At 35.0% G+C, this 54,066-nt stretch overlaps 3 protein-coding genes across 3 annotated transcripts; 2 read left to right on the forward strand and 1 right to left on the reverse strand.

Moving 5' to 3' along the window:
• The first annotated feature begins 10,118 nt into the window (after positions 1-10,118).
• LOC117316660 (serine incorporator 3-like) lies at positions 10,119-36,530 on the forward strand. Its single transcript, XM_033871362.1, is given in 15 exon segments — positions 10,119-10,265; positions 13,219-13,383; positions 13,544-13,749; positions 16,305-16,384; positions 17,260-17,397; positions 18,088-18,164; positions 20,224-20,280; positions 20,282-20,318; positions 22,395-22,481; positions 22,705-22,858; positions 24,170-24,243; positions 25,294-25,308; positions 27,569-27,580; positions 32,027-32,177; positions 33,285-36,530. Coding segments are annotated over 15 exon segments (1,413 nt in total). The 5' UTR covers positions 10,119-10,244; the 3' UTR covers positions 33,424-36,530.
• A 3,593-nt stretch (positions 36,531-40,123) lies between these two features.
• LOC117316661 lies at positions 40,124-44,118 on the reverse strand. The gene is made up of 2 exons (XM_033871363.1): positions 43,863-44,118; positions 40,124-43,160 (listed from the first exon to the last, which is right to left on the reverse strand). The coding sequence occupies exons 1-2, from the start codon at positions 43,923-43,925 to the stop codon at positions 40,341-40,343; spliced, it is 2,883 nt and encodes a 960-aa protein (XP_033727254.1). The 5' UTR covers positions 43,926-44,118; the 3' UTR covers positions 40,124-40,340.
• Positions 44,119-44,159: 41 nt separating this feature from the next.
• On the forward strand, positions 44,160-50,342 carry LOC117316662. Its single transcript, XM_033871364.1, has 5 exons — positions 44,160-44,520; positions 45,011-46,219; positions 46,740-46,942; positions 47,605-47,827; positions 48,301-50,342. Exons 1-5 carry the CDS (start codon positions 44,316-44,318, stop codon positions 48,420-48,422), a joined length of 1,962 nt encoding a protein of 653 aa, XP_033727255.1. The 5' UTR covers positions 44,160-44,315; the 3' UTR covers positions 48,423-50,342.
• The last annotated feature ends 3,724 nt before the right edge of the window (positions 50,343-54,066 follow it).

Here is a 54,066-nt window from a genome sequence, read left to right on the forward strand (position 1 = left end):
ATACATATTATATTATTAGTGCTACCTCGTCATAACTAACCAAATGAGAACAGTCCTTGGGTACACGGCCCTATATGGTAAGAGAATAGTAGAACTTTACATCCTTGAGTACCTCCTTCAATACGAAGCTCACAACATATCAATGTATACCCTCGTACTTTCATCACTTATCATCACTTATACCATATTACTATCGTTCCAAACACCATCAACAACCTGATTTAATTTTGTAACATTCATTACATTACTTCCTCCTAAAATCCATTTGACAGTCCGGAAAAACGCATACATACATGTATACATGTAATTACTGTATGTGTCCCGTAATGTAGTGAGAATAAGCATCTATATTTCAATTAGATTGATTTGGAAGTCACTTCAATTTTACAATCTTTTCATCAACGTTCATTCTTGATATCTCACTTGACAGAGAAATCGATTCCCAAAACAGTAAACGTATCCCTTATTTTTCAACATAATCCCCTTCAATATCTATACACTTTTGCCAGAGGTGTTTAAGGGCCTCAATGCCACTTTTATAGAATTCCTTTTCTTGGCTGTTCAGAAAGTCATCCACTGCATGTTAGGTCTGATGGAGCGAGATCAGGTGAATAAGGCGGATGATCAATCAATTTAAAGCCACAATCGTGAATGGACCACGGCAATGGCAGACTCTTTCATCCTAACCCAAATCCTAACCTATCTTGTGCATTTTGCAATAACAGCTTGTCTTGTTTACTATAGAGTACTACCTCGTCGATATACACTAACTGAATGAGACCAGTCCTTTGGTACACGGCACTATATAGTCAGAGAATAAAAGGACTGAAAAAGAACACCCTCTTCAATAGGGGGCTCACAACTTATCAATCAGCCCTCGTAAAACTTGTGTGAAACAAACCTGATCGTATTTCGTTAAGCATAATACTGATAGAAAACAAACCCGCATATTTCTTGTGGGAAGAAAAACTGATGTAATACACATGAAAGCAAACTGCATGTGTCCGTCTATTGGTATCTTGTTTTTTTCTTTTTTCAAAGTCCTTCATTTTCACTTGTTGAAACGTATGGATATATTACTACACTTTTTTCGACATTTCCAGATTTGACCTAGATTTTTTATAAGGTGACGCCGATGAATAAGAAGACGCTTACTCTTCAAAACACCTGGTCTTCTCTCATACGTTTTAGGAGTCTCCATACAAATCAGTAATTGTGTTAATATTTTACCCGAATTTAATCGATTTGGGGTTTGGTTATAGTGTCGGTATTCTTTGTTGTTTTAATAACAGATAAACTGTATACACTATAGTTGGTAATAGATTCGGAGGATTTCATTTCATTATATTACTGGTTATTAGATATAACTCGAAAATGAACACCCAGCAATATTTAAATAAACAAACACGTTTGTGGATGTTTTTACTACAAAAGTATTCACAATGCTTGATTGCGCGAAATTAAATACCCGCCAACTAGGTCACACTGTGTGAACCGAAATTATTTATAATTAGCCCGTTAGATTCGACTGCTGTTAGTATTGGTCATTGTCGATCGGATAAACCCCAACACCTTAAAATAATGGACAATATATGGTCTTCTGAATCAGTCTTAACCACAGCGTAACCACAAAAGGAAAATTCATCTTTAAACCTACAGATTTCAACTTCCTACAAGTAGTTTTTTCCAAGTAGTTTTTTCCAAGTATTTTTTTGTCGCAGTCGTTTCGATATTCTAGGGTATTTTCCAAATATCACGATTTCGTGGCAAATCTTGCATCACAGAATTTTCAGATATGCAAACTGAAGAAGGCTATATGGTAAGTTTTATGGTCAATTTAATGATATCTTTTTTTCGTAAATGATATGTATATATAGTCAGAAGTTTTAGAGGCGCAATGACATGACTGGAAGTTTTGTTGTCATTATAAACGTGACATTTCCTGCATTAGACCTACATGGCAGAAGGCACTTAATTACTAACCCTTCAGGAATTTTCACTGGGCTTCATATAAATTTACGTATACATTTTGTTTGAATATTTAGCCTACCCAATGCCAAACATTATATTTCACTTGCAAAATTTGAATTTGCATATACATGTCCCCATTGTACCATGTTACCAATGATAGAATAAACCCTAAATAAACCCTATACTTCCAGTACCCTTGTAAAGGCTAGACGTTTAAGTAGGAGACATGTCCGGTCATCAATCATCGCCCAACTGGTCACTGCACTGTAAGTAAGCTGTTATATTTTACACAGATGTTTCCAGTAGCTACATATGTATGATTGACGGTTTAGCGTGAAGTCTGACATCGCTATTATGAGTTTATCAGCGATACCGATGACAGAATCTGTCCATGACCTCGCGGCTGTATGACGCGTCATCATGGCCGACGGCAATCGCGCGTGAACTCGTATATGGTACAGTGCGTCGAGGTCAAGGACATGTATATTCATCTACGGCGCAGAAAAATATGTAATACTTGTAGTTAATGCGTTAGGTAGACGAAGAAACCACTATCTTAAACAGATATATTTTTTTAAATTTTATAAAACGTAGACTACTTCCTTCAGATAATAAGTTAAAACAAAAGAATATGTTCCTAGTTTCTTTTATTAAGGGACATCTAAATAGTAAATCTAGTGACATCGATGGTATCTTACAAGCCTGTCAATCCCTATTATGGTGAAAGGTGGGGTCAATATTTGGCCCCCACTTCATTTTTTTTCACATATTGTAGAACCAGGAAAATGAACCAAAATCACATAAATTATTAGTCATTATTACTTCTGATAGTCGTAGTGGACCTCCTTGCATAACACCATGTTGAGTGGCGGAGGTGTACCCTAACAAAATGATTGATAATTTTCACAGGCTTATGTAAGAGGTTACAGTATATACATGTAAATTTACTGTTATTTTGTCATACAGACATACATGAAGTAAGTGTAGGGATACATTTAATTATAATAACATGCAAAATATTCACAAAATTTAGAATGTATACAATTATGTCAACTTAAATTAGTATAGATGTAATCACAGTCTATATTTTATACTTCTTTAAAATCTTTCTATATATACAATTGTATATACGTTCTACACAATTGATTTGGGGAAATTTCAAAAATGGTTAATTACTTTTTAGCATGCTAAACATGTCCAATGCACATTTCCCCCTGCTTAAAGTTTCAAAGTGTAGGACTAATGACATCACCTTTGCGCACACTTTAAGACATTCAAATGTCCTACAAGTATGATATAGCAGGATTTTTATTGATTTAAATGCTTCCCTTTTTTTTACCATATCTGTGTAATATTATTCATAACCTCCATTTGCATTTCAAGGTCATAACAAAATTAGTGTTTATACGTATATCAAGTCAAATCCGGTCAAACAGATGATTCTATCACGTGCTATAGACACTTGTGAGCACAAAGCACAACAGCACGGCTGGCTATTTTTCAGGACTAATCATTTGTGTGGTTTATACTTATTCCCTACTACATATTACCACAAAGTAACTATACATAAGAAACTGTTAGCATGTACTGCAGATTATTGGTGATTTTAAGAAACTACAAACATTTTGGCATACTTTCAGTATTATGTGACTTGTTTTGTGGAAAGCAGATATTGATTCGTTTTTAAAATTCAACATCATTCTCCCATAAAGATGACCATAACGTCAGCATACAATTTCGCTCAATTTTTCGTTAATTGATCATAAAAAATAAGATTAAAGATAAGATTAAATTATGCCAACAATTTCATCTGTGCAACCTAGGTCTGTGTGCTATACCAGTGCATCTTGCAGGACGATGTCATAATGTAATACGCTCACTAACAAATATATTTAACAGAAATGATAACAGTATTCAACTGATCTCCTAAGCTTAGTTAACATATAATAACAATATTCAACTGACCTCCTAAGCTTAGTTTAACATGTCATAACAGTATTCAACTGACCTCCTAAGCTTAGTTTAACATATAATAACAATATTCAACTGACCTTCTAAGCTTAGTTTAACATATAATAACAGTATTCAACTGATCTCCTAAGCTTAGTTTAAGATATAATAACAGTATTCAACTGACCTTCTTAGCTTAGTTTAACATATAATAACAGTATTCAACTGACCTCCTAAGCTTAGTCTAACATGTAATAACAGTATTCAACTGACCTTCTTAGCTTAGTTTAACATATAATAACAGTATTCAACTGACCTTCTTAGCTTAGTTTAACATATAATAACAGTATTCAACTGACCTTCTTAGCTTAGTCTAACATGTAATAACAGTATTCAACTGATCTCCTAAGCTTAGTTTAACATATAATAACATTATTCAACTGACTTTCTTAGCTTAGTTTAACATATAATAACAGTATTCAACTGACCTCCTAAGCTTAGTTTAACATATAATAACAGTATTCAACTGACCTCCTAAGCTTAGTTTAACATGTAATAACAGTATTCAACTGACCTTCTTAGCTTACTTTATTATGTCATTACTGTATTAAATTGTCCTCCCTAGTTTAGTTTAATTTACATATGTTTACTACATATACAATAGCATATTAAACTAACATCCCTAGTTTACTTCCCTGTTGAACTGTCGCTAATAGTTCAGTACTTGACAGTGTTTAAGGTGTAGTCGACAAAACAATACTCCTAACTGGGCACCTCGTAATGTTGTTATAATTATTGTCTTTCACTTTCCGATGTATGTTAGCATGGGGTAAATAGTTATGTAAGTATAATGTTGATTTACTTTGAAAGTGCAAATGAAATTGTTCCATCACCCATTTTTTTTATATAACTTTATTTTTTACCTCACAGATTTTGTCCATTTTGCAAAAGCCGCTTGCCTTGTTTAATTTAGAGTGCTACCTCGTCGATATTTAAGCTAACCAATTGAGACCAGTCTTTGTGTACACGGCCCTACATAGTCAGAGAATAGTAGAACTTTACATCATTGAGTACCTCCTTCAATACGACGCTCACAACATATCAATGTATATCCTCGTACTTTCATCACTTATCATCACTTATACCATATTACTATCGTTCCAAACACCATCAACAACATGACTTAATTTTGTAACATTCAATGCATCACTTCCTCCTAAAATCCATTTGACAGTCCGGAAAAACGCATACATGCATAAATAATTGCTGATCTACCTAATCTACCTGATCTTCTGTCTGTATAAGCTATGAGCTTCTAGGCCACCTTTATTCTTCTATACATACTAGAAGATGTTGCGGGTTGCGCATGTATATCCACAATATTCCTAGTTCATTTGGGTTACTCTGTTAAAATACTTCCATGGTTAAAAACACAACGTTGACGTCGGTATATATATACATTGTTCTAACTCGCGAACACTTCCACTCTATATCTGCAATCCATGAAAACTTGCAATGTTGATTCGTACTCTCAGTTGTAAAAATCGGGGTTGAATTTGAATTCAAGTCTTTCCCAAAATGTATTCAACCTGGATTTAAAAGTGTTTATGGTTGGTGCTTCGACTATCTCATTTGGTAGGCTATTCCAGTCCCTAACCACTCTTAATCCAAATGAGTGTCTCCTACAACCCAGCCTTGAGTGTTGTTGTCGTATTTTGAACTTATTCCCTTGTTTTGTTATTGTCAATAACTTCAAACATTCCTTTTACTGATTTATCAATTTCGTTGAGGATTCTATACACTTGGATGACATCATATCGCATTCTTCTGTACTGTAAAGATGGTATTCCAAGTTATATATTAATCTTTCCGGAAACGATAAGTCCTTAATTGATAAATCAAGTTTGGTGGCCCTTCTCTGTACGTTTTCAATAGCCATAGCATCTTTTTCATACAGATGTTCCAGACAGTCACTGCATACTCCAAATGTGGTCGAATAAGGGCTTTGTACAAAGTAATAAACATACATTATATGTAGATTTGTCCATATGTATGAAGGATCTTTTTAATAGACCTAATAGCCTGTTCGCTTTTTTCACATTGGCTGCTACATGGCTGCTTAACTATTAGTCGCAGTCAAATATGACACCAAGGTCTTTTTCATCATCACCCCGAGGAAGGTCTTCACCGTACATTGTATATTTATGTCTACTGTTGTTACGTCCAAAGTAAAGGGATTCACATTTACCGGAATTGAATTTCAGCTGCCATTTTTGGACCACTCTTCCAGGTTATTAAGGTCATCTTGTAATTTCCTGTTGTCAGAGTTGTTGTTGCTTTCTCCATATATTTTGGTGTCGTCTGCAAATAGTTTTGTGGTGGAAGTTATTGTTTCTGGTAGGTCGTTGATGTAAATTAAAAAGAGCACCAGGCCCAATACACTCCCTTGGGGGACCCCACTAGTGACACTTGACCAATCCGAAGTTTTTCCATTGACCATAACTCGTTGTTGCCTGTAGATCAGAAAGGATGCTATCCATTTCGATACTTTATTTTTAAGTCCGATCGTTTGGATTTTTTTATAGTCTTTGATAGGGGACTGTGTCGAAAGCTTTTTGAAAGTCCATGTAAATAATGTCCATCATGTTGCCGTTATCTATTTTTTGTGATATCATACAGGACCTCCACTATTGTCGTTCTACCCTTTCGGAATCCATATCGGCTATCGTTTAATAGCTTATTTTGCTCCAGGTAGTCCATGATGCTGTCCCTATAGGATTGATTCCATGACCTTACATATAATGCTCGTCAAGCTGACCGGCCTATAATTTAAAGGGTCTTTCTTACTGCCTTTTTTGAAAATTGGGGTAATATTTGCCTCTTTCCAGTTGGATGGAAGTTTTTCTTCTTCCAAAGATTTATTGAAAATTTTACTTAGATGTTTACTTATAATATCTCTTGTTTCATGCATTTTTTTTTTTTTTTTTTATACTGTTAGTTTTGAAAATTTGGCTTGTACTATTTTTGCAGTGATCTCCACCTGTCCCATTTCCGTATTTTGAGGGTTGGTCGTCGTCGTTGGAAAATTTTTGGTATCTTCATTTGTGAAGATCTTACAAAAGCATTTGTTTAGGACTTTTGTTTTGTCATCAGACACTATTGTTCCGTCTTCTGTCTCAGTTAGTGTGATACCTGTTTTTGTTTTGGTTTTGATGTACTTTCAAAAGCTCTTTGGATCCGTTTTGAATTCCATCGCAAGTTTTTTCTCATAATCTTTTACAGTCTGTCTTTGCACACTTGTCGCTTGGTTTCTGGCTCTTTTATAACTCGATAGATGTGTCTGGTTAACTATTGCCTCTGTATTTGTACCATTCTTTTCTCTTGTTCTTTAGTGCCTTGGTTGTAGCTTCGTCCATCCATGGTTTCCTTGGCCTCATAGGACTACCTTTGTTTACCGGTACATATTTATCCATACACTTCACAATTTGTCAACAAAGTAGGCCCATGATTCCTCTAGGCCCATCTCATTCATCTCTTCCCAATTTTATCCGTCTAGCTCTTGACACATTCTTTCGTAGTTGCCTCTGTAGAAACAATATCTCTTTTGTGACGGTGTGTTTGAATCAGGCTCTTCTACATTGATTATTAAGTTGAATTTTAGAATGACATGGTCACTTTTTCCTAATGGGGCCCCTACTGTCACGTCTTCCACCATTCCTTCCTCATTAGTGAATACCAAGTATAAAATTAATGGTGTGTTGCCATGTCTAAATCTTGTGCATTCGTACATGTGCTGATGGAGGTAAAGATCTTGGATACATTCTAAAACTCTTGGGTTGTAGGTTCATTATTTCCTGTTGTAGTTTCTAGTTCCCAATTAATGTCTTTGTAGTGGAAGTCGCCCAATGTCAGTAAATGCGATGTTCTATTGTTTGCTTCTCTTAGTACTGTTTGTATACTTTCTGAGTTATTTCTAGAGCTCGATGGGCTACTATATACTCATCCTATCAATAGCTTCTCTGCTCCTTCTAATTTAACAATACACCATACCATCTCCTTGAAGTTCATCTCCATCAAATCATCTTCAGTTTCTCCTTTAGTTCACTTTTGATGTATATTATAACTCCACGGCCCTCTGTAAGACTGTTGACAAACATGTCATAGCCTTTTAAGCTAAATTCGTTGCTATCTGTGAGGGCTATAATGGCAGGGTTCTCCATACTGATATTTAATTCCAACTCGTGTCGCTTGTTCAGAAGACTATCAACATTGCTGTAAAAGACTCTAAATTCTGAATAATCTGTTGTACTATTTTGTACAATGGTGTGCTGATTAAAACGGGTTATAGTGAGGAAGCATTTCCTGATCTTGACTGTGTTTTCATTTTGTCCATTCCCCCTGATGATTGTGTCGCTTGCTATATTTCTTACTACCTATCCATACAACCTGCGTTTTACTGGTATTGACATTCAGTCCAGATATCCTGGAAAAAACTATATGAAGTTCATTAACGGGTTTTAATGCCTATTTGTAAACTTAGGATTAAAGAGTCTATCAATAGCACATACAAAAAAAAAATATATATCGTATTTGCTTCTTATGTAGGCAATTTTGAAACCCCGCCTTTATCCATTAGTGTTTTATATTTCGCAAGTTCTCTAGGTACTGTTTAAGAAAGGTATTCATAAAAGGCATCATTTAGCATTAGGTCAACTCGAGAAATTTACGAAAATGACCTCCTTCAATGTCACCGAATTCCTGAAAATAACATGAGCATCATCTGTTACCGTCTAGGAATGCGCTTAATAATTACTTTTAGAAACTTAGAATTATCTTTAAGTGTTGTGGTATCGGGTCCAAAAAGTATCTGAGATGACCATGTCTGATAAAGAATATAGATTTAATCAGAAAATTTAATGTGAAATATATGCTATAGGTTTGAAGAAATACCTTATACATGCCATAATATGGCAAACCTTTTTAACATTTAATCCCATTTCCATTTCCTCTTAAGGTAAAATATGCTTCAGATTTATTTCACTTTAGTGAAATACTTTCTATCTTAAGGTTAAAAGACTTTTTTTGCATTATGTTTTATTAAACAATGAAATAAAGCATAATGCAAATGCTGCTGTTGAGTAGATAGGACATCCACTCTCATGAATCAAATATGGACTAGTCCATCTATTGACCAAGCATTGGGTGTTTAATTTCTGGCCAATTCGAGACCTTTTCTCTATTCCATTTGTTGTTAGTAAAATCAATATTATTTCCCATTCACTTATGTTTACTTTCCATTATGTTTTATTTCCATTATGATAAGGGATAAGAACGTGTCATAATTAAAGTTAACTCACACTGTTTCTTAGTAATATAATGGAAATAAAACATAAGTGAAATAAATCATAATGGAAATAGAAAATAATGGAAATAAAACATAATTGGGAAATATTAAACATAAGGGAAATAAATCATAATGGATATTAAAATCTGTTTCACTTACTTTCATGATGACAAAAAGAGTATCTTCAAGTACGTTATGGTTGTGGATATATATACATGTATGTTATATGATATAGCATGTATAGTTTATGATACCAGTATATAGGCCTAACAGATAGCTATCTCATAAACTTTAAATAATATTATTGTAAAGAAATTAAATACCTTCTGTATGAACTCATAAATTCTCGTCTAAAATATATCTTGTATAATTTTGTTACGGTGACAACTATTACTTGGCTTGTCAATGCCAATGTTAAAAATTTACTGAAATAAAAAGTAAAGGACCTTCATAAAATATTGAAATACATGTATTACAATACTTACGTTCAATCCCTCCGGTAATTTCTATGTAAGCAGGATCTTTAAGTTATGAAACTAACGTTAACAGTTACACATATGTTAGGTATAACTCACCTTGTAAATATACAGTTATAAGCACTTGTACGTCTCTCCTCATACTATTTTTTTTATGTGACACGGTGCTGTTTAAATGTACAGTAGTCTAATCAATCTGTGATTAATTATGGTATAAATATCAAGATTTAATTTTACAATCAATTTTCTATTGTTCATTTTTTTTCAAATGTTTTTACCTTAGTAAAAATTCTTCGCGCTATTTCGTACACCGAACAAAGGACTGTGCGTTAATAGAATCCGGTTTGTTCCTTTTCCGGTAACGGTTTAAGCGCTAGTCTGCTCATGCGCCATTTGCAAAACATAAACAAACAGGAGATTTGATGACTAAACGTCACAGGTTTTAAACTGAAATATTTACTTTGAAACTTTGATAAATCGTAACATCTTTCTGGTACTGAAACATGGGCTGTATTGTAGGCTCGGTGAGTATGGAAACATAGTTCTTCCGATTAAGTTGACGGCTTCAATTTGCGTCGTAATGATTGTCACGAGATCTGTAACCGTAAATAATGTTACATACTACATAGGCCTATAATACACTTATACTTTACTTCCTAGTTTCCTATATAGGCAAATGATGGCTAAAGACATAATTCAAATAATTTGATATGAGGGAAATGAACGATTATATTAATACGAAGATTAAACAAAGTAAAGTTACATCAATAATGTTGTTTACAATATACAGGTTATAATAATTAGGGCTGCATATATGTACAGTACACAATATAGTACTGTCTGTATAAATCTATAAATAAAACAATAGACTTATACTGTATTATGAAGAGCATATTTCTGTTCATGGTTACTTGTCTGTCAATGTGGAAGACAAAGGCTTTAGATAAATAAGTGACCTCAGAAATAGGTTGTGTGCAAATTGTTTAGCACCTAATGCTATTTATATATAATTATAATATATATAAGATGTTAAGAAGGAGTACAGTAGTCAACAAAGAGATATTTTTCAGCCTGGTAAAAACTTTGACATGGCAATAACGACGGCTTGTGCAATCATGGTTTTCCTGAACAACACTATAATCTTCTCGGGTTAATTCCACTAGTGGAATTTTTTAGCCCACAGTTTTTAGTGGGCTATTCAAATCGCCCTGCGTCCGTGGTCCGTCTGTCCCTCTGTAAACAATTCTTGTTATCGCTATTTCTAAGAAAGAACTGAAGGGATCTTTCCCAATTTTTATGTAGATTTCCCTTGGTCCGTATAGTTTATCCTGCAACTGCCACCGCATTGTCGGAATACACCCACTGTAGATATTTTTGCTTTATACGGCAGTGACGGAAAACAGCTGTATTTTGGAATCTTAGCACATGCCTCAGTTCGACTGACCTACTTCAAAGTGAAACTATGTTTAAAAGGCGAACATATTTCTGTCATTTTTGACACCGTTTCACTTCAAAATGATTATGTTTGATGATTATTTTTATGACTGTTGCAGGATAAATAGAATACATGGTCAGTGTATTAAAATATAAGCTGTATTTTTGGCTCGGGACAGAAAATCAAAAGTGACTCGCCAAGGCTCGCCACTTTCGTCTTTCTTTACCCTCGCCAAAATACAGCTTATATTTTAAGACACTGACCATGTATTCTCTCTATATATGCATATTACATTTTGGGACCGATCAGAAAACAACATGGCAGACAGGCAGCCATCTTGGATTTTGACAATTGAAGTTTGTTATCGCTATTTTACAGAAGGTACTGATCATGAAGGGATCATTCTCAAATTTCATATGTAGGTTCCCCTTGAAAATTGGTCATGTTGCATTTTGGGACCAATCAGAAAACAACATGGCCGACAGACAGCCATTATCGATAAATCTAAAATTTCATATATAAGTTCCCCTTGTTTGAAAGTACTGGAGGGATATTTCTCAATTTACACAGATTACCGGTAGTAAGAGGAAGGGAAAAATAGAGAGAAGATCAATCTGACATGGAACCTATAAAGATCATTTAATATAGTGGGCACCAATTTCCTCTCGGATCTCTATTTGGGGGGTTCAGAAATCCAAGATGGCTGCCATCACTGTACTTGCTACTGAGTATATGTATACTACAATATAGTAAAAGTGTCTTTAAAGTCAGATAGCCATTAAGGCCCATGGGCCTCTTATTTCTGAACCAAAGACTATGTAGAAATCTCCAACCTAAGGGGTGAAATACTTTAGGTTACAAGTCTAACTCACGATCAATAATACTGGGAATGTTGCTCTGTCACATCCTCAATGTACTATTCAGAGGATGATTATTTCTCTCCCATTCTTAATGGTTTTTTTTATTTCTGTATCGTCCAGCTGATGAAACAATGATCAACAGGTACTTTATTATGACAACATGAAGAAATCATCCCATGAATTTTTTTGATTATCCAATGCAAGATATGTTACACATATAACGTAATGTGTAATTGATAGCTTAAGGATCTATACTGAGGGTTGAGATCCCTTTCAAGTCCTGTGTCCGTCCAAAGGGGTGAATTTTTATCTTTTTTTTCTCCTCTTACCCTGTTTGTTCTCCTATATACTTTATTTATAAATCTGAACATATGAGTGCATCAATACAACTGCAACACAGTGTTGACTTGTGGTGATTGAATTGTCAGGGTGACATTGTACATGTAGATGTGACGTCATCACATGGTTGCCAGCATCTGTCTTCGTATCTTTCATACCCTTGGTGTTGACGGAGAAGTCTTGTACTGGGAAAACAGCTAGCTAGGAGACAAATTTTATGATGGGAGAGGCTAAATATCAACAGTTATTGTCAATGGTTTTACATGTTGGGATTTTGACATTTATTGACAGGCTTATAATAATTGGTGGTTAAATCATTGATCATAATAGAAAATTAAATGATTGTAAATAACTCTAGCGACATTATTGATCTTAATAATCGAAAAGTGAAATTTCATCCTGTATTATGGATTCATTCTTAGACATTAGGTTTCTGCATTACTCATTACGCAATGGGGTCCCTTAGAAGCTTTAGTAGCAGCCTAAAATAGCTTTCAATGCAAGCATCTTGCTGAAGAAGTTATCTGATTGTTCTGATTAATAAATTACAAAATTACAAAAATCTTATGTCAGCTGTACAAGTCTGATTGCAATTAAAATTTTGTTGGGTATGGAAATGTGAAAAAATAAATAATGATAAATAAATGTAGAAATTTTTTTAAGTGTTAATCGTGTTGGTTTGAAGTTGGAATTAGCTAGATCATAAAACATGTTCTACTTGGGATTGATAATATACATGTGCAATTGCCTTGACAATACAGGTACATGTCTTAAAAGCATATTTACTCACCTTTATCATCTGTCCATTGAACTGATTAATAAATTGTGTGATTTTCCATTTAGCTTGCCTGCTGCTGTGGGAGTGCTGCCTGTAGCCTTTGCTGTGCGGCCTGTCCATCATGCAAGAACTCAACCGCGACTCGAATTGGTTATTCAATAGTTCTGATCTTTGGAACCATTGTAGCCTCTATTTTCCTGGCTCCAGGCCTCCGAGGGGCACTGGATAAGGTAAGAAGCATCCTGTGCAAGACTCATTGAGTGTGTCAACGTCTCTTGAATTTGATTGGTCTAATTTATGTACATTTTTTACCAGATATTGACACTAAGTTTGTCTGAAGATGATAAATAATTTAATGAAATTTTGCTTTGATTTAATTTTCCATTATAGATTCCGGGGCTGTGTAAAGACTACTTCACTTTTGACATATTTACGGAGGATCATGCCCAGGACAAGAAGGCGATGTGTGATGACATGGTTGGATATCTGTCTGTGTACAGAATCTGCTTTGCTATGGCGGCGTTCTTCTTTCTCTTCGCCATTATCATGATCAATGTCAAATCCTCCAAGGATCCTAGATCTGGTATCCAGAACGGGTTAGTCACTAATCTTTTCCTATCCAGGGTTTGATTTGGGTAATGATTAGGGTGACGGTCCCTCTGTATTGTATGAATAGAGTTCCTGAAAATAACAGGGTCCTTTCCAATTTCAGTGCTTCAAAAGGTTATAGTAACCATTTAAACCCAAATTGTGGTATCATTAGCTCGTCTCTTCGAAGAAGAGTGAGAGCTTATGTCGTCACTCCGGCGTCGGGCGTCGGCATCAGCGTTGGTTTTTCAAATGTTAAATTTATGGTGCAAGTGTTGAAAGGCATAGTAAATTATGGTAATATGGTCCCTGTGGGGGTTAAACTATCCCCTGCCGGAATTAAACTAAAAGATTTTTTGGAAAAAAAAAAACAATTTTTTGAAAATTTTTGGACTTAAAATGCTTCTGCGTTAAGTTTTTGGTGCAAGTGTTGAAAGGAATTAATACATCACTTTATAATTGTACTAGGGTGCTGATAATTGGCAATAGAGTCCCTCTGGGGTTAAACTATCCCCTGCCAGAGTAAAACCGACAGATTTTTTTTGGAAAAAACCAGAATTTTCAAATTTTTGGACATAGAATATTTCTGCGTTAAGTTTTTGGTGCAAGTGTTGAAAGGTAATTTATAATTGTACTAGGGTGCTGATATTTCGCAATAGAGTCCCTCTGGGGTAAAACTATCCCTTCCTGGAGTAAAACTGAAAGATTTTTTTGGGGAAAAAACACATTTTTAAAATTTTTGTGCAAATGTTGAAAGCTATTAACATGTCACTTTATGATGTACTAGGGTGCTGATATTTGGTAAAAGAGTCCCTATGGAATTACACTATCCCTTCTTGGGGTGAAACTGAAAATAAAACAATGTGAAAATGCTCACTATAGACAATTTATACTGGTCCACATTTTTAAAGGGAGACAACTCTCATTAGGATAATATTTTGTCAAAAATTGAAGAAATATGTCCAAAAGCAATTACATTTGTATTTAATATATACATTTAACAACAGCATAGCTTGTCTCCCGAAAGTTTGTCAATAAATAATTTATATATATATAAAATGGTATGGTTTTGAAAATTGCATGAATTCACAAAACATAATCTGATCTGAAAACAATATAAATATTATTCATGCAATTTGCGAAACCATTCCAAATAATATATTTTAATTATTTATTGACAAACATTTGCGAGACGAGCTATGCTGTTCTCCAACAGCTCTTGTTTTTAGTACCTGTTAAAGGGGAAAATTAATATAGCTATCAACATACATGTAGTTATATGTATACCTGACTAATTTAAAAGTGAGGTTCAACTAGAAAACTTTTAATACCAAAGTCTCTCATAAAATGAGCATATTTACAGGAATTGTAAATTGCGAATCTACCGTATTTTAACGCAAATAAGCCCCCACCCCTAGAGGAAAAAGAAAGACCAAAAAGTGGGGAGGGGGCTTATTTGCGGGCAACCCCCCCCCCCCCCCCCCCCCCCCCCCTAAAAAATGTTTGTTGTGATGTCTGCCATTTTGGATAGCAATGGCTGTAATAAACAGCGATCATGACACTGAAATTCGTTCATTTTTGTTGTGTTGCAAACAAATAACAATACAAAAAGAAAATCCAATTTTTGATTTATTAACCATGATAACCAACATATTGCATTATGATTTGGAAAAGAATGAATACACATTTAATTATAAATGTTCCGACACATGTACTACTAAAAAGTTCATATGCTTTACCACAACACTTGTAACACTCACTTTACTGTCCATGGCCGTAATAAATACAGCTGGCTGCACTGACTTCAACACACATTTGGCAATGTCCAGTATTATCCAATTTAATCCATAATCCCAGTTGAAAACCAGTTAACTGAGTCACGTTAAGATACTCAGTTGATAACATGAATTGTCAGTATTGTTTTCACTTTCTCTGTTGTAGGTTTACAGTCAAGTTTGTGCACTTGACATCAAAGGCAGTATACAAAGCCATTTACAAGCATTTATTCAACCTTGATCAATTTGCTACGAAACCCAAACCACGTCACCTCAGCTTAATTGGCTTTGAATTAATTGTTTTTTTTAGCCCGGTATTGTCACCCTTGCAGTCAGTGAAGTGTCATAATTCCGTTACGGTCTGTGAGCAGGTCATAAACTGACCAATGCCCCACATAAATGCCTTTCACCAGACAGCAAGCGTTGCATGTCAAAGGGTTAGCTATATGAAACTAACCAGTGTGTTGATTTTACTGACCAGAATTTACGAAGTTGAAAGGTAAACACAAAGACAAACAACTCAACAGTAACATCACTCGACAAAAACTTGGGGGGGGGGGGGGGGGGGGCTTAATTGCGAACATCCTCCCTGTTCCTAGATTTTTTAACCAAAGTGGTTGGGGGGGTTTTGCGGGAGGGGGCTTATTTGTGGTAAAATACGGTAGGTATGCACACATTTTGTAGTCAAATGTTCCGGATTCCTGAAACTCTACCAAATGACTTTTAAAACCTGAGGTTTCTGATGATATGTACATATTATGTAGTTGCATGTTCTCATCTGTTTCCAGATTCTGGGCCATAAAGATACTGGTTCTTGTTGGTATTTGTGTTGGAGCATTTTACATCCCCAGAGGAGAGTTTGGACAAGGTAATTAGGGCCAAATTGAGAAAAAAAATATACCAATGTTTGAAAAGCTTAGATGAATTAGTGCTTTGGAAATAAGAGGTCGCAGTCGGCAAAATGATATCCGATAAAAAAAAAAGAGCCGACCAGCGGCCTCTTATGTTATAGGATTAAGATGGTACATGTTGGCATGTTATTTATATATATGTAGACTCTATGTATCTCATGATTTCCTGATTGTTTTATGAGAAATAGGCTGTATTACAATTTTTTTTTATTGAATATACTATTATAATCTTGAGGCACAAAAGAGTACGGTTTTATGAATACAGACCCAGAGCACCATTTCTTTAATGAATCCAAACTGTATTACTCTAATGATAATAGTGGTGACTCAAAATTTGAGTGAATCTCACAGGAAAAGGATGAGTCTGGGACTCAAATCTGAGTCATAAAGATCACTGAATTCCTTACTCAGTTTAAAATGCAACTATGTTTGATACTACTGTCTATATATCTTATGTTTGAAACTCATGATCACCTTTATTATCTGTGACACTGACAAATGTTTAAGTTTAATCACAGAAGATGATTCAGGGCTTTTGGTGGCCGATATATAAGAGGCCCTATTTCCAATTGAAATTATTTTAGCTAATTCAAATTCCAAATTTTGTATTATACTCTGGAAACTTTCATTCCAAATTCCTTCATTCTCTTCTCAAAACTCTGCAAAAAGCCCCCATCCAAAACCACAGGGGCTTGACATGTATAATAAGTGATCAAGGAGTCAGACCCCGCAGGTTAATTTTCATTCTTGGTCATAAAAACATATGTCATGCCCTTTTGTCCTAAATCTGTGAAGAAATCCCTGTAACCATGAATTGTTGTCTACTTTTCAGTGTGGATGGTCATTGGTATGATTGGAGCCTTCCTCTTTATACTCATACAACTTATCCTCATCATTGATTTTGGACATGGCTGGGCTGAGAGCTGGGTGGAAAAATATGAGGAAACTGAATCCAAATGCTATTACTTTGGTAAGTTAAGAGGAAAAAAAAAATTTTCATGCTGTTTTAGATTTTAGAAAAGAGTACTGGTTACTTTTTCATTGGCAATGTGAGAAAATGTTTGGACATATTGGATCCATAATATTTCCTTGCAAAATCATTTTTCTTGATAATTTACATAAATATATCTGTTATCGGTAATGAACAAAATGTACGAAAGTTTCATTTATCTTGAATATAGATAGTCCTGTACATGGGAAATGTGATTTTGTATGTTGTAAATTGGTAAGTAATTAATTATCGATATGATAATAATTAGCTTGCGGAAAACAATCTGCAATATCCTATATATGTATTATGATTATGAGAGTAAAAACAAAAACAATGTAACTTTAAGGTATTTTATATATTATTAATTGAACTAAAGAGTCTTTTTTCCTGAAAACTTGATGTATATTTTTCACATAAATATGGTATATCTTGTATATGACCTTAATTGTACTGATTTTACCGATAGCCATTGTGACTAACATATTTGGGAATGTACATGTATAATGTATTACTATTTTAATATTTTTTCTAATTATTTGATTTTTATGTTATAAGACAGATTAAAATTACTAAATTATTTTACCTTTGTATTGTCTATGGGAAGAGAAAAAATAATAGTACTAGACTAAGTGTTTCCATTTTCCAGGCATGTTGTTCTTTTTTTTTCAGGACTGCTGTTTTTTACTGTCATATTCTACATTTTGGCCATCGTCGCCATCGTACTTTTCTACGTGTATTACGCCAAGGTATGTGATATCTAAAAAATACATTGTATTTAACAATTAAACGCTTGTTAGATTGTGTTCTTTTTATCTGTTATTGTTATTGCATTTAAATGGGCAATAAAACAATCTAACAAGCATTCAATTGTTATATTTGCATTAGTTTTAACCTCTGTCTTTCTTTTACAAATTTCTCATGGCAATGATCAACATAGCACTAAAATTATGTCGTAACCCAATTGTTCATAAACAGAATCCTCTCTGTATTTGATTTATCTGTTTGGCATTGCGAAGCATTTCCATGTCATTGATCAAAATGGCGTAACAGTCATGTGATGTGACCTAAACTACATCTATGTGCTCATGGTGATGGGAGACTGCATGCAATGCAAAATCAGTGTTCCAGCTAGGTCGGGTTAACAGGGTGCAGCGCCCTGCCTTAATCTGTAAATTAAAAATGCGCCCTGCCCTATTTCCACGCGCCCCGTAATATGCCTTGACGATTTTTCATCGTCTTTCATCCCCGTAACTTCAGCTTCAGTTTCAATGTATGCAACATGTAATATGCCCTAAAAATCTGAAACCGCGTACAAAAGTGCCCTTTTTTGGGTCAGTGACCTGCCCTTTTGAAATCCTAGCTGGAACACTGAAAATTTAATTATTGATACTTGCCTAGTAAACTGAATATGAGCAGGTCTTAAAGACTGGTGGCAAACTGTTTGCTTTTATATTAATTAAGTCTCAAATAGTATTTGTGACCTTAGCAGAGGCAGTGATTTAAATTTAAATCCCTGCCTCCGCTAGGGATCAAACCTGGGACCTCTGGCTTACTAGTCTTACGCTCAACCAATCGAGCTAAAGAGATCTTTCTAGCGGAGCGGTATATCAATATTGCGGCTAGTATTTACCAGGTTACATATTCAATAGAGGTTTCCATGGATTTGTAATGGCTTATAAGTTTACACTACGTCTACTTTGCACTTCATGAAGCAATTCAATCTGACACTGGGCCTTTTCTTCTTTGTTTATCATTCTTTGCTACAAATACTTCTGGTTGTTGTAAACTGTCTGATGGTTCTAGGATGAGTATATATATTTCACTGTATACACATCTGAGCAGAAAATGTTCCAGTTTTCATTCTTTTTATTTCTATGGGCCAAAGACTAATAATCAAACATTTAATGGAGTGGGGAATAATTTGATAGCTTATGACTGGTTTATGTTCATGTATTCAAGTAAATACATAAATGTACATGTAATTAATCATCTGCTGGTGACAAAGTTTGGGAGAGATATAATTATAACTGTCCGTTTGTATGTGTGTTGCGAGTTCGAAACCTACGTGGGGCAGTTGTCAGGTACTGACCGTAGGCCGGTGGTTTTTCTCCGGGTACTCCGGCTTTCCTCCACCTCCAAAACCTGGCACGTCCTTAAATGACCCTGGCTGTTAATAGGACGTTAAACAAAAACAAACCAAAAAGTATGTGTGTACATACGTTTGAAGGATCAGCTTTCGTCGGCACTCCTGTGACTTGATTTCTAAATGGATTTTAATCAAACTTTCAAACTTTGGAATAGTCAGGTGTGAGAATACCTCAAATGACTTGGTGTTTCAGGGTGCCAAGGTCAAGGACAAGATAGTTGTTACTATTTATAGAAAAAAATGTTGTCATCCCTCAACCAACTTCATTTTTGAATAGATTTTTTATCAAGCTACATTGTCTGGGTCATGTCTATAATCTATGAGAATACCTGAAAGGTGTTGTCCTCAGGACATACTGCAGGATATCATAGTGCGTGTACTTGGCATGCTAGGAGATTTGTATTCCATGGGATGCCTTTTCATACTTATCAATACATGATTCAATAGTATCAAATAGAAAGAACAGAACTACTCCAATTGCTCAAAACACAGTGATATCAGAATTTGTCTATCAGTGATGACATAAATATTTTGTCAGATTTATAATTTCGGAATATTCACTGGACAAGAAGGTTAAAGTGTAAATGAATTCAGTGAGTATTGTCAGAGAATTTGACACATTCAGTGGTATCCATTAAATTGATTAATATGATTTACAGGGTGACTGCAGCCTCCACAAGTTCTTCGTCAGCTTTAATCTGATTCTGTGTCTGGCAGGTATCTGTACTAGCCATCTTACCCATGGTCCAGGAATGTAAGTACATGTACAGCACTTAAATAAATATTGTGTGAACGTAGCCGCTGGAGTATCGAGGATGATTCCCGGGGTACAGAGAGTGAAAGTGAAAGTTTTTTTGTTTTTTTTTTTTGATTGAGAAATTTTTAATGGAAAATTTGATTTGTAGGTTTGGAACTTGTAAGAATTCTGCTTTTAAAGTCTGCATAAATTAATAATAATGAAAAGCGAGGTACAGAGATTGAAAGTGAATGTAGCCATTGGAGTATTGAGGATAATCTCTGGATACAAAGAGGGAAAGTAAATTATAGCCCCTGGAGTGTCGAGGATGAGGTGCGGAGAGTGAAAGTGAACATAGCCCTGTAGCATTGGGGATGATCCAAAGGGGTGCAGAGAGTGGAAATAAAATTATAGCCCCTAGAGTATTGAGGATGATTACTGGGGTACAGAGAATGAAGGTGAACTTAACCCCTGGAGTATCAGGGATGATTACTGTGATACAGAGAAGGAAGGTGAACTTAACCCCTGGAGTATCAGGGATGATTACTGTGATACAGAGAACAAAGGTGAACTTAACCCCTGGAGTATCAGGGATGATTACTGTGATACAGAGAACAAAGGTGAACTTAACCCCTGGAGTATCGGGGATGATTACTGTGATACAGAGAGGGAAGGTGAACTTAACCCCTGGAGTATCCGGGATGTTTACTGGGGTACAGGGAACGAAGGTGAACTTTACCCCTGGAGTATCAGGGATGATTACTGTGATACAGAGAATGAAGGTGAACTTAACCCCTGGAGTATCCGGGATGATTACTGTGATACAGAGAAGGAAGGTGAACTTAACCCCTGGAGTATCCGGGATGATTACTGTGATACAGAGAAGGAAGGTGAACTTAACCCCTGGAGTATCCGGGATGTTTACTGGGGTACAGGGAACGAAGGTAAACTTAACCCCTGGAGTATCAGGGATGATTACTGGGGTACAGAGAAGGAAGGTGAACTTAACCCCTGGAGTATCAGGGATGATTACTGTGATACAGAGAACAAAGGTGAACTTAACCCCTGGAGTATCAGGGATGATTACTGTGATACAGAGAAGGAAGGTGAACTTAACCCCTGGAGTATCAGGGATGATTACTGTGATACAGAGAAGGAAGGTGAACTTAACCCCTGGAGTGTCAGGGATGATTACTGTGATACAGAGAAGGAAGGTGAACTTAACCCCTGGAGTGTCAGGGATGATTACTGTGATACAGAGAAGGAAGGTGAACTTAACCCCTGGAGTATCAGGGATGATTACTGTGATACAGAGAAGGAAGGTGAACTTAACCCCTGGAGTATCCGGGATGATTACTGTGATACAGAGAACAAAGGTGAACTTAACCCCTGGAGTGTCAGGGATGATTACTGGGGTACAGAGAAGGAAGGTGAACTTAACCCCTGGAGTGTCAGGGATGATTACTGTGATACAGAGAAGGAAGGTGAACTTATATTAACCCCTGGAGTATCAGGGATGATTACTGTGATACAGAGAAGGAAGGTGAACTTAACCCCTGGAGTGTCAGGGATGATTACTGTGATACAGAGAAGGAAGGTGAACTTAACCCCTGGAGTATCCGGGATGATTACTGTGATACAGAGAAGGAAGGTGAACTTTACCCCTGGAGTATCAGGGATGATTACTGTGATACAGAGAAGGAAGTTGAACTTAACCCCTGGAGTATCAGGGATGATTACTGTGATACAGAGAATGAAGGTGAACTTAACCCCTGGAGTGTCAGGGATGATTACTGTGATACAGAGAAGGAAGGTGAACTTAACCCCTGGAGTATCCGGGATGATTACTGGGGTACAGAGAGTGCAAGTGAAATTACCCTGGAGTATCGAGGGTGATTACTTGGAAACAGAGAGCGAAAGTGAATGTAACCCCTGGAGTATAGATTGAAATAGAAACCATACAATATACTGTGTATACTTGATTAATGCCAAATTAAATTGAGAGAAAGCACTAAAAGCTTAGAAATGATATGACAACAAAAGAGTAAAACGTGTATCATTTATATTATTTAACTGTATATTTCTGTTTTACAGTAAACCCAAGGTCTGGCCTGTTGCAGTCCGCAGTCATCACCCTGTATGTCCAGTACTTAACCTGGTCAGCCATGTCCAACAACCCAGGTACAATAATTTTCAAATATATCTTACACTGTACTTTCATTTGTTGATACCTCTTTGAAATAAGAAAGATTATTATTTCTTATTTTCGTATTTTCTTATTTTGAAATAAGAAAGATTTATATGATAACACTTCTTTGAAATAAGAAAGATTCATGATGATAACAATGTCTTTTAAGGAGTTTTGTATTTGACAAACTAAATAATGTTATTATCATTACTATAGATACCTCTTGTAATCCGAGTCTGCCCGAGATATTTAGTGGCAACAGCACAGCTCCTTCCTCATCCAGTACGAGTGGCTCAATGGTGTTTGGACAATTTGACTACCAGAGTCTATTGGCCCTCCTTCTCTGGCTGTTTGCTGTCCTCTACTCTAGGTAAGTATCCCAGGTACTAGAGCAGGGACATCTGACCTCCAGGTAATCAGGCTTACCCAGTAAAGTAATCGGACTTATATACCCAGTAAAGTAATCAGACTTACCCAGTAAAGTAATCAGGCTTACCCAGTAATGTGATAAGACTTACCCAGTAAAGTAATCAGACTTACCCAGTAAAGTTATCGGACTTACCCAGTAAAGTAATCAGACTTACCCAGTAAAGTAATCAGGCTTACCCAGTAACGTGATAAGACTTACCCAGTAAAGTAATCGAACTTACCCAGTAAAGTAATCGGACTTACCCAGTAAAGTAATCGGACTTACCCAGTAAAGTTATCGGACTTACCCAGTAAAGTTATCGGACTTACCCAGTAAAGTTATCGGACTTACCCAGTAAAGTAATCATACTTACCCAGTAAAGAAATCAAATTTCACCTGAAATACCGTACTTAGAGGTAATAATTAGTCTTTTACACCTGAAAAGGGTCTGGTTGCTTAACTTAAGTTAATAAATGATAAATTATAGCAAAAATTAATGATAGCTATACTTTCAAAATTATGGTACTTTTGAATTTTATCCTGTCAGATTATCTTTAATATAGAGGATACTGAATGGTTTTCTGTCGAATATAACATTACTCCATATCAGCTTAACCGCTCCATTTTACAAGAACTGTTCAAGGAAATTGAAACGTTTTCTGTTGTTATCAGAGAATCTGTGCTTAAAAAGCTAACATCAAGTGAGTATTTTGTCAAAAAACTAGTCAAATATTTCAGAAATACAGTAAAATAACCCATTTATCTATCTTTGCTTTGATTGGAAAATTGTCAGCAAGAGATGAATACAAAGGTTGGCTCTGATTGGTCAAAAAACAAAAAACTGAAATTTTCACTGCAAAATCTTATATTTTCACTGCTCATTGCTACAGTGAAAATGTAAGTTTTATTAGTTTGATATATTTCTATATTTCACTGGCAAAAATACAATGAAGGGTTATTCCAAAATTATCCATGTGGTGGGGTAACATGGCAAGCATTTTTCCAGAGTCCAACTACCCATCAAGATATTAAAATATATTTAGTGTATAAGGAAAACTAGAAAATGGGGAACTTTTACTCCCACTACCCATAAGATATTAATCATATTTGGTATATTGAAAATCTAGGACAATTGACCATTAAAGAGCCTCCTACCCTCATAGATGATTGTAGAATAACCCTAAATAAATCCTTTTTATCCATGATGTAAATTGTGTGTTGAATATCTGCCTAAGTTGTTGTATTTTAACAGAGTTTTGTTTAATATTTTAGCATCAGGACCTCAACCAACAGCCAAGTAGGCAAACTGACCATGTCGGAGAAAACCATTCTGCAATCAGATACAGGTATGTATTTAGTACTAATGCTCGAGTGCCGACTCTCAGCCATAGTAATTAAAAGTTATTATTGTGTAGTGATTAGGTCGTAGAATTTTAAGTTTCTTTTTTAAATTCATTTGAAATGTTTTGTGCAAGCTTAATATGGTGAATGTGCTTTGATAAAAATAATTCAATAATATATATTTTTGTATTCTGTTTCTGAAGTAAGGACGTCATAGTGACACAACTTTGTTATCTTTGTTATATTGTACATACTTTGCTTCTATTGATTTACTAAGGAATATCATAATATGATAATCTCTGGACCAGTCACATAGGGTGTGCACTTGTAAATTTGCACGCTGTAATGAAAGACATGACATGCACATAGCTATGAATTTCTTTTGCCAGAGAACATAGGATCGCCTTGGCATTATTGAATTGTTTTATTATATATGATAATACTAAATTTTACTTGTGAAATAGAATGTCTTCTTCTCATACATGTACGAGCTTCCAAACCTTAACATGCAGATCATTTTGAAATATGATTAATTCTTAAAATTCAGAAATATTTGAAAATCATAGATTAATGCAGCATGCTTGTATGCTTCATTTTAATGAGTTATCAGAGATGATTGAAAACTCAGAAACCAAAAAGATTATAATTATTGCTTAATCTTTAATCTTCATGCTGAAACTTATTAAATTTAACAATTTTACAGATAATGATGAATGGTAGATTCAGATTTACTTTAAAGATACTTTAACTTATAATTATTGCTTTTAGATAAAGATTTAGTGGAACACAAAAATTATTTCGAATTCTTTTTAATCTTGATGATATTATGTTTTATACAATTGCATTCAATTGTCAAATTGAGTTCCCTTTCCTGGATAAATATGCATATAGCATTCGAGCATTAAATTGCACTGATTGTTGTTTTTTTTTATTATTATTTATTTATTACGTCCATGTCCATCAGAAGTCAATTAAGAGGGTTAGTGTAGATTCAGTAGTAACACTTTTATAACAGTATAGTTGATCAAAATTATGTCCCTTTATCCACTCTTCAGGCGAAAGTCTTCTGTGTAAGTGACTTCAGATATAACTTTTATGTGGTTGGAACAGTTGTTTTGATTTGTAGTTGGAATGGTCTTGCCAGTTTTGAAGCATTTTGACTTGCGTGTGGTTGGAACAGTTGATTTTTTTATTTTTACATTATAATTGTTAATGATGGAATGTTTGTGTAATATACATATCTATATAGAACTCTTCTGTTTTTTGTTGCATGAATATAATTTAATGAGAGCAATTCTAATCTAACAGTTCCAGCCACAGAAAAGAAAGCAAGCTTATTTCTTTGAAACTCACTCCCTCTTGATTTGTTTGGTTGATATGAAATGCTACATGTACATCGAAACAGCTTATGTTTATACAGAATCATTTTAAAGATATTATACACAAATATCGGTTTTTGTCCCACATCATGCACTGTTATAAGCACTAAATTATGGGTGTATTATAATGTACCAAAAAGATTTGCATAAAGGATCTTAGATGAGTTTCCATTCCATATGAGATTTATTAACCAAATTATGCAAAAGAATTTTTCATTTTAATTTGTTGAGTCTTGGCCAAGATAAAATTAAAAAATTTGAACAAGCTTAAAAAAATTCTCGTTTGAATTGTCAACACATTTCAAATAATTTAATAAGAATTTTTGCAAATATTGTAAAAAAAAAATTAAAGGTAAATTATTTGTGACACTTTTTCAGTTAAAAATTAAATGTAAAACATTAGATCTGTTATCTGTTATAATTTCTTAATATTATTTGAAAGTCTGTGTTATGGTTTAACATAATGGATGAAGTCATGTTTTAGTAAGTCATATGAAAAAGAGGATTGAGGATACAGTGATATTGTAATTACAGTACATACATACATCTTTGCACTATTAGATAATAGCATCTATACATATATGGGGTAACTTGCTATATATTAATACAGCGTACATGGTTAAGCTAATAATGTTATTAATTCAACACTTTCCCATACTAATTTGAACTTTTTGTAGGTAAAGATATTTCAGTAAGATATATTCTTTTATATGTGAACCAGACTGTTATGAAAATGTTTGACCCCATACAAAAATTGACAAAAAACCATTTGATAGATAATTATGTATATACAATAAAACTAATGGTAGGGGGCCGCGATAGCTCAGTGGGTAAAAGAGCACTGGCCATGTAATCTTAGGTGAAGTTCTGAGGTAACTAGTTCATTGCATCGAGCTCCTTACCCATGCTAATATGTCAGTTTGTGTTTCTTGAGAACCTGAAAAATATGTTGATCTGTGCCGTCGTGTTTGTGTCCTAGGGCATGACACTTTACCCCTAATTGCTCTGGATGGCATGTGACGTGCATCCTGTATGTTGTACAATAAGGTAGTCACCAATACCACAAAGAGACCAAGACTCTGATAAAAGTGATCCTGGCTGTTCACGTGGCGATAAACCTAGCACACAAACAAACCTATGATAAACGTAAACAAAAATATTTTAAAATATAGTAGACATAACGTTAACATTGAACAGTACTAGTATTAAAAAGCATTTTGTAAACCAGCATAGACTTCAGAATTTATAACTGTTACTTCTATACATTTAGTGGCATATATACTTCATTAAAAAAAAGTCCAATCTAGACGATTGACGATAATAAATGAATGTAGCATCTGATCTGCCTTACGCTTCCTCAGAACTCATCATAGCATCGCTACTGCATGCTTTAAGTTGGTCCAGTTAAAAGTTTCCTCTCTTGCTTTGTTTATTATAATGAGATGCTTTGATTTCAGCCTTTGCACTCCATGTTGTTTTAGATCGTGAAGACCCAAATATATCAACTATCACAACAGATATATGGCAGCTGTAGATTAAAATCAATTTAACATATTTCCATTCCTGAATAAATTTTATCCACATTATCTGTAACCAAATAAGATAACCAAGATCAAGGATGTGGTACGTGGGTCACAACCAACTGGAACGGTGGCCATGGGTTTGGAGTTTTATTGAGTAGGATAATGTTGATTGGAGTTTCGCCTGTTAAGGGTCCATTGGAACCAATATAATTGACCAGTTCAATTAGTTTACCCAATTTTACCTGAAAACTTTATTTGTGTTCAGAAATGTTATTAACAAATCGAAATCAATAAGCAAAAGAGGTCAATTCAGGGAAGAAAGTTTTTTACTGTAAATTTTAGTGTTAAACATATGCATATAGTACATGTATGATTTGAATGTTGTTTTTTGAATGGCTGTTGCATTGTTTTTTTGTTATTATTTACAGCTGATTATCAAGGTGTGTATGGTGTTGCTGTGATCGTCAAAATGATGCAGTTCAATTCATATTTTGGTTCTTCTCTATCTAACTCTATTTGTAATGAGAGTTTCTGATAATATCTTTTTTTTTGTACAATCCTTTGTACAGTAAGTTGCTAAAATCTTGTGTGTCTTTGTTCTGTAGAAATTGTAATCAAGATTTTCTCATGTCTGCTAGCCATGGTATTAGAATTACCGTATTTACTTATTTGATCCTCAAAAGTGCTAATTACTCGTCTTAGAATTGACACTTTAATTTAGAACTTTGTTTATCCTAACATGATAAGGGAACCAATATTTACTGGTCAAAGATCAGAAAAGCTAATTTAACTCTGACCTACATTTTGACCTTTGACCTACACCAAAGAAAACATCTATCCCTTCTTTGTGTATAATTTCACATTCAATCAACGACTGTAAATTGCAGAAAAATATCTTGTTTGCTACTAAAGACATACTATCATGTGAGACTTCAAAACAGTCACTGCAGTTGTATCATATAGCGTTTATTAGTTATGGGCATAAAATATGGCAGAATAGCTCAGATGTTTGTTAAATTAAGATGCTTATCTAACTCTGACAAAAACTTTAATTTTCTCCCTTTTCTAATTTCCTTATCCCTTAATACTGTCACCTTATACATATTCCAAGTCACTTTGTATCTACATGTATGTGTTTCACTATGTGTATTCTGTTTTGGTTTTCTAACATCACTGTGCTAACAAATACCTGAATATTATCAATTGATAATCTTATTCATTATAGATAAAAAAAAATGGACTTTTGGATTTCGCAAAAAACTTGACTTATCATCTTGACTTATGGACTAGATTAATTTTATGAACAATAGATTGTTTCATCAAATTGAATGTAAAATATACTTACACGCCTACTTTGAAAAAAATATTTGTTGTACTCACCTATTATGAAGAATATGTATACATGTTTTTGAAGTTTTCTAATTGACCCAAACATCTTCTGCAGATTAATATTAAACTAATTGAAAAAAAAATAAAGAATTTGTATCAAGGTTTTTGGAATGAAATCTGAAAAACATTTTTGAGTTAAATCTGACACACAAGCATATTTTTTAGGCCATCTGATTTTATGAAAGCTGTTATTTTGATTTTTAGGTCATCTGACCCGAAGGGTCAGGATGACCTATAGTCATCATGCTTCGTCCGTCGTCGTGCGCCGTGCGCCGTCCGCCGTGCGCCGTGCGTAAACTTTTCACATTTCAATCTTCTTCTCAAGTTCCACCAGTGGGATTAAGCTGAAACTTGCCTGAAATGATCCTGAGATGGTCCTGACCAAGTGTTGTTATTTTTCGGGTCAGTCTGAAATCCAAGATGGCCGCCATAGCCACCATTTTGAAAACACATTTTAAACTTCTTCTCAAGTTCCACCAGTGCTGCTGGGCTGAAACTTGCCAGAAATGATCCTGAGATGATCCCGACCAAGTGTTGTTATTTTTTGGGTCGGTCCGAAATCCAAGATGGCCGCCATAGCCGCCATCTTGAAAAACACATTTTAAACTTCTTCTCAAGTTCCACCAGTGCTATTGAGCTGAAACTTGCCTGAAATGATCCTGATATGATTGCGACCAAGTGTTGTTATTTTTCGGGTCGGTCCGAAATCCAAGATGGCCGCCATAGCCGCCATCTTGAAAAACACATTTTAAACTTCTTCTCAAGTTCCACCAGTGCTGTTGGGCTGAAACTTGCCAGAAATGATCCTGAGATGATCCCGACCAAGTGTTGTTATTTTTCGGGTCGTTCCAAATTCCAAGATGGCCGCCATAACCGCCATCTTGAAAAACACATTTTAAACTTCTTCTCAAGTTCCACCAGTGCTATTGAGCTGAAACTTGCCTGAAATGATCCTGATATGATTGCGACCAAGTGTTGTTATTTTTCGGGTCGGTCCGAAATCCAAGATGGCCGCCATTGCCGCCATCTTGAAAAACACATTTTAAACTTCTTCTCAAGTTCCACCAGTGCTGTTGGGCTGAAACTTGCCAGAAATGATCCTGAGATGATCCTGACCAAGTGTTGTTATTTTTCGGGTCGGTCCGAAATCCAAGATGGCCGCCATAGCCGCCATCTTGAAAAATATATTTTAAACTTCTTCTCAAGTTCCAACAGTGCTATTGAGCTGAAACTTGCCTGAAATGATCCTGATATGATTGCGACCAAGTGTTGTTATTTTTCGGGTCGGTCCGAAATCCAAGATGGCCGCCATAGCCGCCATCTTGAAAAACACATTTTAAACATCTTCTCAAGTTCCACCAGTGCTGTTGGGCTTGAAACTTGCCAGAAATGATCCTGAGATGATCCTGACCAAGTGTTGTTATTTTTCGGGTCGGTCCAAAATCCAAGATGGCCGCCATTGCCGCCATCTTGAAAAACACATTTTAAACTTCTTCTCAAGTTCCACCAGTGCTGTTGGGCTGAAACTTGCCTGAAATGTTCCTGAGATGATCCTGACCAAGTATTGTTATTTTTTAGATTGGTCTGAAATCCAAGATGGCCACCATATCCGCAATCTTAAAAAAGACATTTTAAACTTATTCTCCAGTTCCACTGGTGTCATTGAGCTGGAAATTTGTGAGAATGTTAAGGAAGGAGGGCAAACAAAGTGTTGTTGTTTTTTTCGGCCTCGTAAAAACTTTGACATGGCAGCAATGACGGCCATTTCGTAACATGATTGCGCAATCATGGTTTTCATGAACAACACCTATTTCAAACTTCTTCTCAAATTCCACCGGTGGGATTCAGCTCTTACTTACCAGATATTATCCTTATATGGTCCAGACCAAGTGTTATTATTTATTGGGTCGGTCAGAAATCCAAGATGGCCACCATGGCCAACAGTGCCACTATATACTTGCTACAGAGAATGCATACTACAATAATATAAGGGTTTTAATTTAGAGTCAGATGACCGTTAAGGCCCCTGGGCCTCTTGTTTGTTTTTGCTATTAAATTTGTCACGGGGCTTAAGCTTGTAGTGCTACATACAGAGCTTATAAGTCACTATTATCAGTATAGTTAGTTAAAGCTAGCTAGTATCATATGAGGAGGACTAGTTTACATTTTTATAGGTCTAAATTGGAAAATATTCAAAGCATAGAAAATTTTCTAATCATCGTACTAAAATAAATGCATCATCAATTAAAAGTGTTAAATACAGTCAAATTTGATTGCGTATATTTCTGTAAGACTATTCTCCAGTTCTTAAAAGTTCTTTCTAAGTTTCAGAAATTTAAACATACAAGAACTATATCATCAAATGATCTTTTTGTTTTGAAAAATTAAATTCCTTATGAAAAGAGGTTTGATATATATGCCTGAAATAGAATATGTTTATTATGGAGCCTTATTCATCAGCAGGTTTTATAATGGTAAATGTTTTATATGTTACAACTTATTAGCATACATGAATTTTAAAGTTCCATCAACTCTTCTAAAACCTTAAGATATTCAAGGTATCAAATACATTTGTACAATTGATATATATTTCATATTTTCATAAGAGAGTTCTGAAATGCCTTACAGATCCCTGTTTGAATTGAATGGATCTTAATACCAGTATCTGTGTTATATGGCGTACTCAGAAAGGAGTATAGATGTAAAGTACCTTACATGAATGACTACGTCGTATTAAATTTATCAACTTAAGCAATCCCAATAATTTGATGTGGCATTAGCCTTTAGGCAATTTGTAGCATCATGTAAAGTATTCTTTAATTACAAGTTAAATCAATTTTGTATTACATGAGTGGGGCAATGATAACTCAGTCCGTTAGAGCCTCTGCCACATAACCTCAGGTGAAGATCCAAGGTTTGTGGTTGGGCGCTCCCTACCCATGTCACTTTGTGTTTCTCGGGAATTGAAGCTGAGAAACAGGCCGGTCTGTGCTTGTGTTGTTGTGTCCTTGGGCAAGACATTTTACTGTAATTGCTCTGGATGGCATGCAACGGGCCTTCCGTATGCTGCTTAGTAATACGCACAGTAGTCACCAACTACAACGAGGAGGCCCGCCTCAAAATTAGCCTGGCTGATCACATGATGATAAACCCAGTAAACAAACAAAACACAAGTGTAAGATTATGTATATCACATAACTTGTATTTATAAGAATATAATGAGAAAAAACCTTCAAATTTATAAATATAAATTCTATATCATAAGAAAGGAAAATTTTGACTGGGACATAATGTTGTTCTCTGCAGAAACAATCGTGTAACATCACAGATTCGTTGCAACACAAAGCATTATTTATGATGTAGTGTTTATTACACGTGTCGTACAATATTTATCAGACGGTGAATGACATGGTTGAACAAGCCAGTTATGTGATAAGATGATATTTTTGACAAGAAAAGAAGGAAGAATGATAAGTTTTTGTGTTTGTGTGTTACAGCTTCATCGGAATCTGACAAGGATGAGGAGAAAGGCGGACAGAATGTGTGGAACAATGAAGAAGAAGGTGTAGCCTACAGCTACAGCTTCTTCCACTTCATGTTGTGTCTGGGAGCTCTGTATGTCATGATGACTCTCACCAACTGGTACAGGTAGGTTGTGGAATCTCAGGAAAGGTCAAACCCAAGGTCAACAGTTCTATAGCAAGTCCCCTTATGGTGTTGTCTGGTGGGACTTAGGTTTTACACTATTTTTTCATGTTGTGTCTGGGAGCTCTGTATGTCATGGTGACTCTCACCAACTGGTACAGGTAGGTTAGGAAATCTCAGGAAAGGTCAAACCTCAAAGTCAAACTTCAAGGTCAAACCTCAAGGTCAAACTTTAAGGTAAAACTTCAAGGTGAAACCTCAAGGTCAAACTTCAAGGTCTAACCTCAAGGTCAAACTTCAAGGTCAAACCTCAATGTCATACTTCAAGGTCAAATTTCAATGTCAAATTTAAAGGTCAAATTTCAAGGTCAAACTTAAAGGTCAAACCTTTAAGTAAAACTTTAAGGTAAAACTTCAAGGTGAAACCTCAAGGTTAAACTTCAAGGTCAAACTTCAAGGTCAACAGTTCTATAATAAGTCGCCTTTTGGTGTTATTGTCAGATGGGACTTAAAAGTTTTACACTATTCATTAAGTCAGCCTGTATGTCGCTGTGCTGCATTGTTTCAGCATCTGATAGGTCATTATACCGTTGTCAATTTTTATGAGAGAACTCTTCAATAGCAAAGGATCACATAATTGATTTGCACATCATTGATTTGGGTTTCATGTCCACCCACCCAAGAAAAATAAGAATTTAAATATTACATGGTGAGATTCTCCTGATCGTATTACTCAGGATGAGTTCAGTAAACCAGAATCTACAGGAAGTCAAAGAATCACTCCATTTTGTACAAATCCATTGAAAAAAAAAATAAGGTGAATACAAAGGAAAAAGATGAAAGTATTTGAAATAAAGAGAAACAAGAAATATCTTTAAAAAAGATAAACGGCATAGTTTTAATGCTGGTGGTTATTATGTAAAACTGCTGGTGAAATAAATTAGCGAACTAATTAATTTGACCAGTAACGCCACCTTCGCATCATATCCGGGGCCAAAAGAAAATTATACGGCTATGCCGAAAAATTACAAAAATTGAGATACATCTGGGATATGAGTGTACATATATACGTTTTTGGTGTATTTCTTATTCTTTCTGTTCTTTTTGCAGCCCAAGTTCTGACTTCAACACACTGAACTACAACATGCCGGCTCTTTGGGTGAAGATCTCCTCTACTTGGGTCTGCTTAGCCCTTTATGTCTGGACGCTGGTAGCTCCTTTGATCCTCCGCAACCGCGAGTTCAGCTAAGGGACGTAAATGTCAAGCAGAATCAAACAAGGCAGGCTACAAAGTTTTGACAACTGCCAAGAGACTGTTAATGAACTAGACAGATTGGAGACCTAACCAACTTGATATGTCTGAGACAGGTATCTGTTGGGATGGCATTCAAACTGATGTGATATTCACAATTTTTTTTTTGCTTGTGAAGGAGAAACACGACTTATTTGATTGTATATGTCCTATTCTATTGAAGATTCATTAGCTCAACTGCTTGTTAGAATTAAAAAAAACTTGAATGACTGCGAAGTTCTTGTTGGTCAAAAGGTCTATAAAGGATTAACAAAATCTGAACCCATCTTGGTACAGAGATGAAATTGTCATCGTTTTATGATAAAGTGCTCAAAGAAAAGTTGCAATGTAGCAAAGAATTTGGTCACTATTATTAAGTTTCTGTCTTGAAAGTCGCACTGCCTGCTTTAAAGTAATGTTGTCTGATAACTTAGACAGAATTACCTTGAAAAATATGAATGCCAGTGCAGCATTGTGTGGGGAAAATATTCAGAATGTGTTATCAGAAAAATCAGAATTACTGATTATCACGCTGTTTGTGTGAAATTAATATGATGTTTTGAAAAGACAATTCATGCAAGACGGTATTTAGTTGCCATGACCTGCGGTTGAGCTAATGAAACATTTTACCTGTACATGTGGAGATTTTGTAGGAACTCACTCTGCTTTATGTTATGTTTAAACAGTTTTGTTATTCTTTTTTTTTCAGCAGGAATTAGCTATATAATGCAAAGATTGAATTGGTTTTTGTAGGAATTATAATGTCGTTTTATCTTTCTGTAGAATAGCTTCAAGAAAGTATATATTCTCCAAAGATATTGTGTATGAACATATAAACCAGAAAATATAGTTTCTTCTGCATCAGATCATACATTCTAAATATACATTCTTTTGATTTTTATTGTTGATCAGTAATTCATGACTGATTGCAAAATACATTTCAAAATTATATATCAAAACACTAAATCTGTATTTAATTAATTTTGTGTATTATTTTTCATTTAGAAAGGACCATCAGTAATCTGAATGTCGTATGTCAAGGAAATTTGAGATCCAGACAAAAATATTTGGACACATGTTTCCATTGTGTTATTTTACTTACCAGTCTGAGAATACAAACTCCAGATTCGAAAACTATTTATTTTTTATTAGGAAATTTTCTGATTGATCTAAAACATCAGAAATGACCATTTCTAAATGTGGCTTATGTTAATTTATGTTAATATCCTGTCTTGTTAATCCCGAATGTTTTTTGTAGCGGATATATGATGTTAATGTTGTAGTATGATGGTTTTTATTCCCACCTAATTAGATAGGTGTCTGTATCTTACAGACTTTCATATCTTTCCTGTTAAGGTTACCATATACATGTAGTTGCTGACTGATTTCACAATTTGAAATATTAAATAATTAAAGTAACATTTGTGAGACATACCTCTTTAAAGTTGTCATACCAGTCAAAATTAAACATGAGATGAAGTGACAATGATAAAATAACAACAGTGCAGTAACTTTTTTTTTACTTTATAAAATCCGAAATTTACATTGATGATTTACTTTCCATTAACTTTCTCTTGAATTGTTATATTTTTAAAATGACAAACTGTCTTTCATTGGTGTTTTCTATCCTATATATATACTTTTTTCTCGATGAAATAACCATAACATGTTAAATATATAGATATTGCATCATAAAATTTTTAATTTAAAACCATTGTATAATTAGATTTTATAGGAGATCAAAAAGACAGTGTTTTCTTTTTTAAAAACAGGTAAACCAAAAACTGCTTTTTTCTAGGAATTATTTGTGATATTGTTATGTGTTGTATTGTAATCTCATTGATGTCATGACAATTATAAATATAGAGGTTACACAAAGAGCGGTTGTTGGATATGGAATTTATTTCTCACGAGTAAGTTATTTTTTAAAAGTTACAAAAGACACGAGCTTTATGGAGTGTCTTTTGTAACTTTAAAAAAAACAACTTTAATATGACTGTGAAATAAATTCCATATCCAAAAATCATGAGTCGTGTGACCTGTTTCTACCACAATAATATCGGCTTGAATCAAAGGGAAACGTGGCAAAGTCTTATTTCGCGTATGCAAATAAGGTGTACAGGTGACGGCAGGGACCCGGTGATGTGACGTCATTTGATTATTGATGATTTCAATAAAAATTGCAGCTCGGGTCAAAGTTCGAATTCTTGACCAATCAAAAGACGGGATGGTCATATTCCACTAGTGGAATATAACATATATATCCAACAGTCGGCACATTTATACAATGGCTTGAGTGGAATAACACAGCGTATTGTGGTAGAAATGTTTTTACAATATTATCAAGCATTTCTCAGTAGATGTATGTCAGAGTATAGAAATTTTTGCTTTATGGATATTTTTTGTGCTATTTCGTACTTTATCATTCTGCTTTACTTGAGCCTGTACATGTAAGGGAAGTGTATATTGCATTGTTGATGAATCAATCTTTCTGTTTTGCAAATACATGTAGTTGAAAGGTGGAAAATAATATTTTTCTTTACAATGTTGAATTATAATAGTTACAATCACACTAGGTATAAGATGATAACACTTCTCGAATACCTACTCATTTAAATCATGCAGTAACCATATTTTCTTTTAATGAATAAGATGAAGTTAACTGGGATGATACTGAATGTGCAAGTACAAGGATATAAAGTCCCTTTATGATTATATAGAGAACTGCAATTTTTTTTCAGAGTTTCTGCTGTTGCAGTCATTGTACTCTGTATCGATTTACACTTGATGATTAATATTTGGTAAATTTCAATAGTCTGTCAAAAATTTTAGACTATTTCACAATGGGAAAATTTATGATTTCTGTTTCATCTGTTAATTTGATTTAGATCTACACGTAGCTTACGGACTCTATAGCATAGAATACTTCATGAATGTATAAAAAAAATTATGTTCCTTCATGAAAATACCGGAAAAGGTTTTTATTTCTGGATGAAAACTGTATAAACTTGCTGCTTGTATACGTCTTCAGTTGTCACTAATAAACAACCACATGGATTAGTTTGTTTTGCTTTTACATTGATATTACACCACCTATGGTGAAGATGGTAGAAATAATTTGATTGGTGAATACAATGACATGTGACATTAGCCAGTAAAGGAATGCCATAGTACATGTATATGATGTAAATAAAAACAAAATAAAAACCAAACAGTTTATTATAGTTATGAAACATTAATTTATTCTTTGGAATTGATAAGGCATGTTTAAAATTATGATAATTAATCTTATTTGTAAATTTATTTGTAGCAAGGATACAGATATAATATATTTTAAGCCCATCATCATCAGATTGTGAACTGTTAAAATTGCCCTTCGGATGTGGTGCGTCCGTAAGCAAACCTTGTTATCTCTATTTATTGAGATGTACCGGACAGATCTCTCTTGGTCCCTAGTTGTTCATGCTCATTTATAGAACTGATCAGAAAACAAAATGGCTGATGGTACTCTTGGTCTAGCAGCATTTTGAGACTGACTGGTGGCCGTCTAAGATAATATTCTCGCTATATTTTGAAAATTAATGAAAGTATTTCTTAAACTTCAATAATATGTAGGTTCCCATTGCCTCTTAGTTATGTCATTAGAGTCTTAAAGGTGATTGGGGAAACCAAATGACAGACAGGCAGTTATTAAGACTTGAAATTCGTTAATTGTTAATTTTTGAGAAATATTAGAAAATCAGTTCCCTTTGATAAATTGAAGTTTGTTTTCATTATTTCTCAAAAAAAGGCTGTTTTTGATGGATTCTTCTCATATTTTATAGGTTTCTTTCGGTCCCTTTTTGTGCCTGTTCGTAATTGTGTCTTACCAGAAAAACAATCAATGGCAAACATGCAGCTGCCATATTGCATTTTAACAGTTGAAATTTGTTACGGCTATTTTCATGAAGTTCTTATATCTTTTTCATGGATTTCATAAATGCATGTAGGTTCCCATTGAAATCAAATCACTGAGATGACTGATCGGTCCTGACCTGATGTGTATTGGGATGGCATAGTGGTAACACACTTGCCTCTCTCGGATTTTCCGATTTCTCCCCACAGTAAGACCCATTGCAGGTTTCAATCCGGGCCAATAAGCAATATTAATATGTGTTGATATAACTTGTTTCACACTTATTGTAGAATTAAGTTAACGTTTTTACACTAAAGGGAGAAGGGAAAAGTAGAGAAAAGACCAGTCTTGAGCCAATAAAGATCAATTGGTTGTGGGCGCTAAGATCTGTCTCGGTTCTCCTGTTTATATGTGGGTTCCCATTTTTTTCAAATAAGAGTGAAAGACCAGAAAAGTAGAGAAACAATATCTTATAATAATTATATAGACCTGATAAAGATTAAATTGATGGTGCCAAGATCCCTCTGGGATATCCTGTTTGTTCAAAACAAACAGTACCTTTATTTCTTAAAATGTATAACTAGAAATAAATTTTCTGACTGCTAAATGGCAATTTGCATGGTAAAAAAAATCTGTAGAATGCCATTTCTGGTTCTTGTATAATACATTTTATCACTCAGGAGTGCTTGCAAAATACCATTGTACCTCAATTTTCATGAATGCAAAGCAAAAATGGAAGGAATAAAGTATTATGCCACATAATTTACCAACAATGTTATAGTCATGAAAGAGAACTTCCAAGGAGTCATAGACAAGTCATTTGATGGATCATTCTGTATGCTTCCATGTTTTACACCATACAGTACACATTACAAAAGACATTTATATGCATACTAAAGTAATCCAATCTCTCATATGACGATATGGACGTGAAAACACAATGCACCAGATGTTCAGAACAGGCACCTACCTTCGTTCCGGCCCTGGATTGGTCAACATTCCTTAACTTAACGAAATTCCTTAAAATAAATTTTCTGTAGGAAGGCATTGCAAAATAAAGGGAAAAAACCCAAAGAAGTATTTCTATTGTACCTTCCTTTGGAGAATATCTAGGGAATTCTTCAAGTTGATGAAACTGGTCCCTGATCTATACTTCTACACAAGAGGGTAGCAATTTCGGTGTCAAAGGTACATTATAATATCTTACTGGTGTTCCACATCTCATAGCTAAGATTTGGGTAAAATGTTACGTCACTGAACTAGATTTTAATGTGTATATTTATATATGCTATGTATTTATAGTATAATTAAGGATGTTGTATCCTAAGAACATGGTCTTGGAGCCGGTTTTAATTTCCGTCTATAATGGTGGTGACCATGCAGTCTTCTACAGAGTAAAATAGCAAATAGTGACATCGCGTGATGCATTGAAATTGGGCTTCGTTCATCAGCAGGCCAGGTTCAGTTACAGAACTGTTTAAGATAAAATATTAACTAATGTTTGGTCATAACACCTTTTCATGATCCTATTTTGTGACCTAATTCAGCTTCCGAACTAGCTTTGTCTTGCACTGTTTTATGCATATGAGGGTAACAGGATAGCTGAAGAATAATTATTCCTTCCTGAGAGTGAGACAGAAGGATCTCGACCCTCGGGGTAGGGTTTAAAGGTGGTAAGAAGCTTCAGTCTAGGGTTGAGATTCCTTCCCCTGTCTCACCCTCCAAGCACAGGGGCTTGGCACGATTTTCTAAATGATGGTCCATATATATATGTATTATAGTATAATACATATATATATGGACCATCATTTGGAAAATCGTGCCAAGCCCCCGTGCCTCCAAGGGTGTGGAAGGAGATTCTACTAGTCTCATTCCCACTGGAAGAATGATATTATTTCTCCTGCTCTATTAGATGTGTTATTTGTGCAGTGTTGACGTTATACAATACCAGACATTGTCGACTTGACTTCACATAATTAGAAAAATCGCACACCGTTTCAATCTGATGATGAGATCAGGAAAACTCAACCCGGTTTAGGTATGGCTACACCTGCCCAGGTTAAGACAAACTTATTCTAGTCGAGTAATCTAGGACTAAGGTAAAGGGTAAAATTATTTTTATCGAAGCCGTTAGCATGCATGCTAACAACGTAGACTTGAGCACATTGTACATGTCATTTACTAGATAACTAGTATCTTGAAAAGCAGACAAAATTTAAATATTGGGTCGTTTCGATTTTCTCTAATGATTCTGTTAATTACTTCTTTGATCGCTCTGTGTGAAAATACATGTTTAATGTTGTGAAATAAATTAATCATCTTCTGTAAGTGTTTGATTGTGAATTGTTTCATTTCGGTAGCTACCCTTAGCAAAAAGAAATGGTCCAAAAATCATTGAAACACCATTATAATGCCATTGAAAGACCATTTTTGTTCAGAAATCCATTGAAACGCCATTTAATTCATTAGATTTCAATGGTTATATGACCATTAAAATACCATTTTTCAGATCAATGGTCTTTCAATGGTACAAAAAAATGGTTTACTCACAGGTGAACCATTTAAATGCCATTGAAATACCATTGACTTTGTTTGACCATTATTTTCATCCATGCTCTAGAAAGAAAAGCTTTGGCTCAACCATTTCTGACCATTTTTTTGAGAAATGAAAAATAATGGCCACAGATCTAGACTTTCATATTCACCTGCACTGGAGAATTACTACCAGTATATATTTTGGATATATAAATTCTGAGTTCTACAGAATGATACTACCTTTTATTATTATAGTATAAAAGTACATTTGCATAATTAATGTAAACAATATGCAATGCAAATACATGCATGTCAATTGTCTTTACACAATAAAATAAATGTATAGAAGTAAAGTACTATATTTTTGAAGTTTCAACTTCAAATTCTGTAGAAGTTATACCCCTATACAACATTACATGTAAACTGGAATTATATGAACTTGATTCTAGTCACGGTCATACCTATTTGGAGGAGGACATACAAAGAAATCACCAGTTATTCCCACAAAATTGTTGATATTAGTTATGCACTTCAATGGGATGGCAATGCAACTTTTCCTAAATTCTATTTTCCAAACACTGCCAACAGACTTGACTTTTTTCATCGGTTCAACAAGTGCGAGGTTGATTTTATTACCGGTCTTATCATTTGACTCCATGAAATACACCACAGATCCAAATTTGTAGTCATTCTCATGAAAAAATGTTATAACATGCTGCTGTCTTTTTACAAGGTTTTTGTACAATTTCCCATATACATAAAACCCCTTCTTATACATATTGATATTATAATACTTTGAAACATTCCTAGTACACTGTACTCCATAATTAGAAATGGCAGCAAATTCATCATCACTTAGTTCCCCATTGAATAAATTCCCTACTCTGACTATACCATCTTCAATTTCATGTTTATGAATTCTTCTTGAAGCTATACTGTCAGATAACTCATGATACAGCTCAAAAACATAATCACAATCATCTATTCCCTTAAAGTATCTGTCATACATTATAGGAATGGCCTTTACAAGTCCAATAATATTTACGAGCTGGTTTTCAACACCTTGTGTACCGTGTACATGTTTGATTATGTACCCATTAAGGTCCTCAAAAATAAAACAATTGTTCACAAACAGAGGTCCTGTGTGCCTAACACAATCAACCAAATGAATCAATTGATGAAGATTCAGAGTCGTATACCTTGCTTCATACAACCTTTCAAAATTCTCTACAAAAAGAAGAAGAGCTCCCTCAGCAGTTGCAATGTCTACCGGGGATATGTTTTCCATGGACAACAAAAAGATTGCCCGAGCAAGTAAACAAAAGTGTACAAAGTATTCCTTTCTCAAGATTTTGCTCATCACTGGTATACCCCAATAAAGTAAAAAGTTACGAAATTCTGATGATTTCCAGTGAGCGATGTCATCTATCAGCCGTGGGACCCTGGTTACAAATAGTGTCGGACGAATTTCTGACAAGAATTTGTTAACAGTTTGTTTCGCATGATATACAGAGTACGGTTTACTCTTATTCGAGGCACCAAACCACAAGTTCATGAGTTGCTTGGTAGTTCCAAGGCAAATACCATGCATGTAGTCAATCACACAACTATATACTGCATTGAAATATGTCAGATACAGAAACCAGAAAGGTCCTTTATGTCCGTGAACTGTGAACTTTTTCACACCATTTTCCACATTGGTTTGAACCTTTGTCAAATCTTCAAGAATACTTTCCTTTGTTCTTGGAATTCCTTTTGGATTGCTACTATTGTATGGAAAAATATGAACTATTCCACCAGTATCAAGTTTAAGTGTTTCACCTTTATGTAAACAAAACCAGCAACTGAAATCCCCATTGTACTGATTTACATTGTATACCATAGCTCGGGCAGGCAAGTCACATGTACACGTAAGCAAGAAGCATTTACACAAGAATGAATTTCCATCACAGTCTTCAAATGTTTCCCCTTCAGTTTCCAAATGTTTCAATTCTGAATAAAGGGGTTGAAGAAAAGACCACATCTGAGGCTTTTTGGATGAAATCCAAACACCATAGAACACTGAATTCTGTCGATGTTTCCGTTTTGCGATGGGAAGTTCATTAATAAGCATGTACACAGGCCACATGCTTACATTTGAAGATTTGAACAGAGGGGCACCATCCGTATTTAGTGAAAATGACAAATTATTTTCTTCTTGCAGAATGCCGTTTTCGAAAAGATTTTTGTATAATTGTCCATCATACACATCTTTAAGATTACCATTTTTATTGTTCTTAATGTGTTGGAATCTGTGATTTCTAACGTCATTCACAAAGTCTTGAGTTTTCCATAGAGCCCTCAGTTGTGATATAAGCTTTAAATGTACAAAATATGCAACTCCTCCGGACTTTGTGAGATCCTTTCTGCACGATATACACACTTTGTCATTTTTCTCAACCTTTGAGTAACAGCTACTACAATAATAATGCAAGGTGGGAAACATGTCTTCTGTGAATTTCTTTATGAATTTTCTCAAGTGATACAAGCTACGGAATAAACTGTGTCCTTGTGGAAGCACAGCAGCGAATATTTTCAACATGTATGCTGCTGCTTCATCAGGTAACCGGAAACGAATCAAGAAACAACATATTAGAAGTACCAATAGCCCGAGACTGTACGGGGAGTCTGGAAATAACTTGCTTGATCCAGTTGATTCATCATTTGCAGGGTTTTTAGATTCTTCACTGTCTGTAAATATTTCTGTAATTTGCCGCAGGACCTCAACCCTTTCCTCAAGAATTACAGCCGTCTGTTCATCATTCACAAGATTTTCTTGGTTTCGCAGCTGATTATCATGTAACATTTGGTCTATCAAATCATCAATATCATCATCCAAATCTTTGTCCTCCATCTTGGAGAAAAAAGTATCCATAGCCTCATGTGTCAGAGAGTCTTGTACATCACTGTTAGCTCCTGCTGGTTTCTGAGGTGTGTTCTTGAGGACATTTTCATGTTCAACAAATATATTCTCATCCGTAACACGACATCGTTCATCATGATCATCAGCTGATGATATTTCATCATCATCATCATCATCATCATCTGTTTGTGTTAATTGTTTGTCATCAACGGTTGTAACACATCCCTGATTATCATCCTGTACTGTTTGTTCAGCTGACAGATGTGATGCAATTGGGGAAACAATGTTGATAGTTGACTGAAGTCTGTGGTCCTCTTTTACAACCAAGTTCATGCACTGAAAATCCTTGTCCTCATCAGACCCCTGAAATGATTATGAAACAAAAATGATAAGACTGTCTAATACAAAGTTGTTCCATTCCCTTTCTTGTTATTAATTTTACCAATACAGTGATTTAATTGCCAATTTTTTGTCACACATAATTCTTTCTTATTTTGCTTTATTTTCTTTGTGTTTCAAACTTTATGAATTTCCCCAACTTTTTTATGGACAGTTTCTTACAGCTTTTCCAGTTTGACCAGGTGCATAATAATTTAATTAATAGGCCTATTATGAAAAGAATATAACTTGGGATATTTATGTACCAAATTGTCTACGATTGTCAAAATCCTTCTAAAATCTAGTACCGAATTCAGGAAACAATTTTGAAAATAAAGTAGGAAATACAAAGAAATATAGCAAAAAACAAACCCCTAAAACGTTAAAGACTCAGCATGGCACTATGTACCGCTAATAATTAATTAATTAACCGCGTGTGTAAGCTTATGCTTTTCATACTATAAAAAAGTCTAAGAATTCCTACGCCTAACGATGCATTTCGGCACGAGCGAGTATGTACGCATTACGTCTAACATACGACGAAAAAATTGGTTAGAAAATCAAACTACATGAAGAAAATGCTTGATCAGGGGTAAGTTAAATGACGGATAGGAAAATATGACAATCTCAAAAACATTTGATGTTCTGAGTTAGATTCTAGCGCAGTGAACATGGGGGCGATCTTACCTTTTTAGAACCATAAGGTCCTCTCTTGCGTTTCTTACTAGTTGACGCGTACGGTTGATCCATTTTCTCCCTGCATACACTCTTCCTACCGTCGTAGTTTGGCTTGGTTTTACCATTCCATTATATTGGCAATGGGAATTACTTAGTTGACAATGCAACCACATGTATCCTGACTCAATCTTGATCGCCTCAGCGCTTGATGTGCATAGCATAAAAACAGGTTTCCGTGACTCTGTAGTTTCTTTTGGGAGGGAAATATTACAATGTATAAATTTTCTTTCAAAATAAATTAAACCTATTTAAAAAATGATAAAGAAATATAAATTGCGGTGCTATTAAAGCATTAAGGAAAAAAATAATTTCACAAAATTGACCACGATCGTGTCCGGTACTGTACTCAAGCATATCTGCTGCACTGATGCTGCGATTGCGCCAAAACCAAATTTGAGCAAGATGGCGACACAAGAAGATTACCTTGTTGTATACTTTACGGCAGATAGAGCTCTGCAAATTGTCAACCGCAAAAAACAAACTGTAAGATGCATAGACGAAGCAACAAGTACAGTCTCCGTAGATTATCCAACGGAGGAAATTAATGAAGACGGAACAGTATCGATAAGGGACGAACCGTATGAAGGCTCAACTGTTTTCTCTGGAAGTAAGTTTAAAATAAAATCCATGCAGTATTTTACGATTAAGTAAGGTTCATTTCTCTTTGTTTAAATTTTATTTTAGACAATGTTATTACGTTAATCAATATTTTTTGGTTTCAATACTGAACATTAATATTAGGCGCCGTGTATTGATACATGTACGATCGCGATCGGGCACCTGTATAGGTCGCGATCGAGATAATCTACATTGATGATTGACGAGCCAAAATTGATGCAACTTTTGACTTTCTGTATTTCACGCATTTTCATATTTTTTCCCTTGAATTTTTGGCTTCATGTAAATTTGTATATGTAGAGTATATAAACTAATTGCCTATGGATGCACGACTGCTGTTATATATATCGAGCTCGAGCCATATTTTTTATATACTGTGCGAGTTATTGTGAATGTTTAAACCATTTAATGTATTCGTATCCATTTCCTTTTTTTAAGACTTCGAATTATTTATAAATGTTTTGATTTCTTTTCATCAGGTGCAACATCTGCTCGGGCATTTATGAATTTCACCAAGAGCGAAGGCATAAACCTGACAGATGAAGGAGTTGTTGAGACACTTTTGTCCCTGGCAAAGGAGAGAAAGCAATCAGGAAAAAGAGGAGCCGCGACCAAGCTTAAAAGACTACTGCAGGCAAGTGATGAAATACAGCACCATACATCACAGCCAGAACAAAAAAAGGACAGAAGTGATTCTATAGCAGGTGACCATGAATATGAAAAGAAAAGTGCTAAAAAAAAGAGGAAAACGTGTACACCCCTACCTGTTAAATCGAAAGAACCAAAATTACTAGACATCATAAAACTTAATGAAATGTCTGCATTTGCCAATGTAGCTAGTGAGCCCGAGTCAGAATCTGAAAAATCAAAGACACCACCCAAAGCCACAACTGTCAGCAGGACGGAAAGGACACCTTCAAAAGCAACACCTGTCGGCGGGACGAAAAAGACACCGTCCAAAGCCACTCCTGTAGGTGGGACCAAAAAGACACCGTCCAAAGCCACTCCTGTAGGTGGGACCAAAAAGACACCGTCCAAAGCCACTCCTGTAGGTGGGACCAAAAAGACACCGTCCAAAGCCACTCCTGTAGGTGGGACCAAAAAGACACCGTCCAAAGTCACTCCTGTAGGTGGGACCAAAAAGACATTTACACCTCCCAAAGCTACACCTGTCGGCAGGACTGAAAAGACTCCTTCCAAAGCCACACCTGTCCGCGGGACCAAAAAGACTCCTTCCAAAGCCACACCTATCCGCGATACCCAAAAGACACCATCCATAAAAACAAGCCATACAAAAACTAGACTATTTGACACTTGCATTAGGCCAAGATCAGAAACATGCACATCAGAAGTTACTTCTGTAACAATTACAAATTCCAAGACTCCCTCCAAGAAAGCGTACTCAACAAAAAAGATAGAATTGGTTTTGGATAGTCAACAGGAAACATCACAAGCTGTGTTTTCTGGCCTTAGTGTTTTGAATGACCAGGACCACAATGGTTTCTCTTATTCAGAAATGCCATCAGTTCAATCGGCTTCTGGAAGTGAAAACCAGTACTATGGCTACAACGCCAATTATTCATGGGATAACCCGAAGGAATCACAAGAGGATGTACAGCATGAAATATCAAGTACCCCAGTGTATCCAGTGCACATGCCCATGTCCCAGCATTGTAATCCGATCACAGGTATGTGTTAAAAAAATATTTATAAAAAGTGTTTCGATATATATCTTAAAATCTAATTCATGCTTTTTATTGTATGTTTTTTTTATCCATCTGTCTGTACAGTACAATGGCTTGGAAGACTGAATAAATTCATCCAATTTTACAATATGTAACCTTGGTGGATTGTTGCCCTAGTCATATATATTGGATATCATTTTAAAATTCAAATTAAGGTAAATATTTGAAATTTGATTTTGCTTGTCCGGTGAGGCCTGGTATTTTTTCTTTGTTCATATAATTACTAGTTGGATTTTCAGCTATTTGATAATAACTCTAAACTCTGTCTGATAACTTAAAAGGGGTTGTATATTATACATATTGTATACAAATCCTTCTTGACATTGTCTTATATTCTTGATCATGATACTATTCAATTTGAGAATACTATTTAGATCACACAGTGATCGATACTTGTAAATAGGGATTTAACATATTAATTCTTGTTGAAAATTTCCTTTTTTTTCTCTTCATCCTTTAATAGATTACTTTAGAGAGTTGGACAACAACCAAAGAGTGACCTTGCTTGGGTTTCTGGAGCTACTGACATTGCAATTACGTCAACAGGGGGAATCTAATGGAAGAGAAATATTTGGGAACAACCAGCACTCCATGAACTCGCCAAATACTCAGGTTTTTGACAGGAATCCAAGATCATCTGTCAAATCTGCACAGAAAAGTGAAATGGTATGTACATATGCCTCATACTCATGCAGTACCTAGAAATATTTATCTTTCACATAAAATCTTCGTTAACAGTGTTAAATACTACAACTTGTTTTATCAGGTGGCCAGCAAGACCACATATACCAGATACAGTTTTCAGTCGATCCTTAACAATTTCTAGTAGTCCTTCCAAGACATCAGACAATTTTGTTAAAGTGGTAACAACAAAGACGTGTGGATTTGAATAATTTGCCAATTAAAAGTCAAGTCTTTTTACTTGCATGTACATATTTTCTCAGTTTGAAAGAAAAAGATTTAAAAATGAAAGAGAATTTCTTTCTTAGAAAAATATGTTATTGTTTAATTTACAACTTTGCCATGCTTTAGAACAACTTAAATTAGTAAGAATTATTGACCACCACTAGTATCAATCCCAGGTTAAGTAAAATGTACACATTAAATTTCTGTATTAATGGCTTTCATATTCTATGTAATTATTATAACAAATGTTTTTATTTGCTTGCAAATTATCAACACAACTGATAAAATGACTTTGTTTCAAGAAACTTGAAATACAAAAAAAATCTTTTTGTTGCAAAGTATCCAAAATATAGCTATATAAATACATTGTGTATTAAGTTTTAATGTGTACCCTAACCTATTTACTTTATTATATTTCCCAGAGACTCGTTCCCTTGATCATAGATCCAGATGACAAAGATCACTTTGCTGAAATTCTTGTGAATCCATCACAGTTAAGGGGCATAGAGAACAAGGCTGGATCCATGAAAAATCCAGCATTGTACCTGTTGAATAAAGTTCTGGACTTAGTATTTTCATTTGAAGAAATGGCCGCCAGCAAAGGTGTTAGTTCCCTCCCTATCAACAAGAGAGAGGCTATACAAGGTATGAGTAATGTCAGGAGTAAAAGAAAAAACAGTATATAGCTTTTTATAAAAGAAATTAACTTAAAATATGACAGATCTTTTTTGTTAATTGCAAGAAGCAGCTACGTAATTCAGTAATTTCACGAGTATGACAGAATATCGCAAAGTTCTGTCATACGAGTGAAATATATGTTATGTTCAACAGGAAGGCATTCAATTTTTATCCCCCGCTTTTGCTTAAAAGGAAGTTGGTGACATGGTCAAATGCCTAAAGGGCTAGGTCGCAGGTTTTGTTGGGACATTATTTGCAGGAGTTATGACCCCTTGATTAACGAAAAGAGACATTTTTTGCCGCAGTGACTCATGGTCCATTGATTAACGCAATTTGAGGCGAAAGCGAGGGATGTGAATTACAGCTTTAATACTTTGTAGTTTGATACCGACTTTAAAAGAATGGACATTAATGCCTTAATAATTGTACTATTCTTTCAGAATATCTCCATACAAGATGCAGTGCATTAAACTTTCAAGAACTATCCCAGAAGAAGTACATCACTGCTATCCAGAACAAGATTGGGAACCATAGGTTATCAAAACGAAAGAGTTGCAAGTAAGGGGAGCAGAGCAGAAAGGAAGAAAGAAGTCTGAGGGTGACGACAAACTATAAGTATTTGAGAAATTCGACAGAAATGTATCGCTTTGTGTCCCCAGATGTTGAAGAAGTAGTGTTGGGAATCAGTTGATATTTCAACATTGATGGACAAACATTTATAAATATTTTGATAATTTGCATTTATTTCATTCCTTCTAGCAGTTTCTACAATGAATTTAAGGATTAATCGGTTGGCATACTAGTACGTACATAATGCTTAACAAATGGGATTTTTCTTTGGACATTTTGTCTTATGTCTAGCTGCCGCTCACTCGCAGTTTCTTATCTTTCATTCATACCATTTCAGAGTTACAGTCTTCACCGATGAACAGTTATCATTAATATTTTATAATTAATTATGTCCCCCTAACAAAGTTGGGGGGCCATATTGTGTTTGTTTCATTTCTTATTAAATTCTTCTTTAGCTTTCTTCTATCTTTTCATGGTGAACTTGTCCGGCAGTTTCCTCCTAAACTATTGGACAGATCCTTATGAAACTTCACATGAGTATTGCTTGGGGGGCAGAAGGTGTGCAACGTGCATGTCTTGGAACAAAACTCAAAAATGGCTGCCATTTCGTGGCCTCTGATTGGTCGAAATTTAGATATTGTTTGATTTTGGTACAGATTGGTATATGGGATTGAGGGAAGCTGATCAGAATGGTACTACTTACAAAATTGTCTGAGGTTTCTGGTTTTTTTTTCCCCCAAATTTAGATATTGTTTGATTTCGGTGAAAACTCTTCCATTATCATTATTTACGACCGTTGGGGTAGTTTGGGGGACATTAATTTAACGGTTGTCCTTACAATTAGTACTTGTTATATTAAATAACATGATTGGTAGTAATTTAATCTAATACAGAACTGTCGTTCTCTTCTAGGTAGTACATGAAGTGAAAGTGAACCTCATAATCAATTAATAAGAATTGGTTGCCTTTCGATTAGATATCAAATATGATCGATCATCGGAACAACACTGTTAAACCATGTTGCAAAAATGTCCATCTTGTTAAATCGGTTCCTGTTATGTAATTGTCACTCTTGTAATTAACATTTAATACTGGTTTAGGACCACTATGCATTTAAGGAAACCTTTTTTTCTGTTATAAACATTATGTCTTTGGATTGTTCTTACCTGTAGAAATGGCATATTCCTTTGTATAAATTGTTTCTTTGTTCAAATTCATATAAGAAGAAAAACGCAACTCCGGAAATCCAAATTTTAAAAATTTATTCAAAGATTAAAATACAAAACATTATGATATTTATCCATGCAGAAATGTTTCATATCATGTAAAATTAAATTTTTGACAAAATAGAATGTCTGTAACAGGCCTAGGACGGACATGCATGTTGTACCATGGCCAGAAACTGTTGCAATGGTAACAAAAATGTGACTTTTTTTTCAGTTGTCCTGACTTATGATATTGGTCTAAGATAATTACCAAATATGAAAATCTAAAAAATATGTGCCATGCTTTCGTATTGATTTCTCTTTTTTTTTAAACTGAAATTTAAGCTAGGCATTTCTGTAGAGTATCTCAAATACTTGAGTATGCCCAAAAAGGTGAAAGCTATTTTGAAAGAAACACATATTGTCACCAGTGATGTTTCTCTATGTACTTCTTTTTGGATACCAGAAATTAATAAAATAAACACATGCAAATGAAAAAGAAGCAATATTCTGAGGTTATCTTTATTTAAAGTTGGATATGTTTTCTCAATTATTAGCCCATCATCAGATTCATTGTGGGCTATTATTCAATTCACCTATCAATGTTAGTCACAATACAGCATAATGTAACAAAACCAAGAAGATTCAAGGGAAAAGATCTGCTTGACTGCTTAATGAATGGAGTGACTGATGGAGATCAAACAATGTCTGAGGGATAGTCCAGTAAAAAAATCTACCACCACCCTAGGACACCCAGGTCATATTTAGAGTTACCACCCTTCGAGTTTTATTAATAATTTTGATGAACACCGTAAATTGAACACTAGAAAACCACACCATGAATATAGAAGTGATTTGATTATTCTAGGTTCCTGGGTTCAGATACATGTAGATAGACGGAGTCTTGGAATGCCATTGAATTACCATTGTTTTTTTCTTAAAACCATTGATATACCATTGAAATTTATTTCCAAGACCATTGAAATGCCATTAAAATACCATTAAAATACCATTTAAATACCATTGAAAAACCATTGAAATACCATTGTTTCATGATACCTTATTTAGCAAACTAATTTAAATATTTCGGCTCATTTCAATGGCGTTTCAATGGTGTTCAAATGGTGTTTCAATGGTTCTTCATGAGAAGCATTGATCAACCTAAATAAATGGTATTTCAATGGCTTATCAATGGTTTTGAAGTAATGCTATTTCAATGGTATTTTAATGCCATTGCATTTTGCTAAGGGTAGTAATGTAAGAAAAATTCATAATGAAATATATTATGAATAATTACCAGAAAGTTAGCTGTTTGTCAGTCCATCCGTCTGTCGGGCGTCAGCAAATTTTATTGACCGATTCATATGAAAATTGGTCCAGATGCTCAGTTCACATAAATGTACTCTAAGTTAAATGTCAAGTTCAAAGGTCATCAGGTCAAGGTCAAATTCTGCATGTTTTCACTGCTGAACATTTTGTTATGACATGATGAAGCAAAGTTGTTCAGAATTCAACAAGAAGTGTACTTACCAAGCGTCAAGTCAGAGGTCAAGGTCAAACTTTGTAGGTTTTCACTGACGAACAGTTTGTTTTGATACCCTGACGCATTGTTTGTTAGAATTAAACATGGAGTCCACTAATCAAAATTCAAGGTCACGAGGTCAAAGGTCAATGTCATGTAGATCAACTTGTAGAAATCACCCTCCGTAAGAAGATCAACGAATTTCAACGCATCTCTCAAAACACACTAAAATATTGTGTGACCTTGGAGACATCCTATTTGAAATTGAAAGTATTAAAGAAGATGAGAGATACCGAGCACTCCAATCATTTTATGAAACACCCTCTGGGATGGATCCTTTAATTCCGGTCTTCAGAACAAACGGTTTGATAGAGGCTATCTTTTCTCCATTTTCATTTTTGTGATATCGTAGAAATGAGCATCAAACGAATGATCCAAACTTTGATATAGAAGCTGCTGTAAGGACTAGCCGACCAATCTGTAAATTCAGGAGACTAGAAGGAAAGGAATATAAAGTCATGCATCATACACATTCTCTAAATCAGTGGCTCTATTGGTGGATATGGTCCCGGATGCATTAACTAGAAAAGATCATTAGAGTTTATGTAATACTGGATGCTCAAGGATATCTTCTACGCTATCTCGTCATGAACATTCCAAGCTTCAGGACGAAATACTGACAGGGTTGTACGTTCAATTGATGGAGTCTTAAGTCACTAACTCTCTGCTATCATAGAGTGTAATGATATCCCACAATACCTCTCCGAGACAGCTAGTCAAGAAGTTGGTCAACAACATAGGCACTTAAAGGTATTGAGGCGCATCATGTCCTCTACCAGATAGTGGGACCTAGACCAGCGCCTTTTGCTCAGAAGTTAACCCTGGGATGGGTTGTTATTGATGAAGTTTGTTCAGGTCAAGTTCATCCTCCTAGCTCTGTCAAAGCGATGAAAACTGCTATCATCAATGGTAGAGGTTTTATCTTCCAACCCTGCGATTTTAACCTGTATACCAAGGAGTGTTTTGAGAACGGCCAAATCCCATCGTGTGTTATCATTTCACTTTAGTAACACCACCAGGGAATGATTATCAGCCATTATGTGAATAAAACTACTATATCGTAATACATGTAAAGTCATTTACGCCTGTTCCGTTTAGAAATTCCTGCCTCTTTATGTTTCAATAATAATTCAGCTCGAAATAATGGTGATATTTGCCGCGGTGGCCTTTTTTGGGGTAAGGTGTACCAACACTATCACTAGCCTTCCACCTCTGGTCGCGAGTTCGAAACCCACGTACGTGGGGAAGTTGCCTGGTTTTGACCTTAGGCCGGTGGTTTTTCTCCGGATACTCCGGCTTTCCTCCACCTCCAAAACCTGACATGTCCTTTAATGACCCAGGTTGTTAAGAGGACATTCAACAAAATAAACAAGAATTGTCAAAGGTAGGGTTTCCAGCAATGTGGATATAACAGGCAAGTAACACTAATATATAACAACCAGTAGCACGCATACAAGTGATGCCGACATGTGTATACCACGTCATCAAAGGACCAAAACTGTTAATTATAATTAGGACGATTAATACAAATTCTACCACAATACGCCGTGTTATTCAACTATCAGACCATCAGTTAATCATTACAGCTGTTGATTAACACTATGTTTATACCACACGTGGTATAAACTCTGTACGCATTTTGATTGGCTAACACGATGAACTTTGACCCAATGGGTCTAGAAAATAACATTTGAATAAATATGGTTAATTTTGAGTTTGATCAAATCGCTTACTATCTTTAATGTATTTTTGAACGGCGTTCAGAATGTTGATATTAATTTCATCAGATAACAAGTAATTTCCATGTGTTAATACTATAGTGGTTAGATGATGCTGGTTATTGATATTTTGTTTCAATTCTTGCCTTTGCTGTTCATATAAGCAGCATTCAAAAAAGTAATGGTATGAAGTTTCATCCCCTTGATTACATCTGCACAATGGTGAATCTATAAGATGATCATTAAAACGGTCAAAATTTAAATTACTTGCATTATTTCTAAGTTCACATAATATAATATTTTCTATTCTATTACCTTTATTTTTAAAAATGTCCGTTGTGCGGATTAGACCCTGGTCTAAATTGACGGGAGAGATACGTTTCTTAAAAACACCTAGGGATGGTGCATTTAGAATTTTAGTGTCAATGGAATTCAATTCACGTAGCATAGTTGGGGAAAAGCTGTTATAATAATTTTCTGATCTACATAGTGGCTGATTGAATAATCGTTGCCTACGGAGATGATGTACTGTGTCTTCATTGTCATTTAAGTATTGAGTGACTATATCAATTAGGTATTGGGGTGCATTATTATGTAAGATTTGGTACATTAAGATAAGTTAATGTTTTTTTCGACGACTTTCTAAAGTTTCCAATCCAAGTTCTCTGTATAACATATTATGTGGAGTTCCTTTCCTAAGTCCAGGGGGCCGCGGTGGCCGAGTGGTTAAGGTGTACCAACACTTTATCACTAGCCCTCCACCTCTGGGTTGCGAGTTCGAAACCTACGTGGGGCAGTTGCCAGGTACTGACTGTAGGCAGGTGGTTTTTCTCCGGGTACTCCGGCTTTCCTCCACCTCCAAAACCTGGCACGTCCTTAAATGACCCTGGCTGTTAGTAGGACGTTAAACAAAAACAAACCAAACCAACCAAACCTAAGTCCAGTGATAATACGTGTAACTTCTAGCTGTATTGATTCTATCCATTGTTAACATGTATTATTGCAATTATCCGAAACTACAGATAAATATTCTAGTATTGGTCTTATAAATGCTACGTACATAGTTATTAATATTTTTCTATTTAATTTATATTTCAAACTTTTAGAAGTCAGTTGTGCTTTAGTAGAAGA

Source organism: Pecten maximus, chromosome 18 (genome assembly GCF_902652985.1).
Source record: "Pecten maximus chromosome 18, xPecMax1.1, whole genome shotgun sequence".
Lineage (NCBI taxonomy): Eukaryota > Metazoa > Mollusca > Bivalvia > Pectinida > Pectinidae > Pecten > Pecten maximus.

Coding starts and splice junctions, on each gene's coding strand:
- LOC117316662 (XM_033871364.1), top strand. CDS start 44,316: ATGGCGACACAAGAAGATTACCTTGTTGTATACTTTACGGCAGATAGA. Junction 44,521..45,010: donor CTCAACTGTTTTCTCTGGAA/GTAAGTTTAAAA, acceptor TCTTTTCATCAG/GTGCAACATCTGCTCGGGCA. Junction 46,220..46,739: donor GCATTGTAATCCGATCACAG/GTATGTGTTAAA, acceptor ATCCTTTAATAG/ATTACTTTAGAGAGTTGGAC.
- LOC117316661 (XM_033871363.1), bottom strand. CDS start 43,925: ATGGATCAACCGTACGCGTCAACTAGTAAGAAACGCAAGAGAGGACCT. Junction 43,161..43,862: donor GACCTTATGGTTCTAAAAAG/GTAAGATCGCCC, acceptor TAATCATTTCAG/GGGTCTGATGAGGACAAGGA.